General features: G+C 39.7%; 1 protein-coding gene across 4 annotated transcripts; it reads right to left on the bottom strand.

The window, feature by feature from the left end:
- Positions 1-16,795: 16,795 nt before the first annotated feature.
- On the bottom strand, positions 16,796-53,437 carry Caps2 (calcyphosine 2). Of its 4 annotated transcripts, none has more exons than XM_038314995.1 (17): positions 53,360-53,437; positions 51,552-51,601; positions 49,304-49,349; positions 49,089-49,214; positions 47,718-47,891; positions 47,033-47,155; positions 42,296-42,363; positions 37,954-38,073; positions 33,224-33,298; positions 32,469-32,564; positions 32,288-32,381; positions 28,716-28,834; positions 27,798-27,874; positions 25,467-25,621; positions 21,015-21,140; positions 19,106-19,202; positions 16,796-16,971 (listed from the first exon to the last, which is right to left on the bottom strand). In XM_038314995.1, exons 1-17 carry the CDS (start codon positions 53,435-53,437, stop codon positions 16,796-16,798), a joined length of 1,800 nt encoding a protein of 599 aa, XP_038170923.1. The 4 variants fall into 4 exon arrangements, with proteins under 4 accessions (XP_038170923.1, XP_038170924.1, XP_038170925.1 ...); XM_038314996.1 differs by having other exon boundaries at positions 47,742-47,891; XM_038314997.1 differs by lacking the exon at positions 32,469-32,564.
- Positions 53,438-66,298: the final 12,861 nt, after the last annotated feature.

The following is a 66,298-nucleotide window of genomic DNA, read 5'->3' as shown; positions in this document are numbered from 1 at the left end:
TGGGAAGGAGCAGGAGATTCTGCAGCGATTCAACGAAGCATGAAGTTTTATTTCCGGGTCAAGAAGACACAAAACTTACTATGTAGCTTTACTTTTGAAATGTCAAGCTTCCAACTGAGGCATGGTTCAAAGGATGCTTTCTTGAAGTAGGCGCTTTAACAGAATCGGAAGCAAAAATGTTGAAAACACGGGAGGTTCTAATTCATAGCTCTGAGGTTGTTTGTTTGCTTGTTTTGTGTTTTTGTTTTTGTTTCCTGGAGTAGTTTTTTTCCATTCATTTCTTTTGGGGTCTGGGCATTTGCATCAACTATTCTAGATTACTTAATGAATGATGAAATATTGTATTCTTAAGCTCTTCTGGTATCCACTACTAGCAGACTTGGATTCAAGTAAAAATCATTGAGGTTGAGGTTTCAATTTCTATGTGAGAAAAAAAAAGTTGGCTAATTCCCCTAGATTTGCTATTTCTCTATGTTAACACAAACTGTTACTGATCCACAAGAGTAGTCTGGACCAAGAACTACCTTTTTCTTGTGGTAGGAATTTTCATTGCTCTTCCTGCGGTGTTTCGACAGCTTCAGTATGGATTCTGTGCTGCCAAAGACCTACAGTCCCAGTCTTTTCACCAGATAGGAAATGATACAGTGGTTGACCTAAAAAGCACTAGGCACAGAGGGATATGTGAAGTCTGCTCTGGACCAGCAGTGCCTCCAATAGACAAGTGGGAGTGGTTTCCCATTACCTGGGTAGATGGAAGGAATCTGGAAGTCCAATTGCTTTGTATATAGATATTCATGCACCCGGGTTTCCAAACATGTACCTCACCACCATGGTCCAGGCATTCTGGAAGCCAGAGTCTTACCGGTGCCCCTCCTCCTACAGGCATTTGGGTTTCTATTTATTCTAATTAGGGGAACATTTTTTGATTTCTCGAGTTTTTTGATCTTTCATGAACTGTTGTTTCTTGTGTCCTCTTTTGTCCTCTGGGTTAATAATTGTTTGCTCTTTGATGATACCTTACTAAAGGGAGAGATTCTGAAGGGAGAGCTGGTAAACAATCTTCCAAGTTTGCATCAACGAGTTCCATAGCTAACTGCACATCTTTATAAAACACCAGCCAGGATCATGGCTATGCTATTGCTTTGGACAATATGTTATACAGGGAACATAATCAAAAAATGTTCCCCTAATTAGAATAAATAGAAACCCAAATGCCTGTAGGAGGAGGGGCACCAGTAAGATTCTGGCTTCCAGAATGCCTGGACCATGGTGGTGAGGTACATGTTTGGAAACCCAGGTGCAATATATTGCATGGCCAAAACGATGCATAGATCACAGGAAAAGGGCCTGAATCCCCCGGCAGGAATCACTTGTTGTAGATACCTCTTTGAACTCCTTTTGCATGCCACGTAGTTACAGTTTTTGGTTGGGTTTTCAGCACACACATAAAGAGAAGAGTGTGAAACACATCTGTGGCCTGGGAAACAGGGAACAGTTCCAATACCAATTAAGGACTTAATCCCCAGACAGCTGGCCACAGGCCTTGTTAATGACCCTCGACAGAGAGTTACATGAAGATATTGACTGTGGGATTTGTATTTGTGGAGCTCAGTGTCTAGCACAGTGTCGGGCCTATAAATATTCAGTATATGCTTGTAAAATGAAAGAATAAATGAGAATAACTGTTAGCTTGCTTGTGGATAAAATGCAATTAGGGCTAAGTCCTTCCCATTAAGATTACTACTTATCTGTAGCTCTGGAATTAGCCAACCATAAGAAATGTCAGCAAGAATCCTAATAAGGCAGAACTCAATATTTTAATTGGAAAATAATGTAGAAACCAAAAGTGTACAAAATAGAGTGCCCCCACATATATTCTTCAGAGTGTGTTTTTGTTTTAAGACAGCTTCTCAAAGAATTATAAGCAGAACCTGTCTCATGAGATTCAATTGCTAGTCTTTGGTTTAAGGATCAGAGAGAGACACTTAAAGGTAGCAGAGAAGGTGAGGATGGAAACATCAGTATGATGTTGTTAAAATGGATGATCCTCAAACATGCAATAAATCACACACACACGCACACACGCACGCACACACACACACATAATGTGGTCATAAAATGATACATAAACAGACTCATTTTATAAAACAACAAAGAAGGATTGAGAGCAAGTTTGCAGAAACACAAAAATGTGTTAACAGAATACAGATTTGAATAACAGGTCACTAAATCCCTATCTTAAGGTTTCTGAAAAAAAATATTTGGTTAATGGAGCAAAACTGACAATCAACACTGTAATATTAAAAGGTTCTGAGATGAGAGACAAAAATGAGAAATGGAAAAAATGCATGATGTGACAAGTGGATTCAATACTGCAATGTGTTCTCACAAAAACTTTACATTTCAAGCTCAATTACAAATGCTCTAAACTTCAAAAGGTATGGGAGATGGGGAGAGTGGTTGGGCCTGGTGTCACATGCATGTAATTCCAGAATCTGCGAGACTGGAGGACCAGGACTTCAAGGCCCCTGTCTTAAACAAAACAAATGTCATGTTGTGGGGGAATAAGCAAAGCAAATTTCAGAGTTTCGACTCTCGACATCAGTGGAGAGCTGTATTCAATTAGTACCGGAAACAGCAGCAGAACTGAGACTCTGGGCCGCTTACACTTGTGTGGCAGCCATGTGGATGTCCTAAGACAGGGGTTCCCAACAGCTTTCCCACTCAGGTATCCTTCTTAATATACCGGTGATACAAGAAGTACAGGAAAATTCAAGATGCATCGTTTCAAGCCCCACCGATTCACCTTAATGCTCTGTGTTTACCGTTATGGTTTGCTTAGCCTCAGGAGGACGCAACCTCCAAGCTGCTTAGATCTGTCCGCAGATGGGTGGTGAGCAAGTGTTGGTGTGGGAGGTGTTGAAATGTAGATCAAAGGATATGAAATGTCAGTTAAGAAAGAATAAGCTCGAGATACCTATTTGCATCACCGTGAGTGTAATTGATAACATATTATATTCTTGAAAGATTCTCAGATTGCTCTTGCCGCAAAACAATAGCAGCATGAAGGACTGCATGTTAATTACCTAGACATCATCATTCCACGGTGTCTGTCTGTATGTGTCTCTATGCAAGTTTCAAAACACATGTGTAACACAGAGTAACACGTGTGTAACAATATTAAAGTAATTTAATATTATATTTAACCTTTAATTGTAATGCTGAATGTGATCCCATATAGCCTACTAAAAGCATATACTACAAACAGAATAAAATCTTTAAAATTATAAAGCTATAAACTTATCAGAAGAACATAAATCTCTTCAAGTTTTAAGTTTCTGTCCCCACCCACAGCAATTCCCCAATGTCCTCAAAGCCTTGCTTTTCTTTTACAAAGACAAACCATGATCATGAGATGAAAAACATATTCTATGGGAGTATTTTCTGTTAAAATTTCTCCTGGAAAAAACTACAAAAAAAGACATGTTTTCTTAAAGAATTATCCAAAAACTGCAGTTGGGATGTAATGTATAAGGGAAGAATAAATTTGTAAAAACAAATTATTCTCTGATTAACTAATGTGTATGCAGATGCAGAATGACAGGCAATTGGAGATAGATTTGAGGAATAATTATGGAGTCTTGGAGATGAGCATTCTGAGCCTTGGGTGGTCATGTTTCCACTGAAGTCCTGTAATCTCTAGTGAGGAATTCTCAGTAGTTAATAGGAGACAATTCTCACCTCAGTAGTAATAAGGATTACTGCAATGTGCAAGATTGGGGGCCAGGAAGGAGACAGCATAATGGGCATACATAATTGAATTCATTTGTTAGGGAGTTTAGTGAGCGCCTACAAACTAGATGCCCAGATGCGTTAGACCCTAGAAACTTAGGTCTGGAGGCCGGAAGTCAGAATGGAAGGTCCCAGAGAGACTGGCACTTCTGAGAGAACTGAGGGAAGAATCTGGTCCAGACTTCTTTACCTGATCATCTTTGTGTCTGTAGCATTTTCCCTCTGCCTTTGTGCTGTCTTCTTTCTGCATATATGTGTGTACAATTAGTTCCTCTTACTCATCCCTCTGAAAAACAGTGGATTGGGATGTACCTGATGACTTTATTTCAGCTTGTTTATTTATTATACAAAGGCCTTCCTGCAAATACAGTCACATTCTGAGGTCACAGGATTTATGATATCAACATAGCAATTCAGAGAGTAGGGACATCACAATCCAACCTATGCAATAATTATGCCTTTCCAAACACCTAATATATTTCAAAAACTTAGCATTTCATCTCGTTTCATTGCTTTAATTTTTAAGGAGAAATCCTTCTCGATAACAGAGATCTTGGGCTCATTATTGTGACCAGTCAAGCATATTATTCTGCACAGTAGCACACTTGACCTCATTCGAGCTTCTGTGGTAGACAAGCCACTGAAGTAGACACAGAAAGCATTTCTAATGAAGTATTAGAAGCAGAATTTTAAAGCTGTCCAACCACAAACCTCTCAGTGGCAAATAACTTTGGCATTGTGATTTGAAGCACTAAATCCAAGGACTTACAAAATAAAAGATTTGAAGTCAAGAGTCACTCCTCATTGATTTTCATAGAATACCGTTCCTTTATTCCTTGAAATTAGCGAGAGCTGGGCGGTGCCCCTATCCACCGAGATTGCAAGCAGAGCTGGTACTGGGCTAAAGTGGTAGATACTCCTGTCTCAGACACAAAACTAGATGCCAAAAACTCGGTAATTAAGATCAATTTTGTTCTCATACAGTATCTTTGTCAGCAAAAATTAATGCAATAAGGACAAAGAAGGTGTTTGATTAGGTAAGAGCATTTGTAAACAAGCACAAGGACATGAGTTCAAATCTCCAGACCCACACAAAAATGCTGAATGCAAAAAAAAAAAAAATGCTGAATGCAGTCACATATGTGTCTGCAACTCCAGTACTCTAGAAGAATCAGGCAGCAGAGACAGGAGGATTGCCATTCACCAGGCTAGTTCCAGGTTCAATGAGAGCTCCTCTCTAAAACGAATAACACTGAGAGTGAGAATAGGGCCTCCAATAGCCTTCTTTTGCTTTTATGAAGACACATAATTAATGTAATAAGATCTATGAATAAGAAAATATTAAAAGTGTAAAGAGACAAAAATCTGCATTATTTTCGTCTTGTATCAGTCTCTAACATAGCTCAACCTAACTATTTCTGATGAAATTTAGTATTTTTAATACTTTAAAATTAGTTTTAATGCATTAAAGTATTTGTCTTGTCACATTTTTATAGGCAAGGTCTTGTGTAGTCCAGGCTCATCCTGAACTCACTGTTTGGGTAAGGATGACCATGAACTCCTGGTTCTCATACCATGTTAGTGTAGGGGTAGGAAGAGCACCTTGACAAAGGAAAACATAGTTTAAAAAGTTAAGGTTGGAGCCGGGCGGTGGCGGCGCACACCTTTAATCCCAGCACTCGGGAGGCAGAGGCAGGCGGATCTCTGAGTTCGAGGCCAGCCTGGTCTACAAGAGCTAGTTCCAGGACAGGCTCTAGAAACTACAGGGAAACCCTGTCTCGAAAAACCAAAAAAAAAAAAAAAAGTTAAGGTTGGATGTCCTGCCAACAGGAGGAACTTCATGAGGCATAATGACAGGCATATATTTAAAGCCGTATATCAATCAATCAGTCAACAGCCTGGTACAGTGATGTAGGATTAAAAACCTATTCCACAGTGGTCTGTGGGTTTCACATAGATATGAACATGTAGGAAAGGAACTCTGGTCTTCAACTTGCCCTACTTCCAGGGATAGACCAATGTCATCATTATACCATTCTTCTACCATGTTAAAAACACGTTTCTCACCCCTACACTAACATTTAACATTTGTAGTGAGGAGCTGCAGGCAGGCCTGTTTTTCATCCCGCCCGGCTCCCTACCACATGGCTAGTTTATGCCCCAAAATAACAACACACAAACTGTATTCATTTAAAAACTGCCTGGCCCATTAGTTTCAGCCTCTTATTGTCTAACTCTCACATTTTGCTTTAACCCATGTTTAGTAATGTGTATAGCACCATGAGGAGTGGCTTACCGAGAAGATTCTAGCCTGCATCCATCTCGGAGAGGAGAGTCATGGCGACTGCCTGAAGCATCTGCCTCACTCCCAGCATCCTGTTCTGTCTACTCCACCCACCTATGTTCTGACCTATCAGGCCAAGCAGTTTCTTTATTAATTAACCAATGAAATCATCAGATAGATAGAAGACACACCTACATCAAACACTATCTTCTACCTGCTTCCCTTATAAAGTCCTATACTCAAAAGCAAATGTTGGTCTTCACTCAGTCTTTGAGTCTTGGTCATCTGGCTTTTCTTCACTGGTTTGTTAGAGCCAATAGTTGAGTTTTTGTGCTCACTTTCTCCAAAATACAGATTGATTTATTAATATCTGTGACTTCCATCCTTTCTCCTTGGCAACCATGCTTCTCCTTCTGGTTGTCATTTCACCTCAATGTCCTTCCCACCCCACCACCTGACCTCCCAAGTCTTACTAGAACAAAGTATTGCTTGATAGTCCTGGCTGACTGGGAACTCATTATACAGTCTAGACCTCAAACTCATGCCGTTTCTCTTCCCTCTGACTTCTGAATTCTGGAATTTTAGGTAGGGATCATCATGCCTTGATTAACTACTTGTGTTGGTTTGTCAACATGACACAAAGTAGAGTCGATGAATTGGGGAAAGGGTACCTCAACTGGGAGTCTCCTTCAGATTAGCCAATAGGCATTTCTATGGAGCAATTTTTTGATCTGTGATATGGAAGGTCCCGACTGACTGTGGGTGGTACCACCCCTAGGAAAGTGGTCCTGGGTTGTATAAGAAACACTCCTTAAAATGATTGATATGAGGCCATCTCCTGCAATAAGATTGGTGAGTACCCTAATTGTCATCAGAGAGCCTTCATCGAGTAAATGATGGAAGCAAATGCAGAGATCCACAGTCAAGCACTGGGTGAAGCTCCTGGAGTTCTGTTGAAGAGAAGGAGGAGGGATTATATGAGCCAGGGGTATCTAGATCATGATGGGGAAACCCACAGAGACAGCTGACCTGAGTTCATGGGAGCTCATGGACTCTGGACCAACAACTAGGAAGCCTGCATGAGACAAACCTGGACCCTCTGCTTGTAGGTAACAGTTGGGTAAGTTGGTCTGTTTGTGGAGCTCCTAGCAGTGAGATCAGGACCTGTCCCTGGAATTTAGCTTGCCTTTGGGAATCTATTCCACATGCTAGGTTACTTTGCCTAGCCTTGATGCAGGGGGAGGAGCTTGAACCTCCCTCAAATTTACGTGCCATGCTTTGTTCAAGCTCATGGGAGGCCTGCACTTTTCTAAATAGAGAAGGAAGAGTGGGTGGTGAGGTGGGTATATGGGAGGTGGGGGAGGGGATGGGAGGAGAGGAGGGAGAAGAAACTGTGGCTAGTATGTAAAATAAATGAAAATTTTTAATTAATAAAGTATAAAGAAAGAAAGAGAGAAGAAGAGAGGGAAAGAGGAAGGGAGGGAGGGAGGGAGGGAGGGAGGGAGGGAGGGAGGGAGGAAGGGAGGAAGGAAGGAAGGAAGGAAAAGAGAGAGAGAGAGACAGAAAGAAAGAAGCAAAGAAAGAAAGAAAGAAAGAAAGAAAGAAAGAAGGTTCTTTCCTTCAGTTCCTGTACTTTCTTCAGGACTGTTGCCTTAAGGTATAAGATGAAATAAACACTTTCCTCCCAGAAGATGCTTTTGGTTAGTGTTTTAACCCAACAGTAGAAAGTCAATTAGGGTAGCACTCTCCACTCTTTACCAAACCTGTACATGTATCTAGGGCTAATACCTTAGCCATGATTTTTATTGTTGCTGTTTCATGTCTATACCATATCCTTGAATACTTCACAAAAAAAAATCTCAATTTTTTTTATTTTAAGTTATTTATTTAGTATACAATATTCTGTCTGTGTATATGCCTGAAGGCCAGAAGAGGGCACCAGACCCCATTACAGATGGTTGTGAGCCACCATGTGGTTGCTGGGAATTGAACTCAGGACCTTTGGAAGAGCAACCAGTGCTCTTAACCTCTGAGCCATCTCTCCAGCCCCCTCAAAATTTTTAAATGCTACGTACTTACTAGTGATTCTATATTGCCTGCTCCTGGGTTCCTATTTCCTTATTTCCTCTTTACAAACAAATCCAATTGCCTATTTGATAGTCTTATGTAGATGTTTCATAAAGATTATAACTAAGAAAAAACAAATATTCACATTTTCATCTAAGCCTGTTTCCTCCCTAGTCCACAAACTCAATTGCTCAGTGTAGTGCAACTAGCTTCCTATTTCCCAATCTGCATGAACCACCTAGAGGTACTGCTCTATCTCCAAAGCACATCACAAATCTATCCATGTCTCTCCATTTCCAAAGCTGCAGCCCCACCCTTCCACTTCACCATAATCTGAAGTATTAATGTTACCTTTTAGCCCATCTCCTTCCATCCAAGTGCATCCACACATGCGCCGGTTTTCATTGTCTGCCCACTGCTGTCACTATTTCAACTTAAAACCTAAATCCAAGCTCGTCTCTAAGAATATAAGGCTTTGTTTAATCAATCCTTGCCTTCTCCTGACCTCCCTCTATCTCTATCCAATAATTCCTATTCACACACAAACATACATATGTACAGAGAGAATCACATAGACACAGTCACACACCCACAGAATCTCATACACAGTCACATACACACAGAAAAATCTCATACACATACAGTCACACACATACAGAATCTCATACAAACACAATCACATACACACACACATACACACACAGAGAGAAAATCTCATACACACACAGTCACACACACACAGAATCTTATACAAACACAATCACATACACAGAGAGAGAAAATCTCATACACATACAGTCACGCACACACACAGAATCTCATACAAGCAGAGTCACATACACACACATACACACACATACACATATATAGAATCACATACACACAATCTCATTCTCTCTCTCTCTCTCTCTCTCTCTCTCTCTCACACACACACACACACACACACACACACACACAGTGTGTGTGGGAACAATTATGTTTCAGGAGCCTCACTCTTTCTTTACCTTGAATACACCAACTTCATTTCCACTTCAGGGTTTTATTTAGCCAGCTTCTTCTGCCTAGAATGTTCTTTCTCTTCTAATTGTCCTGATTTAGGTTAAGTAGAATTATCTCCTCTGAGAAGGCTTTCTCTGTCAGACTCTGCCCACACTGTTTATTTTGTCTCCTCTTCAAAGGACTTAACTAAAATTGCCTTATTCATTTATTTGTTCACAGACTCTTTCCACTATCCGAAGCAGGGGATTTGTGTTGATTGTTCCCAGTGGTATCTCCTGAACCTCAAATATGTGTGCACTGGGGTGAACAACTGGATGAATTAGTTAATAAAGTCTGACTCCCCGGAATCCCATCTGCGACTCAGAAGCTAGAAGTACAGTGTCTACACAGATATTTTCCTCTGAGAGCCTGTGACCTCCCTGGGAATCTGCTTCCAAAGAACAGGACCTGATGTCATGTCTTTTGGGGTCAGAAAGAGAGTTTTTTTCTTGTCTCAGGAGAAAGTATCAAAAATTTCCTATTCTGAGACAGGTAGATCTCTATCCATTAGTTCCTACTCAAACATCACACACACACACAATCACATACACACATACATAAACACAGACAATCACACACATACATAAACACACACACACACACACACACACACAGAGAGAGAGAGAGAGAGAGAGAGAGAGAGAGAGAGAGAGAGAGAGAGAGAGAGAGAGAGAGAGAGAGAGAGAGAAAGGGGTTCAGATTCGCATCCAGTTGCAATTCCCTGACAGCTGAAGCTCAGTTTTTCATGGTAGTTCCTGCTTCTGACTTGGAGATAACAAAAACACAAATTTGTTTGACTTCTTCAGCCATGGCTGTACCAATCACTTTCTCCCACAAAACTACTATCTAAAATACTTTTCCTGCCTACTTTCTACCTGTAAGGAATCAAACGGATTTTGTAAACTTTAGGTTGTATCTGCTTAAGTCCCTGAATATTAAAAAAAAAGTGCTTTCAATATATTAGTTTTTATTCAAGTTCTTATGAACTTTTTTCCCTACTTGCTATTCTGTAAGACATGATACCTTGGCAGTGGTAGCATATAAAGTTGTTTTGTTCACAAAGAAATAAATGAAGAATATAGACAGGACTGAGGGTAACTCTTTCTTCATAATGAGAACTTGCAGTTTTCTTATGGTAGCCTAACTATCCCATCAAATATAGCAGAAGCTACACTGCTCTTTCATGGGACATGACACAACCTCACATTCCCAGTTTAGCTAACAGGTCACCCAGATTCAATGCAGGGGGTGGCAGAAACCCTATCTCCAGTGTGAAATCAAATTTACAATATTAAGAAGGTATAGAGGAGTGATAGATCCCATAAAAGCCATTTTTGAAAATCCTAATCGACTATAGGATTCTGGGTCATCGATGGTTTTAATTTGTATATCAGAGATACCAGAAACATTGCAAACAGTTTCCACAGATGCAAATTAGTTCTACTTATTGTCTTGTTTCTTTCCTGTTGCTGTGATAAAATACTCTGGTGAAAGCAACTTAAGTGGGGGGGAAAGATTTATTTTAGCTCAGGATCCTAAAGCAGCTGTCCACATGACATCCATCCACAGTAAGAAAGAGACCAGTGAATGCATTCATGCTAGTGGTCCGCTCTTCTCCTCCACTCTTATGAAACACAGAATTCCCTGTCAAGGGAAAGACACCACCCAGAGTGGGCAGGTCTTCTAGCCACAATTGACATAATCACTTCTCAGATGTACTCAGAGTCCCACAAAAAGACCAAGCTACACAACCATAACATACATGCAGAGGACCTAGGTCAGTCCCATGAAGGTTCCCTGGTTGTAGGTTCAGTTTCTGTGAGCCCCTAAGAGCTCAGGTTAGCTGATTCTGTGAGTTTTCTTGTGGTGTCCTTGAATCCTCTGGCTCCTACAATCCTTCTAGCCCCACCTCTACAGCTTTCCCTAAGCTAGGGATTCCTAGTTTGGCTGTGGCTCTGTACTTCTGTTTCCATCAGATACTGGATGAAGCCAGTCTGATGACAATTGGGCTAGACACCAATCTATGTGCATGGCAGAATATCATATATACCATTAGGCATCATTACATTGACATTTTTGCGAGCTATGTTTGGTTCTCTGGGTAAATAGCCTCTGGGTTCTGGCCCTCCTGGCAGTATCAGGAGTGGGTTCCCTCTCCTTGCCTGGGTCTCTAACTGGACCAATCATTGTAAAGAATTGTTTTAGCTATCCTGTGTTGTTTTGTTTTGTTTTTCCATGAAGCTGAATATTGTTCTTTCAAGGTCTATAAAGAAACTGTTTTGGGATTGCATTGAATCTGTAGATAGCTTTTGGTAAACTGGTCATTTTTACTATATTAATTCTATTGAATTCCATGAGCATGGGAGATTTTTCCATCTTCTGATATCTTCTTCACTTTCTTTCTTCAAAGACTTGAAGTTCTTGTCACACAGGTCTTTCACTTGCTTGGTTAGAGTTACACCAAGATTTTTATATTATCTGTAACCATTGTGAAGGGTGTTTCCCTGATTTCTTTACCCATTTATCATTTGTTTATTGGAGGGCTACTGTTTTTTATTGAACGATATATTTTCCCCACTCCCCTCCCTGATGTTTTCTGAGTTAATCATGTATCCAGCCAAATCAATGAAGGAGTTTAACAGCTGTGGGGGTTCCCTGGCAGATAATTCCTGTTTTAAATCTGCTGCTTTTAAAGGGAGTGAGCTGGCTGCCTTAATACAAAATTTTTATTTTAATTTTCCTTCATGAGCTCTGCCAAAGAATGAAAACTGATAACAAGGATTATATTAGACTCAGAAGGAATTAGTGTCAAATTATCTCTGTCATAATGTCGCTTTAGGCAGTAGCTCATTTCACTGTCATTTGGGATAATCAGTAAATAAATAATAACAGTTTTTAATTGATCAATTGTTTCAGGAAAAACAAATAAGTAGGAGTAAACTTTGCATGCTGAACTATGCACACTATACACATATATATCTGTCTATCTGTGAATAGCTATATTTATTCAATCCGTACATCACTTGCCAGTGAGCATCTTCCCAAACACATGCAGGTAATCTGGAGAAGAGCATAAGTTTGAAAACAGCATTCAGAACTGCTAAGCCTGCCCTCCCTACCGTATCAGCTATATTAAAATATTAATGCAAGAACATACTTTTCCTTGGTGGAATGGCCATCTGAAAGCTTTCTTAAAATTACTCTTTTCATATTTAGTAAAAAGTTCTTACTTCCATCTACTTGGTAAGTGTGGAGCTTGCATAAGTGACACAGTGAGTTCCCTGAGACACACCCTTTTGATTCATATTAGCTTTAATATCATCTATGAATTCCAGGAAACTCAGTGTGCTGTTGCAAAGGCAAATGGCATTTCACTTCATCTTTAAACTAATTTAGCCGTGCCTCAGAAACCTCATTCTAACAAGATAAAAGGAAATGACAAATTCAGCAAGGACCGTGGCCCTTTCTCCTATATGTATAGAATATACCATCACACAGGAAACTTTCATCCAGTCCTTTGAAATTAATCTGAGTTCCTCGTAACTGAACATCATGGTCTCTGAGAAAGGAACCTTAGTTCCATAATACCTAGTTAAAAATCTGAGCATTTTTAGTATATTTTAATGGACAAATAATTGTATATATCCATAGGGTATATTGTTATATTTTAATGCATGTTTACAATGTAGAATAGTCAACACTCCATCACTTCTCATGTTTACTATTTATTCATTCATTCATTATTTTTGTGACAGAGTCTCACTGCCGATCTCACTACATAACAAAGATTAATGAAGAATCAACCCTCCTACCTCTATTTTCTCTGTGCTGGGAATATAGGCATGTAAAACTGTGACAAGCTATTTATGATTTGTTATTAAAAACATATATAAAATCTACCTTCAGCAATTTTAGGTACACAAGATGATAGTCACCATACACTGAATCGATCACTAGAAATCATTTCTATCTAACTGTAACAGTTCACTCTGCATTGTAAATCTACTGCATTTGCAAGGTGGAACTTCAGCTAAGAAGCACATTTAGACTTCTTGCATGGTTTTTGCTGAAGATTTTAATGCAAGATTGTTCAAGAGCAAGAACCCCCAAATCAGCTGTTGATGGAGGTTTCTGTCCCGCCTGATCCCACAGCTGTTCAGTCCCAAAGAAACACACAGATGCCTACATTAATTATAAACTCGTTGGCCTATTAGCTCAGGCTTCTTATTAACTAATTCTTACATCTTAAATTAGTCCATAATTTTTGTCTGTGTTAGCCACATGACTAGGTACCTTTTATCAGTGAGGTATTTTCATCTTGCTTCCTCTTGGTCTGGGGGATAACTGCAGACTGAGCCTTTCCTCTTCCCAGAATTCTCCTATTCTAGTCACACCACCTATACTTCCTGCCTGGCTACTAGCCAATCAGTGTTTTATTAAACTAATACAAGGGACAAATCTTTACAGGGTACAATAAATCACACACACACACTGCCTAATAACATTGGCATAACACCTATCCCATGTAAGACACATAACTAGACAACAGGATCACAAGTATATGGTTGCTGCCCCTAAGATATTTCCCAATCTAATAGAAAGCTCATAAGCAAAGTGGCATTATATTGTGTAGTAGTAGATACTATACTAATGACATACTTTTTGTGCTATAGGGATCTTAGACAGCGTCATTTTTGAAGTGGTACTAGAAATCCAGAATGGATGAATTCTGATCTACTGAATAGAGATAATAATTTTGGACAGCAGTAACAGAGCATGTATGAAGGTTTTGAGATTTGAAATGTCACAATCAAGTTAAAATGTTTTAAGGAGTTCATAAAAGCTAAAAGAATATGCAAGATTCTCTAAGTACAGGGAGTTAAGCATTGGGAACATATATTGTTTAGATTTTATTAGTTAGTTGGGAGATCAAACTCTTTTGAAAGATGTGGAATATTGTGGAGTACTTTTATTCAGACAGTAATATATATTTTTAAGAGGTCACTCCAAGATTAGGGGTATATGGCTCGGTAGGAGAATGCTTACTTAATATGCATAAGGTTTAATCCCAATATAGCAAAAAAAGAAAATGGTCACCCTAACAGCAATGTGTGTCACATGTTAAGATGGGAAGAAGCCGAGTTGATATGGAGAAATACACGTAAATATATTGAAAAGTGCTAAGAGTGTGAACATGATCATTGAGGATGAAAGAAAGGACAGATTCAGAAATAACACCTCATAGTACCTAATACTGAATGATATTAGTAGTATGAGAAAGACCTAAAGTATCTCCACACCCTCGGCAATTGCATTGGATGTCACTACTCACCAAATTTAATGACTATGTCACTGAATGTTTTATTTATCTAACATGCAGCATTAATTGGTGTGGAGGAGATGTGTGCATGTATGTGTATGTTGTATATGTGTATGATGCAGACATGTGAGTGTGCACAATGCACCCATGCAGAGACTAGAGTAAGATATCAGTTTTCTTTCTTCCTTTGTTTTTGGATCTCTCACTTTGGTCTAGACTGGCTGGCCAGAGAGCTTGAGGGATGTACCTATCTTTACTCTGGTTATGAATATCCTATGACTCCTCCATCTTGTGAATGTCTACTCTTTCCATTAAAATACAATCAAAAAGCCCTAGATATATCCCCATTTCCCTAACAGTCTATAAAAAGAAATGTATATGAATAGAGACAGTTCAATCAATTCACAGTGCTCGATGATGTTATTGGAGTGAACTGGGGGACTGATTCTGTACTACCTTAGGCAAGTAAATGACAAATATCTAGCTAATTAGAAAATCCATTCATTACCTAACTCATGCAACAAAATCACAACATAAAACATTTTAAAGTTAATAGAAGGTATTTCAGAATCTTAAAGATTATTGGCAACAGGAAACACAAATTGTTGATGTTGTGAATGCTTGAAAATGTCACTTCCTTCAGCACTCTTCTATTAAACTGTATACTAAGTCATTTTTACTATGCCAAGGTCTAAGAAGAATGTTGGCAGTGAAGCTAATCAAAATCAGAATGATTTACCGTATCAGAAACTCTCACAGAGATGGATGTATAGATAGATAGATAGATAGATAGATAGATAGATAGATAGATAGATAGTAGATAGATGATAGGTAGGTAGGTAAATAGGTAGATAGATAGATCAATAAACAGATAGTAGATAGATGATAGATAGATAGATAGATAGATAGATAGATAGATAGATAGATAGATAGATAGTAGATAGATGATAGGTAGGTAGGTAAATAGGTAGATAGATAGATCAATAAACAGATAGATAGATAGATGATAGATAGATAGATGATAGATAGAGATAGATAGATAGATAGATAGATAGATAGATAGATAGATAGATAGATAGATAGATGATAGATAGATAGATATAGATGATGATAGATAGATAGATAGATATAGATGATGATAGATAGATAGATAGATAGATAGATAGATGATAGATGATAGAAAAAGAAGGTAGATTAAAAACTAACCATGAAAACTTAAACTTCTCATTGATAAGTTTATTAACTGACATCTTTATTCCATGTTCTTTTCCCTAAAGTGTTAATTATCATTGATGATATAGATAAGAAACTAATAACAATTTAAAAGTTACAGATCCATAATCCCAACACTGAGGACATTCCATCCAGGGAAAAGCGAAAAATGCAATTTACAAAGAATGCATGTAGAACAGGAAGACATAAAACACCTTATTTAGAAGAAAATGTTCTGAATGTTTATTGTACCAAAAAGAGGTGTTTAGAATACTATGTCTTCATTTTGTGACACAAATATGCCTTTGAATTTTGCCTAAAAAATGTTGAATTGTCCTTGAATTCTTCCTTTGATAGTCTAAGGAAATATTTCTACATTCCAATATTTTCTACATTTTGTTGTTTATATATAAGTAACATTTGTATACAGATAATATGACATTCAAAATAAAAAATATGGCATGGTTTTTATGACTGAAAAAAGAGTAGTATGTAACTATGGAAACAAAAATATACCTGCCAAATCTCTTTAAACGAACACTGAGAGGTAAACACTAACCGCTCAAAATATAAAAGGCACAGAAAACACCTATAATCATACTGATTATGACACCGCTTTGTATATATGTTAATATTTTTGTGTGTTTCAAGAAGCTGCACTATTACAGCGTTGATCTGAATCCCAAGACATTACATACGTTGGCAACTACAGTCTAGGAAAAGGTTTTAAGAAACTTGAGAAAGGATAGGAAACTTGATTACTATATACAAGTCCTCACACAGTTTAATGAGATGTAACCTTTCTATTAAAGTTAATTTTTAATTACTTTTCTAAAATCTAAGCATAAGGAGTAACACAAAGTGCCTGTCTTTATAAACATTTGGACAGATAGACATGCACTTGTGCTCACAAACACATATCTGCATGTATTTCTAAGTAGGGCTTCTCAGACTCAACCTTTTTGGAAAAAATAAAATAAAAAGAATCTTAGAAAAATATACTACAAGTTGATCACATTTTATATAAAGTTCACCCTTTCTATAAAATATTTGGTGCAGATAAGATTTTGCATTGTTAAAAACTAAATTCCCCACGGAGTACGTAAGATGCTAACAAAATCTTCATCATCTATTATTCCTATACTTAGGCCTTCATAGTAATCTTCAAATTCACCATATGAAACTTCGTCAGACTTGCTGCAGGCATCTCTTAATGTCTCTAGAAAAGATGATTTGATTTCCTCCTCCGTTGACTGCCCTACAGGAAGAGGAATAACTGTGAAATATTTTCCCTAAAAGTTCAGCAAAATGATGGATGATAATAAAGAGATACTTATTCATCTTATAAAGTAATTTCAATAATTTCAAATTGTATGCCAAACATTAACCAGAATTCATTTCTCCCACAATCTGCCTCTCTGCTTCTCCCCTTTCTTTCATACATTGACCTATTCTCAATCTTTTAGTATAGAAAAGAAAGAGAAGCTTTATAGTAGTAAACTGACTTAAAGATTAAAAAGTCACAGAAAATGCTAAGACAATATCCAAAATAAAAATAAATAGAAGCATGTATTAACAAAGCAAAAACGATGGCAGTAGGTAATTGATGATCTTTAAAATTATCTTTAAAATATTTTTAAGTTAGAGGGCTGAGCATATGACTCAGTGATTAAGGATGTTTGCTGATCTTCCAGTGAACCCAAGCTTGGACTCCAGCACCCACATTGCATGGCTCACCTCTGCCTGTAACTCCAGCTCCGTGGAATGGGACACTATCATCGAGCCTCAGTACGTACGCATACCCACACACACAAACACAAACGCGCATACACACATGTAAAAATAAGTTCAATAAAAGCATGTTGTTGCCGGGCGGTGGTGGCGCACGCCTTTAATCCCAGCACTCGGGAGGCAGAGGCAGGCGGATCTCTGAGTTCGAGGCCAGCCTGGTCTACAAGAGCTAGATCCAGGATAGGCTCTAGAAACTACAGGGAAACCCTGTCTCGAAAAACCAAAAAAAAAAAAAAAAAAGCATGTTGCTGTCGTTTAAGAACATACATGACAAATAGGAAGAAGGTGATCATTTTATAAAATTAAATCAGGTATGCAAAGATTATACTAGATAATAAAGTGGATTTGCCATTGTTAGTCAAAGCTAAATCTAATCAACATTCCAATGTATAAGGAAACATAAATTTTCTAATTAAAACAAGTTTTACTTAAATTTGTGCTTCAAATATCAAGAAATGTATAGCTTCTTAAAACCTCCCACCTAGGAAATACCCGTCTCCCATTTTCCGTGATAGGATTTGTTCTCCTTGCTCTAACAGACCAGAATTACAAAATTATGAAAGCATTTTTCCTCTAACAAATTACTTACGAAAAGTAAGAAAGAGAGTATTTTTCTATAACTTAAACTGTGAAGCCAAGCATGCAGGAGGCAGAGACAGAGGGAAACCATGAGCCGGAGACCATCGTGGTCTACATGGCAAGATCCTGTCTCAAAATAAAGAAGGAGAAGGGGGAGGAAAAGAGGAAAAGAAAGAGGAGTAGGAGGAGAAATAGATAACTTTTATCCAAGAAATTGTTATGCAATGGCGCTGGGCTCTGATTCTTCTGCATGGACGGGCTTTGTGGGAGCCTTCTCAGCTTGGTCGATCACCTTCCTGGACCTGGGGGGAGTTGGGAGGACCTTGGTCTTAACATAGAGTAGGGAACCCTGATGGCTCCTTGGCCTGGAGAGGGAGGGAGGGGAGGTATGGGTGGAGGGGAGGGGAGGAAGAGGGAGGAGGAGGGGAGGGAAGGGAAGGGGGAGGAGGAGGGGAGGAGATGGAAATTTTTAAATATAAAAAAATGAACCATGAAGAAAAAAAAATTGCTTTAAGAAATTCAGTATGCCCTCCTCCTGTTTTTAAGGCAAAGTCTCAGTACATGGCCCTATCTGGCCTCAAATTTGAACATCTCTTTCCTCTTCCTAAGTGCTGTGTTCAGCCACACTAGGCTGGATTTTGATCCATAGGTGCCATTGTGTATGTAATCCCCCCCCCCCCAGATAAAGACGCAAACCCTCCTCAATCCTCAAGGATGAATAACTGTATCAAAAACAATAGTTCTACTAGGGAGCCTAACAGAAGTTTTCCCAAATCTCTTTTAAACCCCAGTTCCTTACCTTCCAAATAAGAAACGAGAGTTCTATCTTGATTATAACTGTCAAAGAAATCAGTAAGTACAGACAATAGAAGGGAGAATAACTCTAAAATCATTGGCTCAAACAAAATTTGTTTTATTTCCTTCCTGAATCCAGCTGATGCTTTGTCTTAGTGTAATTTGAAGAAGACGCTTTTATTAATAAGCACGGTAAAAACCAAATGTATCTGGCATGTGATAGTTACCTGAAATCACATGGGGATGCTTCCTGGCACAGTAACACTTCCTTATGTCTATCACAGACACAATACCAGTTTTGTTGAAATCCAGTTTCATGAAGGCCTAAAGAAAGACAGGGTTTCTCTTTGTGAAATCGTTAGGTATGAGGAGCAATTGTGCAGCAGATTGTTTCTGAACTGTAAACAGGGCATTTTGAAGGAATTAAACAGGTGCTTGATTAAACGAGGAGGAAGGAGACTAAACCAAAAACTGGGAATCCCTCATTCAAGCATTTCATGTGTTCACAGTTGTGCGTCCTGACCTGCAGAAAGCGGTCGATCCCACTGTCCTGCCCACTTTGATTTTGCCGGGAACCAAAGAGTTGGGCCAAAGCCCTTGGCAACTTCCAGAGCCAGGACTCATGAAATTGATAAATGACCAAAACAAAGAGCGAGGAAGTTATGTGAAGTTTTGTTTGACTGCTAGTTCAAAGGTGAAGCTACAAACTCAGTATCAAAAGAATCAATGAACAGATGAAATGTTTATTTCTCAAAACATAACACTGCCTTTCCGATTTCTGGTTCACTTCTTAGTGTTTTTCCAACCCAATGCAACTCTACATACTAAAAATACTAAGAGAGAAACAAGATACACAGACACTCCAATCTCCCCAAAGCGGCAGCCTGTGTTTGCCAGGAGTTAAAACCAGACACATCCTCATCATTCACAATATTTAATTCACGGCAACCTTGTACCAGCTTTAGATTCAATTGTGCCCCAAATTCCTTTCCTGAATTTTAATACTTAGATGCCCCAGAATAGGACTGTATGAGGAAGTGGGGTCCTTAAGGAAGTAATTAAGATAAAATAGAATCATTGCGGTAGGCCCCAGTCCAGGATGACTGGTAATCCTTTAACAAAAGACAGCACAATGCACAGGGGGGCAGCCATGGAAAAACAGTGGAACAGCCACAGAGAGGCCTCAGAGGAAGCCAAGGGTGCCCACCCTTCTTTGATTTCTATTCTACAAACAACAAGAAAGCAATTTGATAGACCAGTCTGATACTCAAAATTATTACCATGGTATGCAAAGAACAATTAAGTACAATGTTATAGTATAATTTTTAATTTTAAAACTTGGGGATCTGTGTATATGTGATGTATGTACATGTGCAACCCAAACATGCAGGGGGTCAATCCTTTTGTCACACCTTGTTTGAGACAGGGTCTCTTTGTTGTTAGGTAATGCATGTCCAGGCTAGTCAACTGTGAGCCTCATGGGATTTCCTGCCTGTGCCCCTCCATCCCGTCATAAGAGTACTGGGATTGCAGACATGTGTTACTACCCCTACATTTACACGGGAACTGAGAGTTTGAACTCAGGTCCTTACACTTGCACTAGAGACACTTTACTCAATGATCTATGTCTCCAGCTCCAGGGCTCTAATTCCAGCTTAATAATGATCTTTGTTATTTTCCTTTTAACACTTTATGTGCATCTCAAAAAATACCAGAGGAATACTTTCAGCCATCATCATAAGGAAGGCATGCTGAGCTCTGACACGGGAACAGTTTGGATTGCTAAGAATGGAACCATCCCATGCAATATCTCTACTAGCTCTGAGGAACAGCCAGCGAGGCTTAGGATTGTACACAAGAATATAGCTGGATAGCTAGTAATGGACAATACTATTAATTTATAAAGACAATTCAATTTAAGATTTTATTTTTCTTTCATCAAATCTTTTCTAGGACATATGACTTTGTTTTATTCTGGGAAGAATTGTACAAACCTATATAAGCTTGCTTACTTTAACTCTTACTAAACCCAGCTAAAATGATATAATATGTTTTAAATGATGACCCATTAAAGATACTAAACAACGGATCTAACAATCTAATAAATGTAATAGTTTGAGGTCAGGTAACAGTTACCTTGCGAACAAACGATTTCCTATATTCGCTCATTTCACCAAAAATGGCACGTTTGAATTCTCCATAATCAACCTTGTTCTTGCTGGGGCCACTGCCTTGCAGAATCAGCCAGGAAGACTCAAAATCCTAGAAATGCCCACAGAAAATGCCATTATATCTTTTAGTTACGTAAGTCACAAGATCAGAGTCATATTTTTTCAGATTATCTGTGGCCCTAGAGAGGGTAACCTACTTAGGAAAAAAGTTCAAAAAGTTACAGATAAACCTAGTAAATCAACTGTGGAAGGAATTCTGGGGTGAACGCTTAAGCGAGGTTCAGGGCCTGTTCTGAATGACTGATAACTCACAATATATGCTTTCTAAGAGTATGTTATTTGAGGGCAAGGAAATGCTGAGAGTTGAACCTAGGACCTCTTGCATACCATCAATCACTGGTCTACATTCTTAAGGGTCTTATTGTAATTTTTTGCTGATAAATAATACCATATATTAGTAGCCTAACATGGTATCTCATACACATATACAGTGCAGAAAGAACAAGTCAGACTAAATATCATCTCTGACATTGCAAATATTTAGTATTTTTGTAGTAAGAATATTTAAAATCTGTTTTAGCTATTTTTAAACACACACTACATTATTCTTGATACTACTTACCAGGCCGGGCAATAGACAAAACTCATCCTCTTATGCAAATGCTAATTCATGTCATTCGGCCAACCTCTTCCTTTCTCTCTATATATTGCACTCCCCACCATTTACCTTTCAGTGTTTTTTATATAAAGTGCAATGGTTGCTGTGTACTTGGTTTTGAACCATTTTGTTCTCCATTTTTAACTTATATCTGTGACAATTTGAAAGCCTATTCAGGTTCTGAAATACTGAGACTATTCATGGAGTTTCATCTGGTCTTGGGAGCATAGAAGGTTTGAAGGACTTCCAAAGTATTCCCCAATTTACACTAAACAGTATAATTCTAACTAAACACATTATGCCAGTTTGTTCGCTGCCATTCCCAAGTGCTTCTCTGACAAAAGTGTTACTTAATACATCCTTCTATTCAGTGATCCTGATAACAAAAGAAATTACAATTCCTTTAATTCCTTTATTGAACCTCAGATATATTCTCAATGTTTCTAGTAAACTTTAAATGAGAGTGTTACTAAAACACCCACCTTGGCAAATAAATACTCAAAAATTATTCTCTTCCACTCCCTAGTGTTTTCAAATAAAACTGTAATTAGAAAGCTAAGGTTCAAAATACCCCCCCCCCAGTAGCCAATGATCTACACAGTTTTTGCATGTGGAAATGTCTCATACATTACCAAGAAAATATGCGTATGTTGAGTTAAGCCTAAGTTTAACTTTTACAAATCATGAGAACAATGAACAGGAGACAAATGTTGTCACTTAACTAAAAGAACTGAAGACTTAAAAGGACCTCTAAAGGCTCAGAAAAAAATGTCTTCAAGAATTAAGAAGTGTAACTTACGTGACAAAAAAATGCATATGACTAAGTCTACACAATGTTCAGAACGGAAACTAATCCAGATGGACTTTTAACTTCACTGGGAGTATTTCTATATAAACTTGGTTCATTGTGGAGCATATCACTTTTTATTTAAAATCATAGAGAATGGCTTTGTCTTTTCACAAATAGGTTCGATCTACTTCTACAGTGAGACCCAGCCTCACCTACCTCTGCATGTACTTATGACTGCAAGAGCATATATATATGTGTGTGTGTGTGTGTGTATATATATATACATATATATATATACACACACACACACATATATATAGCATGGTGATACAAGAATATTAGTTAAAATGTGTGAGATGGAGGGATGAGTAGATCAATGATAGAAAATTTACTTTGCATGTATGAGAACCCAGGACCAATTTCAAGCACCATTTAAAAATTAGAAAATTAATTAACAGATTAAGTTTATAATCAAATGAAACATATGAGAAAGGATGAAACACATTCTTATGTCGTCTTTCTTAGGTTGTGGTAATTTAAATGAGAATGGCCCCCAGAGGCTCATATATTTAAATACTTGATCCCCAGTTTGTGGAACTGTTTGGGAAGGATTCGGAGGTGTGGCCTTGTTAGAGGAGATGTGTCACTAGTGGTCAGCTTTGAGGTTTCAAAAGCTCATGCCAGTCCCAGTTATCTCTCTCACTCTGCCTCATGGTTACATGTTACATGTGTCCATAGGATGTGACTATTCCAGCGGCATATCTGTCTGCCTGCTGCCATGTCCCATACCATGAGCACCATGGACTCTAACCCGCTGGGGAACTAAGAGCCTTCAATTTAAATGCTTTCTTTCATAAATTGCCTTGATCATGGAGTTTTGTCACAGCACTAGAAAAGCAACTAAGACAGACGTCTTGGGTAACTACAGTCTTATACACAAGTTATAAATATGTCATAAACAATTGCAGAAGCATCAAAGTAATATGGTACTTTCTCATATACACAGGGCCAAATTATCTGGACACCAGTCCTCCATCAGTTATAATTCCTTGTTTGTTTAACAAAAATATACCACAGCATTCCAATGTCTTATCATCCGTTTATTTTTCTGTCTATGAAAGAAAGATGTGAAGGTGAATGGCCCCTGGGTTGTTATCACTAGACAGGCAATAAGATTCAGTGTCATCATCACAACCAACCAAAAGACAATTATGTCACAACACTGACATGCAGTATCACATTGACACAGAATTTTATACTTGAGAAAGCAAATACCAATGTAATTTTTTTTATTTGCACCCTCATGCCTCCTTAAATATAGCCATTGTCTCAGAACTGCTCAGGCGTAGCTTTCAATGAAAGTCAAAAGACTTGTGAAAGATTACACAGCTAAGTGGCTCCCTTTTCTGGATAGTTACATGAAGTGAATACAGAAGACCATTTTTGGAATTTAATTTTTTGTACTTTGTATTAACAAAGATACATTATGGTGACCTTTATTTCTCATCATTAATAAATATTGTATATGCTGGGGCCATGACTCAGTTGGTACCGTGCTTACATAATTACAGAAATATAGATCATGTGGCAAGGTAATTTTTAGCAAAAGAGAAAAATGCAAGAAAATCCTATATATGAAATACTTGTACTCTGAATTATTCGTGTACTTTTAACATACAAGCAAAATTTCCCAGTACAGAACACAAGGCATTCATGTACCAACCAGATTTAATTTCTCCTGCTCTTCTATCTACTTTCTCAAGCTATAAACTATTGGTTCCATGCTTGCTATGCTAGGTTCAGTTCAAGGTGTTAAAGAAAGAGCAGGAACAGGAGTCACCCTGGTCCCCATCTGGATGGGATGTGCCATTTTACGTATAGGCAGATACAAAGAGCCATGAAGAAAACAAAATGGAAGTTGATATAGAATGGAATGGAGATCAGATGGTGGATCTCTTCTGTAAAGAAAGCTGTGGCCTAAATGATGAGAAAAAAATCTAACACACACATATCTATTACAAGATCATTCACATCAGAATGAGGAGTGTGTAGGAAATGGGCCCCTGCAGCTTGGAACAGAGCCACAGTTCATGCCTGGAACATACTTCTCCTTTCCACAAAATGATCATCATCTGAGCCATGCTCCCTCTTCATGAAGATGCGCTCTCTGCTGCTGCTCTTCTCTACCCAGTCCATTCAGTCTTCCTCATTATTCAAAACCCAACCTGGAAGCATCCTCCTCCAGGAGTCTTGCCATGGTCCTTCCTTCTCTTTCCTGCTGGCTTGGGTTGGAACTGAGTACCACCTGCATTCCCAAAGCATCCTCTATTTGATGCACCTATTAACCATTTTCTTCATTTAAAGGTTACGAGAGTAGTGTAGGAGATTCTTCTGTCTATGTGTTGCTTTCATTGGTTGAATAAAGAACCTGCCTAGGCCTTTTGATAGGGCAGAACTTAGATAGGTGGAGTAGACCGAACTGAACTTTCTGGGAGGAAAGGCAGTGTGGCAGATGCCATGGTTCTCCTGCCCGAGACAGACACTGGTTAGACTCATGCTGGTAAGCCACAGTCAGGTAGCGATACAGATTATTAGAAATGGGTTAAATCAAGATATAAGAGTTAGCCAAAAAAGGCTAGAGATAATGGGCCAGACAGTAATTTAATTAATTCAATTTCTGTGTGATTATTTCAGGTGTAAGCTAGCTGGGCGGGACGAAAAGCAGGCCTGCTCTCCCTACTACACAAGAGTCATCTCAGAGGTTAGCACATGCCTGGCTATTAAACACTTCACAAACAAACGAAAAGAGACAAAAAAAATCAAAATTCTAAAAATATCAGTGGGAGTTGTCTTAACATTAATGGCAAAGCATTAAAAAGGAAACAAATGAGCTATTAAAATTTCATTAGAAAAGTGAACACAGCCGTGCAAGAATGCACCCACAACAGAAAGTGGTGTGTGGTACATACCTGTTCAGACACTTCTAAGTGGAAGGTTTTCAGAGCTTGCTGAAACTTTGCCTTTTCTAAAAGCCCACTGCCTTCCTTGTCCAAGTGTTGGAAGTGTTTTCCCAATCCAGTCAAAATCCGAACACCTCTCTTGTGTAACTGTTCTCTTAGTTTATCTGGTTAATAAATAGAGACATAGAAACTATTGCTTCTGTGCACAAAGCCATCAAAATGCCATTGTTTCTTTTTCAAGAAGGCAAGTTAATAATAATGAAAATAAGGAACATTGATATTCAATGAAAACCTTAAATTGGACTGAAAGAGGACTTTGGAAAGAAGAATGTTTTAGTAAAGACAATGCCAGCACAACTGTATGTTCATAATCTGCCAAGACTACAGCACCACCATGTGGTGAAACTGTTACATTTTACATATAGATAAAATTGTCTCTCTTTACTCAGAATAATCTAAATTTACAAATGAAATTCTTGTTTCTCTTGTTTAGACCCCTTGATCTAAATGCCCCATATCCTCACTGTCTTTCTCATTTCTTTATTTACACTAACTGAATTACAAAATTGATGCCAGGCAAATCACACACACATGCACACACGTGCGCACACACACATGACACACACGCGCGCACATGCACATATGTACGACATGTACACACACATGATCACACACATGCACAAGCGCATATGCACACATGCACACACAAATGCACACCCATACATACATGCACACACACACACATGCATGCCCACATGTGCATACACACACCCATGTGCACACACACAATCAGTTCAGAAATTTTTAAGTAGTTTGAAAGTTTCAAACTGGATCATTATGTGCATCTAGGTTTTGGAGTACTAGACTGTACATACATATTCACAATAACTATTATTTTTCCAGAAATTCTTAGAGGTTACATGTTCTGGCTCCTAAATTCTCCATGTAGCATAGCTATTTCATTTGATGCCATCTGTATCCTACTACAATGAATACACTAGGAAAAAAAGTAAAGAAAAAGTGTCTCTTGCCTCAGTAGTGACAAAAATTGTATTGTCTATGACAGAGCAGGGGAGGAAGAAATGGTGAAGGAAGAGCTGCAAAGAATCAACACAAAGTTGCATGTCTACTGGACAGCGGGATCTGTTCACAGACATTAGAATCCATTCTGTAGATCCTGACCTGGAGACATACAGTCAGGCACCGAACAGGACTCCCTTCAGGATGCCATCTGAGGCATAAAACAGGTATAGAGTGGTTCATGCCCGTAATCCAAGAGCTCTGGAGTGGAGGTGAGAGGATTGCCGTGAGTTCCGGGCCAGCCTGGTCTTCAGTGAGTAAGAGAGTACCAATCTACCGCCTAAGCTACAGTGTGAGCCTATATGTGTGTGTGTGTGTGTGTGTGTGTGTGTGTGTGTGTGTGTGTGTGTGTCTGTGTGTCTGTGTCTGTGTGTGTCTATACATGTGTGTATGCATGTATATGTTTACGTCTGTGTATACACATAAATATACATTTCCCATATGTATATGCCATTTCCCAAGGACATGGGTCAAGGGATAAAGGGAACCTGTCCCCAATCCCGATGACCTGAGTTTGAGTTGCGGGAAGAGCTGACTCCTGCAAGTTGTCATCTTACCTCGCTTCTGTGCTGTGCCACACATGCCCACACAAAGAAACACACACATACACAAATAGATAAATATATTTAAATCATTTTAAAATTCAGTTTCACACTTTATTTAGCTTATAATGAAACCATAGTATCTAATATTTCTAAAATTACTGTTATAATTCACATGTTTTTTATTTAGTGCCATTAATACAGAAAAATCATGAAATATTTTAATGACTTTTTTATTAGTCATTTATATATATATTTGCATGTCAAGATACATTTTATTAACTATTTACAATTTTTTGTCTGTGTGTGTGTACATGTACACATGCTTATGGGTGATCATAGAGACCAAAAGAGGGCATGAGATCTCCCAGAGGTGGAGTTACAGAAGGTTGTGAGGTACTCGATGTGGGTGTTGTGAACCAAACTAAGGTCTTCTAGAGTAGCAGCAAGCTCCTCTCTTTGCTTAGTCATCTGCCCAGCCCCATAAAAATACTATATATATATATATATATATATATATATATATATATATATATATATATTACACATAATGAAAAGATATACTATTTTTAGAAAATATTATACTTTCTAAAAAACAAGAATTACAAATCAAAGTCTATAAAGCGTGGAAGTAACAAAAATGCTGTTTGAACTGATAACACGGAAACTAGTTGAGAATTCTAAATAGTATTTGAGAGTGGAGAAGAACCCAGCATACCCTGAATGGCCCGCAGCACCTGCCGATCCTGCGCCTCCTGACTGGCCGTGTCTTCCTCGTGTTCCTCAGAGGCAGCTCTGCAATGAGAACAGATGCTCTAAGCGCGTTTCCCCACTCCAAAGATGCTCTCAGCAGACCTGGGGAGTGCAAGCTGGAGGAGATCCTACCTCTGTCTGCTGCTATTGGTTTCATGGAGAATTAAGTCCAGAGCTATGAAAGGGCCACAGTCTCTGAAGACATTAGCGTTTACAACTGCTTCAATGTTTTCAAATACTCAACTGTAACTTCATTTTAAAAGCAGTTGTAGCTTGCAAAGTATAAACTGCTAAAACACTTTTATAGGCCTGAAAGTACAATGATAAATGACAAATATTCTTACAGCAAGACTGTAGACTGTGTTCTCATATATACAATACATCAATTATTACCATTTTGATCATATTTAGGGTCAAGAAAACATTCAGAAAGAAGAGTGTGTATTTCTATTATTTAAAATAACCCTTGATATCATTGTTCGTTCATAGCATTTTTTTCACTATGTAGTCAGTCAATTAATAGCATCACCATAGGGGCCATAGCTTTTCAGTGATCAAAGGCATCACACCAACCATGTAGGAAATAGTTTTAATGTTGGTCTGACACCCTGTCTTTGAAAACACCACTTTGATGGCATTTAGTAAAATAGCAAAAACAAATGAACAAATTATTCGTACTATAAATAAACAATTTTAAATTTTTACTGGTCATAACTGTTCCCAAACACAGAAGTGAGTTTGATTATAATACAGAACATATAGTAAATATATGCAGCTATTATTTGTAGATATAAACCTTAACTTTAGTGTGAGTGTTTTGTGATAGGAGCACAAACTACAGCGATTTCACTTATTTTCAAAATGACAAATGCATTTGACTTACTTCAGAGAACTCAAAGATATCTGATCAATATTTGTAATTCGAAGTCTAAATAATGTACTTTCTTTTATGCTCTTTGGAAGGCTGGGATGATCACAGCTCAAAAATGTCAAAGTTGCACCCTGAGGAAATGAACAAACAGACTTTTTAAAGCTAGAAGGTATCCAAAGTTAAAATACAACTCATTCTGATGGAAGGGATTTAATTTTTTATTATAATTGCCTTAGGATATTCTATTAGTAACCAAAATATAGTAGATTTGAAGAATACTTAAGGACGACATGGTTCCAGCTAATACTACAGAAACATGAGCTAATTAAAAATAGCCTAAAACAGTATACTTACTCCTATACAATAATCCACCTGAATAAAGGAGAATTCATATATTAAATAAGAACCACAGGAAATATATCGTGAACTCCACTGAATGTGTTGTTGCGAATTAGGTTGGTACGATAAACAACCAGGCCAGCTCAAGAATAACAATTATATTTTAGTGCTTATAAGGGGAAACTCACACTACAAGAGTGGGAGATCTGACTTCCTATCTGTCCTGTGGGAGCCGCAGAGAGAGAGAGGAGAAAGACAGACAGAGAGAGAGAGAGAGGGAGGGAGGGAGGGAGGGAGGGAGGGAGAGAGGGAGAGGGAGAGGGAGAGAGAGGGAGAGAGGGAGAGGGAGAGAGAGAGAGAGAGAGAGAGAGAGAGAGAGAGAGAGAGAGAGAGAGAGAGAGAGAGAGAGAGAGAGAGAGAGAGAGAGCGCACCTGGGTCCTCCACCAGTTTTTCTTTCTGGGCTTAACTAGATGTGATTGGTTGACGGAGCTTCCCCATCACATAGTCACCTGGGTAAGGAGTCTCAAAGCAGGACTATCTTAGGCTGAACAATGAGCACAGATAGCAGGGGAAACTATCTTTTTAACATTGAGTTGGGAAGACCCACCCACTGTGGGTTGCATCATTCCCTAGACAGGGGATCCTGGATGTCTAGGACTGGAGAAAGCAAGCTGAGCAAATCGCGCTTGCCTTGCCAGTGCATTGCTCTCTGAGCCTGGCCGTGGATGTTAACATGACAGATTGCTTCAATTCCCTGCCACCTGTGATTTTCCTGTGATGATGACTGTAAACTGGAATTGTGAGCCAAGTAAACATTCTCTCCCTTCTGTTGCTTTTGTCATGGTATTTCATCACAGCAACAGATGGGGGTAAAAAAACCTAAGACAATCCCCAAGCCAGAGCTCTTGGTTCACAGAAAGATGCTGTGTAGAATAGGGAACTCTGAGGGGAGCAGAGAAAAATGTCGAGCTCAATAAAAATCAATAAAAAAAAGAATGGGGAACTCTGGTAGACTGATCGTACTCTTTCACTTGGTCTTTGGATGATAGACATTGCAAAACTACAAAACCAACTTTTAGCCTGATTAGAGCATCGAAGTTTCAATGACAAAATTCCTACCAAAAAATTGTTAAGCCAAACTACAGAATTACTATTCTAATTTCAGAATTGCTCTCCTATACCTGTGACCAATGTAAGGGCAAATGCAAACTCAATAAAAGAGGCTTCATTCTTCCTACAAAGAAAAATAAGGAAAAAAAGAATAAAGGGAGTGTTTCCTTTTCCTCCTTCTTGGAAGCGTTCCTTTAGAAAATTAATAATTGGCATAGGCACTTTCTTCTCCATTTGAGGTACATATAACTTCTTTTGGAAAATAAATATCTATCGTTAGATTTATGGCCAAGGAAAGTCTTTCTCCAGAAGCAGAAACTATTCTAGGAAAGGTAAATATCAAGGAAGAGACAACACACAAAAGCTGCTGCTGTACATGAATCTGCTGAGAAAACCTTTCAAAACATAGACTATAAACACAAAGTGAGGGTAACTCTTCCTTCTCCCCTCCCTTCCTTCTTGCCTCTTTTTCTCCCTTTCTCCACTCCTGACTTCTTCCTACTTTCTTTCTTCCTCACTTTCATGGGATAAAAGAAGGAACTGAATTCCCGCATTTGGTTCACATGAAGGGGAGGGGGGATAAGCATAGATCAGCAACTACACCAGATTGCAACAACAACCGCTCAGAAGTGGTAGCTACTGTCACCTCCAATAGACAGTAAGCATGTCATCTTCGAACTACATGAAAAGAATCGAAACTTACTTTCTCTAGACGTCAAGAGACAAGTATTAACGTCATGGGCATTGAGCATTTAACCCAAGATTAAGATACCTAGTGTTTCTTCCTCCTTCACTCCTTCCGGACTTGGTCATCACATCTTGGTGCTTATATGCCCTAAGGATTTGTTTTCTAACTTCCTTTGTAGCCACTGTCACTTGCTTATCAAGGTTGCTATATTTGGTTGGAATATAGTCACAGAGTGGGGATGAAAGAAATGAGACTTGGACTGGGGAGATTTATCAGTTGGCAGATGATTTAATCTTGCAAGCAAGAAGAAAAGGATCAAATTCCAGTATCCATGTAAAAAATTCAGGATTGGTAGCACACACACACACACACACACATCATGAGTTTTCTTCTAGTTTTTCCTCCCAATCCATGCCTGCCTTATGTGCCTGGTCTTGAAACCATCCCACACATTGAAATCAGAAAGCTATTTCTAAAGGACAAATCTGATCATAGAGCCTCTCCATTCTACCAACATCCGCTTTTCAGTGACTCCTTGATATATTACACATCGCTCTTTAATATTAGCCTGTTTTTTATTTAGTTGTGGGGGAGTATGCATGCTTGTGTGGGGGAGTCAGAGAACATCCTCAGGTAGCATACCATATGTACTATGCACTCTTTCAATTTTTTAATAAGACCGGATCTCTCTGGTCCAGAACTCACCCAACAAACTAAGCTGTGTCCAGCCCAAAAACCTAAGATTGACCTGTCTCCGACACCCCAACAATGAGATGGCAAGTCTTTAATTCAGCTCAGACAGCATTTTTTTCTAGGAAGTCTTACAGTTTATACAGTTGGGTCTACTGTTTCTCCAATCTGGCTCCTGCCACTGATTCCCATTATACTCCAGTTACCACAAAGCAAAGAATGGCTCTGACTTACCCAGTGTTTAGAATGTGAGCATTTATGAGTATTATAGGAATGACTGGTACAGAGAATGTTTCATTGCAATTGTATGTGGATTTAATAATTTAAAAATTCAGCACACTGGGAAATACGGGAGAGTCACAAGACATTACTAGTCACAGCTCCAGAGGACAGTGCCACTCCACAGAGAAAATCAAGCACCTCCTTAGCTGTACTGAGGTAGCCACTTCAGAACAGACCTCCTATAGAAAGTTTCAAAAGTACTAAGAGCCAAGCTCTCTTGGCAACAGTCTCCACTAAGGAACAGTGAGTGGATGTTTATAAAAAATAAATATTATGCTTATGATTATGATTGGGATTTATCTGGGAGGCAGAACCTTCTTGGGAAACATCCATTCGCCATTCACACAAATGTCTCTGCTCGCGAAAATAAACTGGACCTGCACCCCACCCCACCCCCCCGTCCCCTGCTCCACACCAGAGCGATGCACACAGTCCTACACAAGGCGTGAAGGGCCAGCGCACACTCAAACTTACAGTATAGAAGTCGCCGAGCCGGTACTGCTTCCCTTTTCTGCGTCCACACTGATGACTATAAATGTCTTTCTTAATGAAAGGAAGCACATTTGTTCTAGAAGTTAAGCGACAACAAAATGAAGTCATCCAACTCCTCTTGGAAGCAGTTCTCTAGGGTTCTTAACAGTGTTTCGAAGCCTACCTGTTTTTCCCGAACTTTCGATATTCATACACAGTTAGGGACTGGTCGTGGATAAAGAAAAATCCGATCAGTTCTCTGCAGGCATCGCGTCCATTTCTAGCAAAACGATGTCAATGATTTTAAAATACGGTGATTTTTAAAATTAAGTAGGAAACTAAGAGCATTCATCTCAAGCAGCAATTACTTAAGTCTCTTGAATGTGTGGCAGTGAGTACGGGTCAGACGGGTTTGTGGAAAACACACCACAGCTTCTGGAAAGCCCCGACTGAGATAGTTTTGGAACTGTCTATTATGAAAAGGCGTAAGCTGAACAGCGGGAGCGTCCGGCTCTGTACAACGCAGGTTGCTAGCTACAGAGACTTAAGATAAAACGTTAATCTTGCAAAATTTACAAGACTGAGGTAAAAAAAAATTAAACGCCATCTTCTTTGTCATTGGCTTTATCAGCAATCTGTTAACTAAAACTAAATTAACCATCAGACAGAAAAATTAACTTTTAAATGATTTAGAATCGTCTATTCGGAATGCACTATTTAATCCAATCTTTTCAAAAGTCTTACTTTTAAATATTCTTACTTAAAATATTTATCTTACAGTGTCCTGTTTTATATAACCATAAAGCCATGGCTTAAATTTTTATGACTCCAAAATTCACATTTTTCAGTATTAGTATAAATTTGTCTAATCTTGACATTTCTATGAAAGAAGAGAATATATTATTATAAGTAAAAAAAAATTGATGAAGTGGCAGTTACCTTGATAAGACCCTCCCATCAAATTCTACCTTCTGAGAAAGGTCATTCTCTGTTAATGTGGAGGTGGTTCTTATCCTGCCAAAATAGATTCTGTAAGTCATTGTTATAGAGCAATCGCAATTGATACAAATGACAAGTGCACCAAAGGGCTGTGGCAAGATTCTGAAAGGGCACAGATTAAAAATGAAAATGGAAATTCAGAGTATGAATACATAAAGACACAGAAGACATAGCGCCCTGAGCCATGCCACTGTCTTCTCCTTCCGTTTCCTCTCCTTTGCTATTACACCCTTACTATGTAGTCTGTGCTGGCCCAGCATGTGCTGGGACTACAGACCTGAGCCTGCCCACCAGCTCAGAACCCGTTTCTAACCCCGTTCTCGTGCCTTCCTCCCAGCATCACGCTGGGTTTCTTACCACCTGCAATTGTGACCCACAATAGCAGCCTTAACCTCATGTGAAAGATTCTTGTCCTTGGGAGATGAGAAGATGGGTAGAATTCCCTGCCTGTGAACAGTAAGGGGAGTGTGATGGCAGAATCAGCTACAGCTCAGAGCTGCAGCACCATGAGCCATATGACCAAAACAACATATGCCTACTTCCAAGTCACTGCGTTACTACACAGGAGGGAAAATGCTGACACCCTGAGCCCAAGCCATCAAACTGTCTGTAACAGCTGATTCTATTCCTCACCAGAAAATGGTGAGAAAGAGTGCTGGATGAATGAACCAAACTCAGGCTTTGGGGTCTATCAAGTATATGTCTTCATTCTCTACAGAGAGCATTGCTGACCTTCTAAAGGTTCCTAGCCCTAAAAGTCTTTTAAATATGAAGCAAAACTAGAATGGATGCCCTTGGATACCCTATACTTAATGATGTCCTTTACCTTAAGGGATAAGAGTCAATGAGAGCCAGGTAGGGGTGGCGCACACCTTTAACCCCAGCACTCAGAGAGGCAGAGGCTTGTGAACTGCTGTGAGTTTCAAGGCCAGCCTGGTCTACAAAGCGAGCTCCAGACAGCCAGAGATACACAGAGAAAACCTGTCTCAAAAAAGAAAGGAAGGAGGGAAGGAAGGAAGGAAGGAAGGAAGGAAGGAGGAGAAGGATGAAAGAAGAACACGAATCAAAGCCAGAAAGAAAGAAAGAACTTCAGCGTCCTTCCTTCCTTCTTATGAAGGAAGGAAAAGAGAGGAGAGAGAGAGAAGAAAAATACCGAAAGAAAAGAAAGAAAGAAAGAAAGGAAAGTTCATGCACTGTACCATTCATCTAGCTTTATGAAAACTGCAGGAATAATGAAATAGCAATGGTATAATAGTAAGAAGGCAGACAGCAGTCACTGGAAACAGTTAAAGCTTTGCCCCTCTAACACCTCTAACAGCCACAGAATAGAAGCAGGAGCTAGGAAACAACAGTCTGCTAACCCAAGGAGAGTTTGGGAACACAGGGAGGAGCCCTGAAGGCTGCAGCATCTCAATTTGGTGTAACCCACTGGAACTAATGAAGTCATAGAGCACTCGCTGTGTTCCTGGAATGACTTTAAATGCCGGGGAAAGAGCAGCGGCAGCAGGACTGGCTGAGGACTTTGTAGACACTAGTCACCATCAAATCACTTTAATATGCAGTGGTTTATTTAATTTATTTAATGATTGCAATAAAATTTAAAAACAAAATTGTGAGGTAAGCACTACTATCTCTGTTTAATAACATATTTATCGTGGAAGACAGGATAGGTTGTTGCTTACAGCCGTATGAGCCCCATGACAGATCTGGAAACAACCTTGTTTTTATCATTACAATTTATTATTTCTTAGTCATGAGCAAAGGTGAGAGGTGAGGTAATTGCAACAAGGAGCCTAGAGTCATCGCAAAAGGATATAAGCAAATACATATTTATATTATAAAATGCAGAGTTGCCACATTAGGTGCAAGGTAAGCAATAAGTAGCACACATGCATCTCTATATAAGTTCTGAATCCGTTCAAAAAGAAGAATTAAGTACATTGAATGATAACTAAAGATAACTGTTTGATAACATTCGTGGAAAGCATGATTAGGCATGCAGCAACAACAGGCTAACTGCTTGGCATGAGAATTGCACAGACTAGTTGCTTCTTTTTACTGGTAAAAAAACCTATAAAGTTAAGCACAACGATGGAATGTATGCATCTGCAGGAGGCTGTCCTCCTCCTCCTCCTCCTCCTCCTCCTCCTCCTCCTCCTCCTTCTCCTCCTCCTCTTCCTTCTCCTCCTCCTCTTCCTTCTCTTCCTCTTCCTCCTTCTCTGATGAAAACAAAAGAATAGAAAGCCATGGATCTGAAAATCCTAATCAACAACCCCCATGGGATTTTTCTGAACTGGACTGCCTTTAAACGAGCTGCGTGTATTTGGTCTGAAGCAATACTTAGACAGGTGCAAGGGAACAGATGAGACAAAGTGTACCGACAATCTAAGAAGAGGTTGGAAAATTGGTCAGACTCCACATGAGGACATCTGGATGAACAATGCATACGTGAAAATTAATCAGCATCATTAGTCTCCAACGCGATGCAAAACAAAATCACCAATATACATTCAGTATGAGAAAGACAATGGAAAAGACGGGCAACACCAAGCGCTGGCCAAGATGGACAGCAATTAGACCACTCACCCTGCCTCCGGCTCCAGGGTTACTATTTGCCAGTGTCATGTAGAGCTGAACGTGGGCATACTAAGTGGTCCATAAAGGCAAAGTATTCACTCAGCATAAGGGAGTGTTCGTTTTTACCAGGGGGCATGCACACGCAAGTTCACAGTGGTATAATTCATAAATCACTGGGCATGTTAAGCGTCTGTGAGTCACAAGTTGTGATATATTCATATAATGGATGATGGACAGCGATGAGAAAAACAACTGAATATGACAACGTGGACGAGATTCCTAAAGATAATATTGGGGGGAAGGCATCAGACATACTTTACTGAGAATCTTCATAAAACATCATATGATGATGATGATGATGATGGTGATGATGATGATGGTGATGATGATGAGGAGGAGGAGGATGGTGATGATGATGGTGATGATGGTAAAGGAGAAGAAGAAAGACAGACAAACAGATAGATAGTATTGCGGGGGAGGGGGGACTAGATCCAGGGCTAGAGAGGTGGCTCAGCTGTTAAGAACCTGAGCTGCTCTTATGGGGGATCCAAGTCTGAATCCCTGCACCCATGCTGGATCTCTCATAACTGTGTGTAACTTCAGCACCAAAGGGATCCAATCTCTCTGCCTCCCCCAGGCACTGGCACCAAAGTAAACATACTCAGACAGAGATATGCATATCCACATAATAAAATTTAGAAAACTTTAAAGCGTAGAGACCAAATTTTCTGATTTCTCTTTTTTCATTTTAGTCGATGGGGTTAGGACATAGTGGGAAGAGGACACAGCAGTGAAGTAGAGAAGAATGAGACAGGGCAGAGGTCCTTATGGGGTATTGTTCATGCTTAGTTTCTCCATGTGGGAGTTGGACACATGAATATTGATCTGTTTGTCGTGGTTACTCTATCTTAATTTCAAAGGTGTACACTGTTTGAAATTATGCCTCATTTCAATTTGCTTCAAAAGCAAACCACTTAAATATACAGTAGATATATTAAATATACAGTATGGATAGTAGATATACAGTAAATAAGTGATGGTTTACCCCCTCCAAATAGCATAGTCTAACACTCAGAACATGTGGAAATGTTAGCCATACATAATGAAAGAAACTTGGAATGTGTGACTAAGTTGAAGATCCATAGGAAGATTATCTGTGTTATTCAGGCAGGTTAAATATAGCTGCGTGCGCGCGCGCGCGTGTGTGTGTGTGTGTGTGTGTGTGTGTGTGTTGTGTGCACATGTGATAAAGTTTTATCTACAAAGGAGTATCATAAGAACTGACCAATTATTATTGGCTTTGAAGATGGAGGAAGGGGCCATGAGTCCAAGAATAAAGAAAACCTCAGAAGCTGTGAAAGACATGACCAAGTCAGCTTTGTATCTCTAGAAGTATATGAATAAATTTTATTGTTTTAAAATACTGTTCACAGCAATGCATTGTTGGTAGGAATGTGTTCCTGTGACAACAGGAATATAGCACATTATCCCTCAAATATTTGAATGCATAAACAATAAACTAAGAATGAGACAAAATGGTAAGACAAACATTTATAGCAATCTGCAAAGATACAAGTGCTATTATGTACAATAGATTTCCTATTAAATATGAGGCTGAATGTCAGTTGTCAGTAAATCATTAAGTTCAGTGGGCTATGCCAAAGGACTGGAAAAATTCCCATTAATGGCTACAGTTAGTATCTAATAAAACCCGAGACTATGTGTCAAAGGCATGGTTACCCCCCTAGGGATCTAGAATGAAATGAACTAGTTAACAGGGAGGGCATGTCTGGAATGATGGTCCTTTCTTTATTACATAAGTCTGATTTAGCCAAGGTACCATCCCCAGGCAGAGGTGTCTAAATTACTATATTGCTTATTTTCATGTATATATTATCCTGAAAAATTGTGACTTCCCTTCTAAACTATAAATGTAAAAACGTGGAATGCGAGGACAGAAGGTAGAATAAAAATTTTAAGGAGATGGCACTGAGATCTGCAATCTCAAAACTTTTACTGCTCTTTATATGGTTTTAAAAACATGGACATGTACAGAAACGTATTTCAACAACACATCGTTAAACTTTGCTTACTTCGTTTCATGCAGAGTTCGTCTCCTAACTCGAAGTGGCGCCCTCTCTGAGTCTGGAGGGACATGAGCACTCTCTTGTTCCCCAGTGTTTAAACCTTGCTCTGGATCACTGATGACAGCCCTAGGCAGGAAGACACAAAATCTAGTGTCTAGCATGACAAAACGTGTGCTCACTTATTTTCAAGCAGTTGGAAAATGTCAGCCACCAGATGGCCATTTGTCCTGTTGTCATAGTAATGTTTATCACACACGAGTGCACTTAAAATATTAGACTAATATCCACAAAAGGTGAAAGAAGTTATTTGTATTTTCATCCAAAGAGAACATCGGAACACCTAGAAATTCTGAAGGGAAATGAGAGCTTCACAGTTTTCTCTAGGCATTCTTCAGACACTTTCCTCCCCGTGTTGTTTTGGTTATGCTGTTTCATAACAGCAAGAATACTCTTAACTCGTAACAGTGTCCATGGCAACCTGAACCAGTGTGACTTCCATAGAAAAGTATGAAGCAAAATGAGTGCACAGCAGCATAGGTTTCTAGGGAAATGCCATCTTCACCGGGGGTGGGGGAGGATAATAAAAAAGAATGGAGACAGCAGCAGGACCTAGCATGTTCCAGAAAGGGAGCAAGCTGGTGATACAGGAGAGGAGGAAGACAGAACAAGGTGAGGAAGAGTAGAGCCAGACTGGAAAACAGGTCAATGTGGGTTCAAGCAGGATGTAGCAGTAGCCCTGATCCAAATGCTTGCTGTGGTCTCACCTAGATAGAATATCCACTTTGATGAGTGCTATTCTTTATTGAACTAAGTCAGGTGAATATGAGTTGGCTGGGAATCTGCTGATCGACAGTGCTTCTGGCTAAGTAACCCAGCTGCATTTACAAAGGAATCTTTTTCTGAAGACTAGTTGGTATTCCTTTAGAGTTTGGAGGAAACAAAACACAAAAGTATAAACAGAAATACATGCAGATTCTTAAGGCCTAAGCTCAGAGCTGACATTATTTCTTTTGTTCATATGTGACTTGTTTAAATAATCAGTGACATCTGACCTGCTATGGTGGTTTGAGATATGTCCTCCATAGGGATGTAGGGGTGGGCTTTGAGGTTTCCTGTGCTCAAGCTACTCGCAGTGTGACAGTCTACTTCCTGCTGCCTACATATCAACATGTAGCAGCTCCTTCTCTATCACCATGTATGCCTGCATGCTCCCCACCAAGATGATAATGGACTGTCTTAGTTAGGGATTTTATTGCTCTGAAGAGACACCATGACTATGCAACTCTTATAAATGAAGACATTTAATTGGGGTGGCAGCGTCCAGTTCAGCAGTTCAATCAGTCCATTATGGCAGGGAGCTTTGTGGCATGCTGCAGACATGGTGCTGGAGAAGTAGCTGAGAGTCCTACATTGAAAAGGCAACAAGAAGTCAACTGAGACACTGGGCAGAATCCTGAGCATAGGAAACCTCAAGCCCCACCCCCATAGCTGACACACTTCCTCCAACAAGGCCATACCCACTCCAACAAAGCCACACCTCCTAATAGTGCCATTCCCTATGCGATTTTGGGAAGCAATGACATTCAAACTACTCATTCTTACATGAATGAGCTGGTCATGTAAGAAAATTTAGATTAGAAAAAAGGGAAATAAGAATCTTGAAGATTAATGATGCATTGGAATATAGAAGAAGTTTGAAATCAGGACGTAAATATGTTGGAGATATGGACGAAACCTCTGAAACTGTAACCTGCTACCTCAATTAAATGTTTCCCTTTTTAAGAACTGCTGTGGTCATGGTGTCTCTTTACAGCAACAGAAACCCTAAATAAGATACCAACCAAGTCTAGACTGAAGACACATGGACAAAAATTACTTTTAGCTACTAAATTTTAACATTTTATATAACCAAGAAATGATTGAATTTCCTGGGATTGAGCGAGGTAATTGATTAATGATTTGATCTGGCCTCTCTTCCTACTGTTTCACTCTAGTGAGTGAGTTGAGAATAAATAAATAAGAAGTTAATAAAGAACCAATGAAAGCCAGTAGGAACTGAAAGAAATTATCCAGGAGCTAGGAAGTGGCAACAAGAAGAAGGGTGGCAATATAAGAAATGAACTTAATTTGCTAGAACTGAGTCTTTGTCAAGTTGATATTGGAGTTGAAAAAAAAAAGAAATGGGTCAAAGGCATCACTAAAACTTGGGGACTAAATAATTTCAAGAATGGAATTGCCATGGAGGAAAATTAAAAGAGCTGGTCATGTAAGAAAATTTAGATTAGAAAAAAAGGGAAATCAGAATCTTGAAGATTAATGATGCATTGGAATACAGAAGAAGTTTGAAATCAGGACGTAAATATGTTGGAGATATGGAATTCATTGACCATATCTAGAGACTGTGGGTGAACAAGAACTGAGAATAAGTTCACTGGCAACAAGAACAGCCAAGTCAGGTGAGCACAAAGCAAGCAAATAGAAGAACAGTGCTTCAAAAAGATTAAAGTTTTCAGGGGCTAGAGAGATGGCTCAGAGGCTAAGAGCATTGCCTGCTCTTCCAAAGGTCCTGAGTTCAATTCCCAGCAACCACATGGTGGCTCACAACCATCTGTAATGAGATCTGGTGCCCTCTTCTGGTGTGCAGGGATATATGCAGACAGAACGCTGTATACATAATTAATAAATAAAAAAACTTAATAAAAGATTAAAGTTTTCAATGGAGACAAACACTGATGACGGGCGAAGACACTGAGAACTAAGAAGTCCCTTTAGCCAACCACATGACATCACCACTGAGAACTAAGAAGTCCCTTTAGCCAACCACATGACATCACCACTGAGAACTAAGAAGTCCCTTTAGCCAACCACATGACATCACCACTCTTCTTATGAAAAGAGAGAGACATCTTGCAGACAGTGACTTTACAGAACTTGTTGGCACTTGAGGCAACATATGGAAGGCCCTGGGTTCAAACTCCAGCACCAAATGCAAAAAATAAAAAGAAAAAAAAGGAATATGCTAAAGAAATGTGGACAGCCCCCAAATGGAGCATGTTTTTGTCATGCTTCAATTTATTTTATGTATATTTCACACTGCTTTCTGAGGGACTTAAAAGTTATTGACAATTATGGTCACAGTTCTCATCTCTACACCAGTCATCTCCGTTACCACAGTGATTCTGTGGGATATTCGTTTCTAATGAGTGGAAAGATAGGATGCTCGTCACCATTGGGAAACCATAGCAACTGGCTCAAAGGTGAGTCCTAGTTTCAGTAAGATGCCTTACTAATCTCCTTAAATGATATCACATCTTGGAAAGGCAAGTTTTCTGTGGGTGCTATGACAACAAACCAGTGTCATGTGACAATCAATATAGAACAGAAGGTAACTCTAAATGATTCTAAGGTGCCCAAAAGGAGCATACAAAATCTAAGACTGAAAGAAAAAAATGCCATCTTTTAATTTATATGTAATTCAAATGTTCATTAGCTGAAAGGAAATAATTAAGTACTTTAAATAAAAATACTTAATAAAATCAATAAGTAGAATTTTTAACTGTGTGTGTGTGTGTGTGTGTGTGTGTGTGTGTGTGCATCTCGCACGCTCATGCATGCATACACGGGCATCTGGGCCTGCATGCTTGTGAATGCATGATCATGTGAGTACATGGGGGCAGGTGTGTACCCACATGAGTGTACTCCAAAGACCAAACTCTCGTGTTATTCCTCAGGATCCACCCTTCCTGTTTTGCGGAGGATGGATTGTTTCTTTGTTTTTTTACTTTTGAGACAGGGTTTCTCTGTGCAGCCCTGGCTGACCTAGAACTCGCTCTGGAGACCAGGTTAGCCTCGAAATCACAGAGCTTCACCTGCCTCTGGCTCCCGGTGCTGGGATTAAAGGGATTAAAGGCGTGCACCACCACCACCCAGAACACGTCTTGTTTGTTGAGACAGAGTCTCTCATTGGCCTGGAGCTCACCAAGTGAGCTAGACTGGCTGACAAGCAAGGCCCAAGGACCCAGCTGTCTCCTTTCCTGCAGGGAAATACAGGCACTTGCTACCACGCCTGGATTTTTCACATTGGTTCTGAGGATTTAAAGTAGGTCCTCCCGCTTACACGGCAAGCCCTTCAGGGACTGAACTGTGGCCCCAGACCGAACGTTAAGTATTTCTTCTCATCTCAGAGTGTTTTTTTTAAGTCACTAAAATGACAAGACTGCTGTGAACAGAAACTTCGGGAACTGCTGTCAGCTAGACACTGGTTGACAAGAATATGGGTGCTTTGTATGAGAGAGACATTTTGTAGTCAGTTTCTGAATAGAGCTTTGTTGGGAGTAGCTAGTCTCACCTGGACAAGTGGTCTATCATCATTTGCTCCATAACCATTTGCTTCTTCTTCTCTGCTGCCACGGTTTCCTGAGAAGATAAAATAAAAACAACTCCATTATCCACAAAGCAGAATAGTTAACACACATGATAAAATATGAACGTTTTATCTGATTTTTCCCATAAGTATAGATTATTATTGATGTTAAATTCCAATTAGTAATTTTTTTTTTATTTGGTTTTTCAAGACAGGGTTTCTCTGGTTTCAGTGTGTAACAGTGCTGGCTGTCCAGGGACTCATTTTGTAGACCAGGCCGGCCTCTAACTGACCGAGATCCACCTGCCTCTGACTCCAGCGTGCTAGGATTAAAGGCATATGCCACTACTACCTAGCTTGTTTTTTAAGACTTATTAATGGTATTTCATGCATATGAATGTTCTATCTGTATGTACACCTACATGCCAGAAGAGGGCACTGGATCAACATAGATGGTTATAAGCCACCATGAGGTAGCTGAGAACTGAACTCAGGATCTCTGGAGGAGCAGCCAGTACTCTTAACCTCTGAGCCATCTCTCCAGCCCCATTAAATCTTAAATTACCATTCCCTAAAATGAACGCATTAAAATTTCAGTAGACATCGTGATCTAGTTCCAAGAAGTTGCCTTGCATTTCTCAGTCAGAACATCCTGGAAACTCCATCTCAACTTGCTGTAGGGAGATCCTCAACATGAACAATCACATACAGAGAGAGGGGGGGGAGGGGAGAGGAAGGGGAGGGGGAGAGGGGAGGGGAGGGGGAGAGGGAGGGGGAGGGGGAGAGGGAAAGGGAGAGGGAGAGGGAGACCTTCATCCAAACAAGTCTCAGTAGAGAAGACAAACAATGGAAAGCCTTCAGTTTTCATCACAAACCTAAAGGGAGCTGCTGAGGTGGCTCAGCAGGCAACTGCACCTGCTGTCAAGCCTTGTTCAGTCTGCATTCAGTCCTGGGGACCTACACCATGAAAGGAGAGAACCTACTCCTGTAAGTTGTCCCTGACACCCACACTAATGCTAATGGATTAATGGAAAGAAAACTCGTATCATAGAAAGAATACAATCGATTGCTTCACCCACATATGTATATGGGTAACACCAACAAACTTAGTGAGTCCTCTCTCTCTCTTTCTCTCTTTCTCTCTCTCTCTCTCTCTCTCTCTCTCTCTCTCTCTCTCTCTCTCTCTCTCTCTCTCTTTCTCTCTCTCTCTCTTTGTCTCTCTCTCTCCCTATCTCTCTCTCCCCATCTATCTCTCCCCATCTCTTTCTCTTTCTCTGTCTCTCTGTCTCACACACACACACACACACACACACACACACACACACACACATACACACACACTAACACATGTAAGACACTAAAAGTTGGAAGAAGGATGTATAGTGGGAGATAAGGAGAGAAGTTAGGGGATCAATAGGGAAAATATGATCACATTTCATTCATTGTCTGTGTATGAGATTCTTGAAGACAAAAATTTATTTAAAAAAATTATAAAAACTGTCTTCATGTTATTTTTTCACTTTCTAACTCAGCTGAAAATATGTTTTGCTACATTTTAAGAAATATCCAACTGGGGGATTTGTTCAATTCCAGTTAGCTTATCAAGCAACTGCAAACACTAAAGTATTTCTTTTGAGAGACAGATAAAAGAGTCTCAATTTAAGGAGTCAAATCAAAGAGTGTTCTGACCTCAGAATGCAATTTCTGCATCTCTACTGCTCACGTCGATAAATAAAAAGAAAAATGATAGCCCCGCTTTAAAGAGAGGCTTTGCAACCTTAGTTTTATTTGAAGCAGGCAAAAAAATAGCAAATAAGAATGTCAAAATCAGAGCACCAAAATAAGAAGTAAAAAATCCTAAGAAACCTAAGAAATGGCACATCACCTACATAGTAGTCTATAATTAATTTAGCTTTTATTTGGCAGAAATTTAAGATGTGACATTCATACATCCAAATGTACCCCAAATATAGTTTATATGACTTAATAATAACTACATCCTGTGATGTTTTCTAAGATCATGACATTACAACTTTGATCTAATAGCAAACCTAGAGCAGCAATTAAATGCAAGTTCAGTAAAGCAACGTGCCTTTTATGATATTGAAGGGCTGTACAAAGAGTAGACAATAAAATAAAACGTACTGAAACTATCTACAGAGAAAAAAAATCTACCTTGGCCGAAACATAACTGTAAAACTGAAAAGCAAGCAGAAGAGAGCTATTAGTGGCTGTGATGGTGTCCAAGCAGAAAGCCCGGCTTGAGAGTTAAGGTTCACGGTGGCTTAGACTAGAGGTCCGGTCAAAGATCGGAACCACCGATTCAGAGCTCAGCATGCATGAGACAGTTTAAAAGCACAGGCGTCCTGTCCACACTGCAAAAGAGGCAAAGGAACTTGAGAAGGGGGTTGTGAAAACTCTCAGCTCTGCTCTTCCTTTAAATCGCTAGAAACTAGATCAAGACGCTGCTTCCGCTGGATTTTTTTTCAATCAACTGGTATTCTTTTTAGTTGCCTTGAGAATGTTCTTTCAAGCAAAGAAGTAACTTGGCAGTGGGGAAGGAAGGGGGGAGGTGGCACAAAACAGATAAACACTCCTGTGTGACTGGGAGGAAGTAAACCTCCGGCCTACTTGATGATGCCATTGTTAAAGAAATGAAATCCATTCATAGCCATTCGGATGGTTTAGGGATGTGGTAACTACAGTCCCTTCAGGACTTAGGTACTGGAGACACCGCTTTCAAGCACAGCTTCGGGAGATAACAGAGTAGGCCTCCTAGGGACAGAATTTTGCCTCCTAAGTAGCTTCTATTATTTTTAGTGATAACCTTGGTAATTGCCTGTTTGGGTCTACAGACAGCAAGAACTGTAACAGATTCACTTCCACCAACAAAGCCAGTCTCCCCTTCCCACTATGAAATGCATTGCATACAGATTGTGGATCGCAGCAACCAAATGACTACAAATTGATTATGTATCCCCTTAAATCTCGGTTCTCAATCTGTGGGTCATGACCATATTGGGGGGGGGGGGAGGCTTGCATATCAGATATCCTGAATACCAGATATTTACATTATGATTTATAGCCAATAGAAAAACTACAGTTATAAAGTAGGACTGGAAGTAAATTTATAGTTGGGGTCACCACAGCATGAGGAACTGTATTAAAGGGTCACAGCATTAGGAAGGTTGAGAACCTCTGCCTTAAATCATAACACTTGTGTAGCTGGGTAAAGCCTATTGCTTTGTTATTATTTAGACCGTACAAACCACAACTTTCCACATTGCGAGTTGCCATGCTGGTATTTTGTCTGCCTTTATCGGATGTCCAAGATGTTAATCTCCTGGCTATTAGGGAGGACCTGAGGACCTCACCTGTCAGCAACTTTTTCCAGTACTGCTGGACCCCAGAGAAATGTGATAATTACCTATTTATAGCAGGCCTGGCCTAAGTCATATTCATCAGCCTACCTTATTTTGAAAAAACCATAAATTTAGTCTTAATATTAATAGCCCAAAATGGTTTAGTGTGTGTGTGTGTGCACATTCACAGGAACATCTGTGTGCAGGTCAGATGATAAACTGGGCTATTGTTCTTCAGATTCCATTTACCTGTTTTTGATTGATTGATTGATTGATTGATTGATTGATTTGAGACAGAGTCTCTCACTGGCCTGGAGCCCTAAAGCAGTGGTTCTCACCCTTCCTAACACTGCGAACCTTTAGTACAGTTACTCACTTTGTGGTGACCCAGAAAATTATTTTCATTGCTGCTTCATAACTGTAATTTTGGTACTGCTATGAATCACAAAGTAAATGTTGAAGACAGAGGTCTGCCAAGGGGGTCCGCTGGCTAGACAGCTGGGCGACTGTGCCCCAGGATCAATGCAGCCCCACTCCTAGCACTAGGATGACCAGTGCGCAGAACCGCACCCAGCTCTGGCTATGTGGGCTCCGAGTATTGAACTCAAGGCCTTGTGATCTCAAAGCAAGTACTCTCCTGACTAAACCATCTCTCTGGCCACAAAGTCTATAGTCTTCATTTTATCTAAAAAGAACCTACTTGACTCCTAGACCTTTCCATAGCTGGACTAAATTTCTATAATATCAGTAGGTCATGAATTTTATATATATATATATATATATATATATATATATATATATATATATATATGTGAAAACACACATTTATGTATATGTATGTATTATATATTTATATATACATATATAAAATTTTGTGTGTATATGTATGTATACACACATATATACATACACATGCACATTTTTCTGTGTATATTTGCATATATACATGTATACATATATACATGTGTATGTATGCATATATTGTATATATACATACACACAGAAAAGGTTTGAGGGAGAAATGTAGTTAAAACATAATCTTAAAATAAACCAAAATATTAGGCTTATTTTTGTGGCAAGAAAGTGTGTCAAATTCAAAGCATACTAACATGTGGCCAATTACTATTTTGAGCAGAATAAACTAGATTTTCACAAACTCAAAAAGAATTTCCTCAGAAGATATACCTTTTATAAACAAGTAAGTTGTTTATAAAAACTAAGGGCTAAATTTAGATATTAATGAGTATTCATCCTAGTCTAAATTCGCTGCTATGACTCTTTATTCAACTACAACCGTAAAATCTTGGGAGGATAAATACCTTAATGACTTATCAAATAAAGGAAACTGCTGATGGCTTACGGCATCTGATTTCCTCGAGCTGCTCCTTACTTGGTGAGGGCTATCCGCATAACCTTGCTGCAGGAGGGCTTTCCTATCCAAAGTCAGAAGGTCATCCACGCAGGCTTCTTCCCCCTGATCGCACTACACAAGGAAGGCAAAAAACAAACCATCGGGCACGTATTCACGAAAAGGCTGTTGGAGAGTTCAGAGTACCAGCCAGTCTTGGGAGGCAGGCTTCCATTTGTTCAGCTAGATGACCTTTCTGAGCCTCGTTTTAGTCATAAACTGGGAACTGTCGATACTATATCAAAAACTGATAAGTGTTTATATATACCTGATATACAGTAGACATTAAGTAAAAGACAGAAATGATCATAACCAACAAAGCAACTAGTCAAGAACCTGCTAGGCTTTAAGAGTTTCTCCTCTGGGATTTCTCCCCATTGTCCATCTTCCGTGGAAGGTAACACATTTAAAAGTATAGGAACAAAGTTTTCTGTACAAAAGATACTGACAGCAGGGCTTTTGGTTTGTCTTGAAAATTAATTTAGTGGATACACATAAAATACTTTAAATAGCCCTGGCTTATTAAAATAAACGTTCAGCGTTAAACTTTCTAAATTGTCAGCAGAAAGAGTGTTTCCAAGACAAGGGCATTGTTCACTTGAAGTTTCATGCACACTTTACAAGTTTCTCATGTTACCTTCTCGTTCATCTTGTTTCCTGCTGGGTCTTGCCTGCTGGTAGCTTTCGCCTTTTCTGCGGTTCTCTGAATGTGCTGTTTGTAGCCCTCCTTCATTTCAGCCTCATATTGCTCATATTTCTGCTTGTACTTGCCTGTGGGTGCTGGCAAGTCCTCTGGGATGGTGTCCTGTTCCTAGAGGTAGCACACAAAGCATGCTGTGCACCAGAAAGCTGTGTCTCTCATACTATTTTTATTGGTTATTTGAGAATCTCACTTCATAAACCGACCACACTCACTTCCCAGTCATCCCAGGTCCTCCCCCACAATCCTGGTGACACACCCTCCTCCAACCCTGAAAAAGAAAAAAACACAAGTCCAACTTATGCTGCCCATATATTCACTGGAGCATGGTCAAACTCCCAGCAACCAGCCCCCTGAAGAAAACTGAGTCTTTCCGCACCTGCACCCCTGCCGGAAGCCATCAGCCGTGGAGACCTACAATTCAGCATCTCTTCTCACAATTTTTCAGAGTTCTCTTTAATGTCCAGAAAAGGGTTTTTTGGCTTTTTGTTTCTTTGGGTTTTTTTATTTGGTTGTTTGGTTGGATAGTTCGTTAATTGGGTTTGTTTGTTTGTTTGTTTGTTTGTTTTCCAGACAGGCTTTCTCTGTACTGACCTGACTGTTATGGAATTCATGCTATAGATGAGGCTGACCTCGAACTCACAGAGATCCACCTGCCTCTGTCTCCCAAGTGCTAGGATTAAAGGTGTACACCAGCACCACAGTCTAGAAAAGTTTTTTTTTAAGTAGTATTTTTCTTGTTGACATTGCCAGGCTTACCATGTACTTTAGCTCTTAGCTCTAAAGACTACTGTAGTCTGTGTTCCAAACAGAAGGGACAATAAAATACCCAGCTGACAGAGCACTGCCTCAGGAATCCTTTACTCTCTGCTCAGCTGAAGGTCTGCTCCGAAAGTGACTTGAAAGAATTAACATCAAAGTATTTTTCTTGGATATTTTATGTAGGTCTTTGATTTTTTTTTATCAAAACAGCCCTAGGAATTAGAGAGTAACAACACTAATTAAAAGCACCGGTTGCCATTTCCAGAGTATCACCGTATTTTATTCCCTAGTATTTTGTGGCTGCTTGTCAAATTTTCATGGTAGCAAAAGATAATAGAGTCAATGGGCATTTGTCCTGACTTAGATGGGTATAGATACCGATATATTATGTGCGTGTGTGTATACATATATATGTGTGTGCTGGGAATAGATATGTATGTCCAACTCTTGGAGAGTTTTGAGACAGTATAAGTATAACACAAAAGATGACTGAGGCCAAATTTAGAGCAATAGCCACTGTAACATACAGACGAAATGCATACTGACCACTTCGTTCAGATGATACCGTGTATATGGTCTTTGGCATGGTGTAATCCAAGCCAGAGTGGAAGGTAACTGTGGTGGCTTGACATGAGCGTGCATTGTACCACATGGTGCTCCTGAAAAATTATCCTAAAAAATAAAATGGAATGATAGTACATGCTCATAGGTGCTACCGTTGTCAAATATTTATTATATTTTTAAAAAAGTGTTAGAATTACCTCTTCATCAGAGTCAACAAGGCTTCCCAAATCAAGTGGCGGGACCCTAAAAGAAATAATCTATACAGCTCATAAAATTTTAAGTGAGTCTGTAATGACAGAAAAATCATTTTCAAATGCATTATGTAGATACAAAGTCACAATTCAGCTAATGGTATGTTGTCTACCACCGCATAGCAGGAAGGGTTGTAGATTTTGATAAGTGTTTAGTAACTTTTCAAATTGATTATGAAATACAGTCATTATTCATAAAATAAGAAATGAAATATAATAACAAAAGTATGCAAAGGTATAATTAAATAAATTATATTTGGAACAAGGGTGGTGCTAAGGAGATGCCTCAATGACTGAGGCATTTTCCAGGCAGGACAGTGAGTAGTTCAGACGCCCTGAACCCATATAAAGTCGAGGCAGGTGTGGCAGCTGCTTGTCATCAGCACTCAGGAGGATGAGAAGGGCTCCTCAAAATATGAAGCACAGGTGCACACCACAAACGATGGAGGACTCTCATTGGTTAATAAAGAAACTGCCTTGGCTTTTTGATAGGGCAGGATTTAGACAGGTGTAGACAGAACAGAATGCTGGGAAGAAGTAAGTGAGGCAGATGGCTCAAGTAGTCGCCATGACTCTCCTCTCCAAGATGGATGCAGGCTAGAATCTTCCCAGTAAGCCACCCCTCATGGTGCTGCACAGATTACTAAATATGGGTTATTCAAGATGTGAGAGTTAGACAATAAGAGGCTGAAACTAATGGGCCAGGCAGTGTTTAAATGAATACAGTTTGTGTGTTGTTATTTCGGTGCATAAGCTAGCCAGGTGGCCAGGAGCTGGGCGGGATGAAAAGCAGGCCTGCTCGCCTGTCACTACACCACAAACATATACAGACACATAAGAACAAAGGCAATAAGTACTCAAAGTCCACTGTCCTAATGGTTTTCCTGCTCTGCTATTGTAATGCCCTAGGGTATCTCGTGTGCTGCTGAGGAGAGCATGGAACAGGTTAGTAAGATCTCTATCTGTGTCATGGTATAACTGCACACGTCCCTTTCCAAATCTGCTCTCTTGAAGTCAGCCGGCCCTGGATTGTTTGCATGGAGATCAGCAAATACTAGAATCAAGATTTGATTTACTGTTTTTGTACTCAAAAGTGGAGGCAGAAAATATTAATAATTTAAATAAAATTAAATGCACCACAGATGTAGCTATCGAGTAGTGGGTTACTGTCTTAATTAGGGTTTCTGTTGCTGTCATGAAACACCATGACCAAAAAGCAAGTTGGGGAGGAAAGGGCTTATTTATTTGGCTTACACTTCAGCATTGCTGTTCATTACTGAAGGAAGTCAGGACAGGAACTCAAACAGGACAGAATCCTGGAGGCAGGAGCTGATACAGAGGCCATGGAGGGGTGATGCGTGCTGGCTTGCTTCCCATGGCTTGCTCAACCAACATTCTTATAGGACCCATGATGGGCAGCCCAGGGATAGCACCATAGACCAAAGGCTCCCCATCAAATCACTAATTGAGATCTCAACTGGATCTCATGGAGGCATATCCTCAACTGAGGTTCCTTCCTCTCTGATGACTCTAGCTTATGCTTAATTGAAACACAACCAGCCAGTACAGTGGCACAAGAGAATATTCAGCAATATTATTTTAAGCATTCAAAATTGGTTTCACCAAGAAGCCACTCATAATATTTTATAGCAAATAAAAATATCACTCAACGTTCACACTGGAACTAGCTCATCACTGCAGCCATAGGCTGATTACAGATATTCAGAGAAAAACAAACAAAGCATTCTGTGGGTACGAATTGCCTAAATGAACTTTTTAATAGTTTATATATTTTATTAGCTGTGAAAATTTCTTGCTATATATATAGTTTATATAACAAAAGCTTTGACCAACAACATGCATTTAATTTTTATAATGAGTGAATAAAAATGTATAATAAATATTTAATAAATTTTCACATCCACTATAAACTGTAGATTAGCACACAACCGGAAGACACTTGCTACACCCTTTCTGACATGCCCCTTGCTACATTATCTATATTGTGTGTTTAGTACGTAAGCATAGCTTTTTAACTTAAATGTAACTTAAGTTTCATATCCAGCTGAAGATAAAATTATCTATCATGTAGAAACAGATGAAATTATTGACCTTGCTTAATTAAAGTAATTTTTAACTACTCAAGGTATCATAAATATTTGCCGGTTCAGAAATGTAAAGAAATGTAGCTCACACAGGTAGACAGGGATTCGGGATTGCCCATGATCTGGAAGTCCATCCTTGCTTTAATTAAAGAGAGAGAAAGAGAAAATCAGTGTGCATTATACATTAAAAGATAAGCCATGACTGGATGCAAGAAAGACAATTACATTTTTTCCCTGTAAACACCATAGAAAATGTGCCTCCCACGACTCTCTTCGTTGTAATTAAGACATAGTGGAAATGATGGCTGAGACGATAACCACCTTCCCAGCACTGTCAGCTTGGGAAGATGGGTCCTCAAACAATGACAAGACTAAAACAGGCAGGAAGACTGTGACAGCCAGAGGACTGGGATGGCTCCTGTTAGGTGTATACATGACAGCGAAGCTGGACCCATGAGACCTCAACGATGTGGTTGTTTAAACAAGACCGGACAAACACCATCACCAGTTGGCAGGACGCTGTGGATGGAGGAGAGCTTTCGAGGCCCCACCCCTACATAAAGAGCTACAGGCAATTAATGGCTGATTGAGAGAGAGTGATCCCTCTTCAGGGAAAATCCCCTGGTGATTTAACCAATGCCAAGGAGTCAGCCCAAGTACATATACATATGAACAACTTTAAAGGGGCTCAGCGGGTTATATTTATAAATTCTATACATACATATTATAATAAAGAGTAAGAGGCCATGTAGGAGCAAGTTGGGAGAGCATGAAAGGAAATGGAAAAAATTGAGGGAGTAGAAACCGATATAATTATAGTACTCATAAATGAAATTATCAATAAACAAACAAAAATACTAGAGAGAGAAACTGCATTTAGTTGCTCCATAAGACATAGACAGCAGTGTCTTTGAGAGTTAAGAAGGATATCTGGATGCCCTTCCTACACAGCTAACATAAAAGCATAAGATTTGCTCCGCAAACATTTTCATTTGAATGTAAATACAAAAATAGCAAGTTGGTGACAGCTACGTGAGCCACAGTTCTGTGGCTTGACTCTGTAGCCATCACCAGTGTCATTAACGTCATTAATGTCTTCGCCTTTTTGCCTTTCAGAGCCCTGAACACGGAGAGTGGAGGTGTCAGTCTCATTGAAGCCTTTGGTTTTAGCCTACAGTTCATCGTCTTCTCTGCTTTAGAGGTCATGGTTTTCCTTTAAATGTCTTCCCTAGTTGAATTCAACACTATTGGAATATGAATCCCATCTGTAAAATGAGAAGTTCCTTGAGCTAAGTCTTTATTTCATTGATTGTTGGACCTTTCATACCCAGTACTATGCTAAGTGGGTTATGAGCACAAAATAAATAAGACTCAAGGGTTCAGTCACTGAAATTCCATCTTAAACAGTGTATAAGGTAGAGAAAGTTTAGTTTATAATCTTTTAAGTCTTTTGTATATAAGTTACATTATATCTTATGTGAATACTAATACTTTCAGAGTATTTAATACATAAAATGATTATAGGGTGTGTGATTAAGTATGCAGTTTAAAATAAATCCACTAGCATGTAATAGGGGCAACACTGTAAAGAAAATAATACTTTCTTCATCCTTTATATTTTCCTCTTTATCTTGTATTTTCTGCTAACATGTGAGGATTTTTTAAAATAACAATGATAAAGCAATAATCTTAAAATTAAAAACTTAAAGCTAAATCAATCAATGGCAAATTTTAAAACAATAATTATCTTAAAATTTGGTGGCTTCAAGCTTCCTAATCTAGGAAACGCTGACCCTAAATATTTGTGAGTGTAAACAGTCATGAAAACAGGAGGGAAGGACAGTGGAAGCAATCGAAGAGATCGTTCTATGAGAGGAAAATCCTAGGGTTTACATACTTGTAGTGAATTCTTTCGTTGAGAAAATAGGCGAGGTTGGTTCCTAGATGCAGCCACTCCTTTGACCTCTAAGTCCATTCAAATGCATGTGTATTTCACGAAATGTGCTGCTCTTTTTAAGAGATAAAATAAATGCAAAATGGTCACTCTTATTAGAATTTTAAATAATCCATACACAGTATGTGTCTATACAAAGAAGTCAAGTCATTGTGTTTAATGGTTATGGCTAATAATGAATCATTTTTGATTTTATAAACTGAAATCAAGTTTTGATGATGCAAATACACCATGCTTCATGGAAGCCTGCATGACATATGCCCAAAGACGTCCTTCTCTTAATCTCTATGCTCCATGAATATGTCTCTTTTATGGCAAAAGGGATATATCAGGTGGGATTAAATTAAAATTTTCAATGGGAAAGTTAATCTGTTGGGCTCACTGGATCCACACAGGTCCTTAGAAGAGGGGTACAGGAGGATCTGGGGAAACCGAGAAGGAGGGACGGTGGAGTCACAAATGTTAGAGAAACACAGATGCTATGAAGTTGCCACCAAAGATAGAAAAGACGATTAACACTTTATAGAATGTACAAGAGACAAGGAATGACTCTTCCCCTGGGACTTCCAAAAGGAACTAGTCCTGCTGGTAGCTTGTTTTAAGCCATTCTAGACAAAATTTATGCACTGATCTCCAATACATTTATATTTCTTAAAGCCATTCAGTCAGTTGTAAGGTTTTAGAGCAAAATTGGAAAACTAATGATCTACCTGTCTTCTCTACCAAATTATTCTTATTCTTCTGTATATTCATTTCTCAAGCCATTATAGATTTTGATACTGTCAGGGTAGACTAACAAAAATATTTATACGAGAGTGTTTTCAGGTGTCCTGCTCCTGTACTAAGGCCATCCACCCAAAGGGGTCAGACTCTGGCCTCCAGGCAGGTCTGAGGATTCCTGCAAGGGAGTGAGGGCTCCTTCAGATTGTGCTGCCAGGTTCGCTGTGTGATATTCCATCCCGCCCTGCCCCCACCTTGGCCCTTTTGTCCGGGCAGCTTCCCTGGGCTGCCTGGAATCCCTGATCCTGTGCCCTGGAGTTCCATCTGGACTGCCTTCCCTAGTGTTTTCAGGTGTCCTGTCCCTGTACTAAGGCCATCCACCCAAAGGGGTCAGACTCTGGCCTCCAGGCAGGTCTGAGGATTCCTGCAAGGGAGTGCGGGCTTCTTCAGATTGTGCCACAAGGAATAGCTCCTGCTCTGGCACTGGGGAGATCCAACCAGATTCAGTCACAGCAAAGACGGGTCTAGGACACCAAGCGCCTCCCGGCTCCATTTGAAGGAAGAGATGGGCAGGCGCCAATGCAAGAACTCCTCCAACATGAAAGGCAACATGACATCACCAGAATCCAGACATCCCAAAACAACAAGAATTGAACACCCTACCCCAGAAGATATAGAAGAAACTGACCTTAAACAGTACTTTATGAAAATAATAGAGGACCTTAAACAGGAGGTAAAAAACTGCCATAAATAAATGGAGATGACAAACAAAAAGGTAGACGAAATAAATAAATCTCTCAAAGATACCTAAGAAAAACAAGAAAAAGCAATCAAACAGGTAAGGGGAAACAGTACAAGACCTGATAAATGAAATGGAGGTAATGAAGAAAACACAATCTGAAGGAAGACTGGAAATGGAAACTCTGAGTAAACGAACAGAAACTTCAGAGACAAGTATTTCCAACAGAATACAAGAGATGGAAGAAAGAATCTCGGACTCTGAAGATACTATAGAGGAAATAAATTCACAGATTAAAGAACTAAACAAATCTAACAAATTCTTTACACAAAACATCCAGGAAATCTGGGACACCATGAAAAGACCAAGCCTAAGAATAACTGGGGTAGAGAAAGGAGAAGAATTACAATTCAAAGGCCCAGAAAACATATTCAACAAAATTATAGAAGAAAACTTCCCCAACCTAAAGAAGGATGTTCCTATGAAGGTACAAGAAGCCTACAGAACACCAAATAGACTGGATCAAAAGAAAGCATCCCCACACCATATAATAATCAAAACACAAAACATACAGAATAAAGAACAGATATTAAGAGCTGCAAAGGAAAAAGGTCAAGTAACATATAAAGGGAAACCTATCACAGTTACACCTGATTTCTCAATGGAAACCATGAAAGCCAGAAGAGCTTGGATAGATGTGCTACAGACACTAAGGGAACATGGATGCAAGCCTAGACTACTATAACCAGCAAAGCTTGCATTCACCATCGATGGAGTAAACAAGATATTCCAGGACAAAAACAGATTTAAACAATATGTAGCCACAAATCCAGCCTTGCAGAAAGTAATAGAAGGAAAATCACAAACCAAGGAGTCCAACAACGCCCACAATAACTCAGGCATCTAGCGACCCTTCACCAGCACATCTAGAAGTAGGGAAACACACAAACTCTACTACAAAAAAATGACCAAAGTTAACAACCACTGGTCATTAATATCACTTAATATCAATGGACTCAATTCACCTATAAAAAGGCACAGGCTAAGAGACTGGATATGAAAACAGGATCCAACATTCTGCTGTTTACAAGAAACACACCTCAACCACAAAGACAGACACCTACTCAGAGTAAAGGGTTGGGAAAAGGTTTATCAAGCAAATGGACCTAAGAAACAAGTGGGTGTGGCCATACTAATTTCTAACAAAGCTGACTTCAAACTAAAATCAATCAGAAGAGATGGAAAGGGACACTTTATACTCATAACAGGAAAAATCCTTCAGAATGAAGTCTCAATCCTGAATATCTATGCCCCTAATATAAAAGCTCCCACTTATGTAAAAGAAACACTTCTAGAACTCAAGGCAGCCATCAAACCACACACATTAATAGTTGGAGACTTCAACACTCCTCTCTCACCAATGGACAGGTCAATCAGACAGAACCTAACAGAGAATTGAAAGACTTAATGGAGGTAATGAACCAAATGGACTTAACAGACATCTATAGAACATTCCACCCAAATAGGAAAGAATATACCTTCTTCTCTGCGGCTCATGGAACCTTTTCGAAAATTAACCATATACTTGGTAACAAAGCAAACTTCCACAGTTACAAAAAAATATTAATAACCACCTGTGTCTTACCGGATCACCATGGATTAAAATTAGAAATCAACAACAATGCTACCCCCAGAAAGCCCACAAACTCATGGAAACTGAACAGTCAACTACTGAACCACACCTGGGTCAAGGAAGAAATAAAGAAAGAAATTAAAGTCTTTCTTGAATTTAATGAAAACAAAGACACAACATACTCAAACCTATGGGACACAATGAAAGCAGTGCTAAGAGGAAAGTTCATAGCACTAAGTGCCCACTTAAAGAAAACGGAGAAAGCACTCATTGGTGACTTAACAGCACACCTGAAAGCTCTGGAAAAAAAAGAAGCAGACTCACCTAGGAGAAGTAGAAGACTGGAAATAATCAAACTGAGGGCAGAAATCAACAAAATAGAAACATAGAAAACAATCCAAAGAATCAATGAAACAAAAAGCTGGTTCTTGGAGAAAATCAACAAGATTGACAAACCCTTAGCCAAACTAATCAAACGGCAGAGGGAGAACACGCAAATTAATAAGATCAGAAATGAAAAGGGGGACATAACCACAGACACAGAGGAAATTCAGAGAATCATTAGATCTTACTACAAAAGCCTATATGCCCCAAATTGGAAAATGTAAAAGAAATGGACAGTTTTTTAGATAAATACCATATACCAAAGTTAAACCAGGACCAGGTAAATGCTCTAAATAGTCCTGTTAGTCGCGAAGAATTAGAAACTGTTATCAGAAACCTCCCTACCAAAAAGAGCCCAGGACCAGATAGTTTCAATGCAGAATTCTACCAGAACTTCCAAGAAGACATAATACCTATACTCCTTAAGGTATTTCATAATATAGAAACACAAGAGTCACTGCCAAATTCCTTCTATGAAGCTACAGTTACCCTGATACCTAAACCACACAAAGACTCAGCCAAGAAAGAGAATTACAGGCCAATCTCACTCATGAACATTGACGCAAAAATTCTCAATAAAATACTGGCAAACCGAATCCAAGAACTCATTAGAAAAATTATCCACTACGATCAAGTAGGCTTCATCCCAAAGATGCAGGGCTGGTTCAACATACGAAAATCTATCAATGTAATCCATCATATAAATAAACTGAAGGAAAAAAACATATGGTCATCTCATTAGATGCTGAAAAAGCATTTGACAAAATTCAGTACCCTTTTATGATAAAGGTCTTGGAGAGATTAGGAATACAAGGGTCATTCCTAAATATAATAAAAGCTATTTACAGCAAGCCGACAGCTAACATCAAATTAAACGGAGAGAAACTCAAGGCCATCCCACTAAATTCAGGAACACGACAAGGCTGTCCACTCTCTCCTTATCTCTTCAATATAGTGCTTGAAGTTCTAGCAATAGCAATAAGACAACATAAGGGAATCAAGGGGATTCGATATGGAAAGGAAGAAGTTAAACTTTTTTTTGCAGATGATATGATAGTGTACATAAGCGACCCCAAAACCTCCACCAAAGAACTCCTACAGCTGATAAACTCCTTCAGTAACGTGGCAGGCTACAAGATCAACTCCAAAAAATCAGTCACCCTCCTATACACAAAGGATAAGGAAGCAGAGAGGGAAATCAGAGAAGTATCACCTTTCACAATAGCCCCAAATAGCATTAGATATCTGGGAGTAACTCTAACCAAGGAAGGGAAGGATTTATTTGACAAGAACTTTAAGTCTTTGAAGAAAGAAATTGAAGAGGATACCAGAAAATGGAAGGATCTCCCCTGCTCGTGGATTGGGAGGATCAACATAGTAAAAATGGAAATTCTACCAAAAGCAATCTATAGATTCAATGCAATCCCCATCAAGGTCCTATCAAAATTCTTCACAGATATTGAGAGGACAATAATCAACTTTATATGGAAAAACAAGAAACACAGGATAGCCAAAACAATCTTATACAATAAAGGTACTTCTGGAGGCATTACCATCCCTGACTTCAAACTCTATTACAGAGCTACAGTATTGAAAACAGCTTGGTATTGGCATAAAAACAGAGAAGTCGACCAATGGAATCGTATAGAAGACCCGGATCTTAAACCACAAACCTATGAACACCTGATTTTTGATAAAGGAGCCAAAAGTACACAATGGAAGAAAGAGGGCATGTTCAACAAATGGTGCTGGCATAACTGGATGTCAACCTGTAGATAGATCCGTATCTATCACCATGCACAAAACTCAAGTCCAAATGGATTAAAGACCTCAATATTAATCTGAACACATTGACCTTGATAGAGGAGAAAGTGGGAAGTACTCTACAACAAATGGGCACAGGAGACCGTTTCCTACGTATAACCCCAGCTGCACAGACATTAAGGGCAACATTGAATAAATGGGACCTCCTGAAGCTGAGCAGCTTCTGTAAAGCAAAGGACACTGTCACTAAGACACAAAGGCAGCCTACTGACTGGGAAAAGATCTTCACCAACCCTGCAACTGACAAAGGTCTGATCTCTAAAATATATAAGGAACTCAAGAGACTAGACTTTAAAAAGCTAATTAACCCAATTAGCTTTTTAAAAATGGGGCGCTGAACTGAACAGAGAATTCTCAACAGAAGAAGTTCAAATGGCCAAAAGACACTTAAGGTCATGCTCAACCTCCTTAGCTATCAGGGAAATGCAAATCAAAACAACTTTGAGATATCATCTTATACCTGTCAGATTGGCTAAAATCCAAAACACCAATGATAACCTTTGCTGGAAGGTTGTGGGGTAAGGGGTACATTCATCCATTGCTGGTGGGAATGCACACTTGTGCAACCACTTTGGAAAGCAGTGTGGCGGTTTCTCAGGAAATTCGGGATCAACCTACCCCAGGACCCAGCAATTCCACTATTGGGAATCTACCCAAGAGATGCCCAATCACACTACAAAAGCATTTGTTCAACTATGTTCATAGCAGCATTATTTGTAATAGCCAGATCCTGGACACAACCTAGATGCCCTTCAGTGGAAGAATGGATGAAGAAACTGTGGAATATATACATGTTAGAGTACTACTCAGCAGTAAAAAACAATGACATCTTTAATTTTACATGCAAATGGATGGAAATAGAAAACACTATTCTGAGTGAGGTAACCCAGACCCAAAAAGATGAACATGGGATGTACTCACTCATAATCGGTTTCTAGCCATAATTAAAGGACATCGAGCCTATAGTTCGGGATCCTTGAGAAGATAATAAGAAGGTGAACCCCCCAAAAAATATATAGTAATCCTCCTGGATATTGGAAGTAGACACGATCGCCAGGCAAAAATTGGGAACTTGAGGGTGGGGCGAGACGGGGCCAAGGGTAGATGGGGAGAGAAAAGCATGAAGGGGAGAATGGGGGGAGCTCGGAGGAATGGGATGCTTGGGATACAGGAAGGGTGGATATGGGAGCAGGGAAGCATATATCTTAATTTAGGGAGCCATCTGAGGGTTGTCAAGAGACTTGACCCTAGAGGGGTTCCCAGGTTTCCAGGGAGATGCCCCCAGCTAGTTCCTTGGGCAGCTGAGGAGAGGGAGCCTGAAAAGGCCAGTTCCTATAGCCATACTGATGAATTTCTTGCATATCACCATAGAACCTCCACCTGGTGATAGATGAAGAAAATGACTGAGCCCCACATTGGAGCACCGGACTGAGCTCCCAAGGTCCTGATGAGGAGCAAAAGGAGAGAGAACATGAGAAAGAAAGTCAGGACCGTGAGGGGTGTGTTCACCCATGGAGATGGTGGGACAGAACTAACGGAAGATCACCAACTCCAGTTGGATTGGGACAGATGGAACATGAAACCAAACCAGACTCTCTGAATGTGGCCGATGGTGGAGGCTGACTGAGAAGCCAAGGACAAAGGCGTTGAGCTTTGACTCTTCTGCATGGACAGGCTCTGTGGGAGCCTTCTCAGCTTGGTTGATCACCTTCCTGGACCTGGGGGGAGTTGGGAGAACCTTGGTCTTAACCTAGAGTAGGGAACCCCGATGGCTCCTTGGCCTGAAGAGGGAGGGAGGGGGGTATGGGTGGAGAGGAGGGGAGGGAAGGGGGAGGAAGAGGGGAGGAGATGGAAATTTTTAAATATAAAAAAAAAACAAAAAAAAAAGAAAACTCTTTCTTCAAAAAAAAAACACATTCACAGAGCAAGGAGAAAAATGTTTTTCACTAGGCCATATGTTCATCTTAATATGTTCATCTAAATCTAGGACTACCAACCCATAAGTCTTCAGATATTAACACAATTTGCTGAAATGCAATATGGCCGGATCTTTTACTGTGAGCTTCTTAGGACTTCCTTTCTTCATTCATACAACAACCTAAGAGGTTAAGAATTCTCATTGTTCCATTTTACTAACCAAGAAACAGGCATCTGGGGCTTAAGTCACATGTCCAAGGTTGTAACCGGTTAGTGTCTGCGAACTACAGTAAGAACTCAATGATTCTAAAGGCAGGTGATCACTGGGGAGCAAGAAAGCCTCAATTATCCACTACACTGGCTGGGTATTGGGTGGGGGAGGGGGAGGGGGAGGGGGAGGGGAAGAAAGGGAGGGAGGAACAGATCACAGAGTATGCTTGACTGCCATAAAGCAGGAGTATGGATGTGCTAGGCCTAGATCAAGAACTAACTAATAGTTATACCATACCCTATATGCCAAGGGAAGCAATATTGAATTAGATGACAAGTATCATAGCAATAGGGAAGACGTCTACAAAGGGATCTTGGATGGACAATTGCCATCTTAACCTTGCCCCCTTTATAGATCCTACCCACTGAAAAAATTTCAGAAATTCCCTAAGAGGATAGAGACATGTCCCTGTGCAATGTACGAGGACCCAATACAGAAAGAGGTCTGTTTAACAGGGCCATGTCCCAAGGATTCATGGGGATATCAGAATCAATAGTTAGGGGCTGGACACTTGCAGTGGTATTGTAATAATCTCCCTCAAGTGATTCTTGTTGACCAAGGCAGAGCCAGTCCACTAGCCTACTCTTTCCAGTGCCAGGGCATTCAGTTGGGCAATTAACATTCTTTGAGTCGATACTAAGGGCCAGGCATTGGTCCAAGCACACTGCGAATATAAACTCAATTCCCCTACAGCCAGCATTTCAGGCAGATAATTTCTACCATCATCCGTTTTTTTTTTTTTTTTTTTTTTTAACACAGGAAGAAACCAAATTTCAGAAAGGTTAAATGGCTCACTAAAGGTCACGGAAGACTTAGGTCATGGGGAAAGGTGGCCTTAAAACCCGAGCAGTCTAGACCCAGCATGGACCCTTAGCAGCTGCCACAGTGAGCTGCGGTTGTCACTCTGGCATACCCGAGAAGGAACTCTTCTCCATTGGACTGGCCCGTGGCGCGTCTGTGGTGTCTCCATGACTGCTACCAGTAGGAACCAGCCCACCATGAATGGTGTGGTTCCTGGGCAGGTGGTCCTGAGTTACATGACAAAGCCAGCTGGGTATGAGCCTGAGGAAGCAAGCCAGTGACCAGCGTTCCTCCATGTCCCTGCCTCCGTTCCTACCTGGGGCTCCTACCTTGGCTTCCCTCGCTGACAGACTACGAAATAAAATAAACTCTTTCCCCTCCAAAAAAAAAATATTTATATGAAACAGAATGATTAGTAACTATGTAATGATGTAAGAGAACACATTGCTTGCTAAATATACTCAACTTGTCAATAGATACAAAATAAAAATCAAATTACTCTATCTGTCCTCAAAATTTTCATCATGACCAGAATAATTTGCATCAAATTGTGTTGTGCTTAAATATGCTTCAAATAAGTCACTCAGGGTCACCCTCCTGAGGTTTGCACCAACCCTGGCTACAAGGTCACTTTGAGCAGAACTGCCTTCCTGTCTCCTGCAGCTGGTCATTCCCCTGCCCTTGAAGGTCGCAGAGATCCCCCCCACACACTTAATCTTCATTCCCACTTTCTTTTCTTATGTCAAACTGGAGGTTATTTTCAGGTTTTGTTTGTTTGTTTTTAAAGACAGGATGGCAGTGTCTACTTCAGTTAGATAAAATTATACCACAATTCTGACTTTTGCTGAGCTCCCATGACTGAAGCTGAAAAATGAATTTAATCTCTCTCAGTCAGTGTTCATATTGTGTAAAATTAGTTGACTGTTAGCACCTTCCTCATCCTGGTAGAATGAGGGAAGGTTCAGTAGACCCAGTGTAATCGAACCCCAATTCTTTTGTGCCCTATCTTTTGTGTTTTACCCACCCCACTCTAGATCCTTCTCCTTTAAAAAAACTAATAATAATCACTCACCTCAGGCCAGAATCCTACTCTTAGGGTAAACTGCAACCCAGAAACAGCACAAATCATTAGATTTGAAAATAATCCTGAAGACACTTCAAATGGCTCTCTTTTCAGGACCCTTTCAAAAGAAGCAACTTTGGATACTCTAATGCTCTAAGCCAAACTCCTTTATTTGGTCATATTACAAAAGTGACTACATTTGGAGGGTAGCTTTGTAGCCCACTGGTTCTGGTATTTATCCAACACCTCCAAGGCCATGGGTTCAATTCCAGAACAAGTTACTATATTCACCATGATGGCTACCAGCTGAAAAGCTGTGGTGATTTTAATAAGAACTTCTCTCATTGGCTCACATATTTGGTCCCCAGTTGGTAGACTGTTTAGGAAGAATTAGGAGGTGTGGCCTTGGTGGAGGAGGTATGCCTCTAGGCTAGGCTTTGAAGTTTCAAAAGCCCACAGCAGGCTGAGCCTGATAAAATCTCTCAGCTACTGCTCCAGGGTCATGTCTGCTTGCCTGCTGACATGCTCCCTGCCACGATGGTCATAAACTCACCCTGGGAAACTGCAAGCAAGTCCCAGTTAAATGCTTTCTTTTGTAAGTTGTCTCAGCCATGGTACCTCTTCATGGCAATAGATCAGTCACTCATACACCAGCCAAAGTTAAGATGGAGATGCTGAGCAGCCAATGTATGACTCTCTCTGACACATTGCCAGCCTCCCAACTTCATACCTTAGTAACTATGGTCGCCATTCCAAATAACCGTATGACGTTTTAAACTACTAGACTTGGCTTGCAGTTAATAACAAGAGCAAATAAAAAATGGAGAATGTCCTGTTCCTACTGTCCACTGTGCTCCTCCAGTGAGTTTTTAGTGTAGTGTCGCAACCACAAAGGCTGGTAGTTACTGCCCTTCATATAACATAAATTCTTTAATGAATACTTGTTGAGCCAATAGATAAGGTAACACATCATAAATGTCCATATACACTTGGAATATACCCATGTTAAATTCATTTCTCCATATCTAACTACAGCCATCACAATGCCAACATACAAGTCTTTCAGGAAACAATCCAGTAAGGTGTTTGCAGCACCGAAAAGCACTATTATTCTTCAGTAAAACTGATTTGAAGCTTATAAAATCGATGACTCCAGAGGATGCCCATTTTATATCTCAAGACTTAGGGGAAAGCCTAGAAAATGAGCAAATTCAGTCAATTAGGCATGAGCTAACTCAGAATGGCACAGCATAGAAGTGATTCATTCACAAAAGTGATTCATCCCAATGCAACTAAGAGTGTTCACAGGGAAATGTTGCCATAAGGGGCACACTGGAGTCCAAGGGATTAGCATCTGCCTGCTAGCACCCCAATTAGAGAATCTAACAATTTGGACAGAGCTTCAAAAGCTAAAATCGCCCAAGTTTCTGATTTTTACACTGAGCAAGCTGAGACCCGGAAAGGTAAACATTCACTTGGTTTAACCCCATCTAATCTAGTTCATAAACAAGGAAGAGGGAAAAGATTAATAAATACAGTTTAGTACTTAAATTCCATGAGGGACACAGACCCCACCTTGAATCCGTGGTGACAACCCATCCAAGATATGAGATTGAACACAAAGTTGTTCCTAATTCAATTAAAATCTTACTTCACAATACCTGGGGTGTGCCAAAAGGAATCCACCTTCCACCTCATCCAGGACTCAAGGGGACACGGAACAAGCCAAGGTGACTTGACCTAACAATGTTAGCTCTGTAAAGCCCAAACCTGGAATAGAAGGGCTGGAAGGAGTATAGACCAGATTCCACCAAGAACTTCCTTCTGGGAGCTTCCGGTGGGCAGCCCAAGGGATAGTTCCCAACGGGGCCAGCGTAGCAAGTTGCTAGGCAACTGGCGCTGGTTCACTAAGCTTCCTCTTTGCCCTTTTCAACTTCCCAGTAAAAAATGAGGCCTCAAAGCTACGTTCTTTGTTTCTGCCTGGCCGCCTCTGGGTCTCATGCTGCGCCTCCGATCCTTCCACCCTGCCTTTTCCACACCCTGCACTTTGGGGCGAACTCACCGCAGCGTCCAAAGGATTTTTGCCTTACCACACAACCTTCCCGGTCTGAGAACACAGCTCTGCCCTAAACCCTGGACTGGAGTGAAAGCACAGGAGGGGATTCCCTCAAGCAAGCATCTCCTGCATCAGGAGAGCGCCAAAACCCGGCAAGGATCACAGCCCTTGGTGGATTATTCATTTAATGAAATTCCCTTGAACACTGTTTCACAGAGCAACTAACAGATAGATGTCCAGAATCCAGGTCAATATTTAAGGAGAAAACAATATAAAAACATCCTGTATCCCAGCCTACCACCAATTTTCTAACCCAAATCTTAGCTATTTCTTCACCATGTCTTGGCCGCAGCTACCTGGCCATAAAGGAACAAGGTTAGCTGACATATTGATAAAATTCTATTCTGATAACAATTGGTGGCATCATCACCAATGCGATGACAGAGCTGCAAACCTTGAGGCTTAAAATTGTTTCATTTTGTTTGGCTTTTGCTGACTGCGAAAGCTTTTAAAAGCTAACTTTCTTCCAAACATGGGTGTCAAAATATGCACATTAAAAACAGCTTCAGATTAAAAATTCAAATCTATTTTGAAGGCACAGAAACTCTACTCACTGGTAGTGATGCAGCCAGCCCGGCATGAATAAGGAGGGTATTTGATCCCCAACATTTGAAAAACCTAATGGGATGGTTAATCATAGCACTCAGGAAGTGGGGGCAGAAGGCTCCCAAGTCTAAAATCAGTCTCAGCTACAGAGTGAGTTGAAGAACAACAGCATGGGCTACATGAGACACAAGCAAAAGCAAACACAAAACTTCGAAGGATCCCTCTGTCTCGGAACCTTTCCCCACTGCTGGGGTGGTAGGCACACAGGTATGCAATCTTACCACCGGTCCATCTCCAGCACCTAGAGAATTTTCACTTGAAGCTCATGTGTTGCTTGCGATATTTATTTTCATAACTCAGTCTTTCACATATTCATCATACACCAGACACACACAATCTGCTAACGTGCGAAGATTAGAAAAGGTAAGCTATTTGAGCTATGGATCATTGCCTTGTACCACTGACCTAATCAGTGATCTCTAAACAGGCCCTCTGTGCATGCAAAAGATGAATAAGATACAGTTTCTGTGGTCCAGAAGGTTTAACACGTACAACCTAATAGCAGCATGCTCGTTTCTTTAGTCTGTCAAAAAAACTTTTACTGAAGGCTCAAAGGGCCTGTTTTAGAGAAAATGAATGAAGAAAGTAAGGGCACTGTTTATGGGAAAGGCACAGCCTGATAGGCAGGAGCTACAGAAATGGACATAATTTCAATTAGCAATTGATTCAATGAAGAAATATGAACGCCTTCATGTACGAACTAAAGAAAGATCAGGAGAGACTTGAGGAACAAGGAACATCCTTGTCAAGCTGATAGATGTCACTGAGCCAAAAACGGTACACACACAAATGGTACCAGTGTATCTGC

This window comes from Arvicola amphibius, chromosome 17 (assembly GCF_903992535.2).
Source record: "Arvicola amphibius chromosome 17, mArvAmp1.2, whole genome shotgun sequence".
In the NCBI taxonomy this organism is placed as follows: Eukaryota; Metazoa; Chordata; class Mammalia; order Rodentia; family Cricetidae; genus Arvicola; species Arvicola amphibius.
The sequence above is the reverse complement of the archived record's forward strand: the minus strand, read 5'-3'. Positions and strand labels throughout refer to the sequence as shown.

Bases quoted from the DNA above. Each gene is read 5' to 3' on its own strand.
- Caps2 (XM_038314995.1), bottom strand. From the start codon at position 53,437: ATGGACTTAGAGGTCAAAGGAGTGGCTGCATCTAGGAACCAACCTCGC. The intron at 38,074-42,295 runs GTGAGACTAGCT...CTTCCTGCCTAG, and splicing joins ATGATAGACCACTTGTCCAG to GGCTGTCATCAGTGATCCAG. The intron at 16,972-19,105 runs GTAACTATCACA...CTCTTCCTGTAG, and splicing joins GCATCCCCATGTGATTTCAG to GGCAGTCAACGGAGGAGGAA.